General features: G+C 52.5%; 3 protein-coding genes across 5 annotated transcripts in view; all 3 read left to right on the plus strand.

The window, feature by feature from the left end:
- Positions 1-15931: 15931 nt before the first annotated feature.
- GRHL3 (grainyhead like transcription factor 3) lies at positions 15932-36771 on the plus strand. 2 transcript variants are annotated; one of them, XM_054517221.1, is made up of 16 exons: positions 15932-16055; positions 24552-24738; positions 25346-25407; positions 26443-26782; positions 27016-27095; positions 28604-28757; positions 29288-29399; positions 29554-29648; positions 31100-31258; positions 31704-31782; positions 32021-32154; positions 32693-32727; positions 33332-33420; positions 33504-33589; positions 34401-34465; positions 35963-36771. In XM_054517221.1, the coding sequence occupies exons 1-16, from the start codon at positions 16039-16041 to the stop codon at positions 36075-36077; spliced, it is 1809 nt and encodes a 602-aa protein (XP_054373196.1). In that variant the 5' UTR covers positions 15932-16038; the 3' UTR covers positions 36078-36771. The 2 variants fall into 2 exon arrangements, with proteins under 2 accessions (XP_054373196.1, XP_036252908.1); XM_036397015.1 differs by having other exon boundaries at positions 26446-26782.
- A 12969-nt stretch (positions 36772-49740) lies between these two features.
- Positions 49741-60467, plus strand: NIPAL3 (NIPA like domain containing 3). Of its 2 annotated transcripts, none has more exons than XM_036397027.2 (12): positions 49741-50017; positions 50753-51387; positions 52983-53051; positions 53139-53310; positions 53401-53460; positions 53978-54123; positions 54719-54815; positions 56214-56349; positions 57086-57174; positions 57865-57928; positions 58799-58893; positions 59318-60467. In XM_036397027.2, exons 2-12 carry the CDS (start codon positions 51292-51294, stop codon positions 59515-59517), a joined length of 1224 nt encoding a protein of 407 aa, XP_036252920.1. In that variant the 5' UTR covers positions 49741-50017; positions 50753-51291; the 3' UTR covers positions 59518-60467. The 2 variants fall into 2 exon arrangements, with proteins under 2 accessions (XP_036252920.1, XP_036252919.1); XM_036397026.2 differs by having other exon boundaries at positions 49741-49978.
- A 4888-nt stretch (positions 60468-65355) lies between these two features.
- The window catches only part of RCAN3 (RCAN family member 3), a 7041-nt gene continuing 4079 nt past the window's right edge, over positions 65356-68317 (plus strand). Inside the window, exon 1 of the mRNA XM_036397077.2 lies at positions 65356-65560. The gene's annotated coding sequence lies outside the window, so the exon portion shown is untranslated. The remainder of the gene's footprint in view (positions 65561-68317) is intronic.

Raw genomic sequence — 68317 nt, forward strand, 5'->3', positions numbered from 1 at the left:
CCCTGGAGGTGGCACTCAGAGCTCTGGGGTCTCACCTCACAAGGTGAGGATCAGTCACAGTTGGACTCCATGACCTTGGAGATATTTCTCCACCTTAATGGTTCCATGATTTTGGGATTCTGTGGTTCCATGATTTTGGGATTCTGTGGCTCTAACTTGGGTCTTTTTTTGAAGACATTTTCAGCAGGATTCCCCAGGACATTTCTTCTCAGCAGACAGCCCATGGTGGATCCTGGAAACCTTGGGATCCTCTTTGCTTCACATTTGAATCATCCCTGCATTCTGAACAAGCTGCCCTCCAAATAAACCAGCTGGGATGGAGGGAAAGAGACTTTTCCTCCAAGTCCTGTATGAAATCATCCTCAGAGACCCTGGAATTCCTGGGTTTCTCCCTGGCCATGAGAGCTTTGGGCTGGGATCTGGAGGGAGGAGCTGGAGGGACGGAGCCGCTGCTCAGGGCACCCTACAGTTACTTTAATTGGGACAGCTGTGCTCCAGCATCCCGTGTGTTCATTAGCAATTGATGCTTATTACAATTAACCATACACTGAAATTAATTACTAGGAAGAAAAACGATGGCTGTGTTGATGCATCCACGAGAGGGAGAGCAGAGATTCCCTCTGTGGCACTTTCCTCTCTTGCCATTTCGCTGATTCCAGGAGGTCCCAGTGAATGCTGGGCTGACAGCTGGATGTATTTACCTGCTGTAATCCATTCCCCTCTGCAGCCCCATCTCCAAACAACAAGGCAGGAGACAAGAACTGCTCAGGCAGCCCTTAATCCAGCCCATCAGGGCAGAGAGCTCTGAACTGGCCTGACAGGAATGATGAGCGACAGAGCTGGGGCCCTGCAGGGAAAGCTGGGCCCAAAAACCACCCAAGCCCTCTGGATGCCCGTGGCTTTGGGGCTGCTGGAAGTGTTCTGGGGCACAAGAGCTTGTGGGGTTCTCGAGTCCTCATGCCTGGGGTTTAATCTGTTTATTATGGGGGAGCCTGTGCCTGAGACCTCGTCAGAATGGGATTTGGTCTGGATGTGGGAATTCACTCAAAGCATTCAGGAAAACTGAGGCAAAGGGATTCATCCCACAGGTAAATGTGGAAAGCACTGAGCAGGAACAAGGCTACTTCCAGGATAATTTTTGGCCTCGATTTTATGCATTTTTTTAGTGTGGACTGATAAAATCTGATGACTCTTGTCCAGATTTTATCATCAAAAGCAGGGGAGAGTCAGAGCATTCTGTGAAAAGAGCAGAGTCACCCTCAGGACCAGAGCAGCAGAAGACACTTGGCATTCAAAGCACAAAAATGCAAATTCAGGTATTCAGGGATTAATAACTGATCAGCTACTCACAGGGAATGTTTAATTTGGAGACAACAAAAGCAGGGAAGGGCCTGGGAGTGCTTTGGGGATCTCTGAGCTCTGGCAGGGAGAAAAGACACTTTTCAGAGGAAGGACAATTGTGATGTGATGAATTTGAAGTGAATTTAGGATGACCCTGACTGATTTTTCTGCCCACCACAGATGAAACGTTCTGGAGACACCCAGCAAACCTCCTGCCCTCCCTGTGTCAGTCGATGGGGAGGGTTCAGGAGGAAGAGGAGCCCAGATCCAGCCACAGATCCAGTCTTCAAGCACCAAAGGTGGGAATTTAAAATCAGTCCCACAGCCAGGGGCTTGTCCAGTGCAGGACCTTTGTCTTTTACCTGGTATTTCCATGGATGGTGAAACTCTTGCAGAATGTACCCAGCCACTTGAGCAATGCTGTGAATGGGAGGAAAAATTCCTCCCTTGCCACCAGCTCGTGCCCTCAAGCAGGAGCTTTCATGACCCCCATTCTCCCCTTGGGTTACAGGACTGCCAGTGTTATTTGCAGCTGTAAAACTTTCCAGCTCCAGTTTGAAACCCAAACGTTGTTGTTTGTCTCAGTCTCCTTCCTGCAGCTGCAAATTCCTGTGCTCTGGACACAGCTCCCCATAGGAGCCCACCCTGTCAGGAAACACTGTGGAAACTGTGGGATCAATTTAGCCTTATTTGTTCTTTGGGTCTAGATTTTGTATTCCTTTCCAGTAAATAAGGCTGAGAACTCCCTTCCAGCTGAGGGCTTTGCAAGGGTCTGGAGAGAAGCACGTGGAATCTTTTCATTCCAAAGAAAAAATATTATGGAAAGCAAGAGCACCCAGGAGGATGCCCAGGAGTGGCTGCTGTGGTAGCAGAGGGAAGTACAAGCAGCTTGTGGAATGTCCTGTGAGCCAGGGTGGCAGCCAGTGAGGCAGGGAGGGTGTGAGTGACTCTGGAGCAGGTATTTCTGTGGGGCAATCCACCCAGAAGGGAAAGGAGCAGCATGGGAAAAGGAGGAGATCCAGGATTTGCTCCCCTGAGTTTCTGCATCCACAGGGACTGGAGCTGCTGCAGGCCCCGGCAGTTTCTGTGTGTGCTCTGCTGGGTGCTGGATTTGGGGAAGCACCAGGCTGGGAAGGGGCTCTACACTGAGTAAAGGAGGGTCCTCAGTGGCCTGGGATGGGGACAAAAGTTGGGAATTCCTGCTGGAGAGAGGCAGGGCCCTGCTGAGGCACTGCCATGCCTGCCAGCCCTGCTGGTACAGCTCCACAGGCTCTCAGGGGCTGCTTTAGTGGAGATTTTTCTGTTTTCCTGGTCCTGCTTTTGTCTTTTTTGTGCCCTGCTCCCGTCCTGGCAGTGAGGCACAGGGTGGGATTGAAGCTTTGCTGGCAGGGAAAGCCCTGCTGGGTTCATGGACTCTCCAAAAGCAAATCCTGGCAGGGCTGCAGGGGCAGAGGACACACAGTGGTGTGAGCAGTGATGGATGCAGCGGTGCTGGGCTGCCCTCACCCTGCAGCCAGGACAGGCAGGTGACTCCCAGAGCCCAGCTGGAGGCCGGGGATGTTTCTCCCTGCTTGGTTCTCCCACCTTTGCCATGGCAGGGGGGTCCCTGAAGCAAACCAGACCAAACCTGGCCCTGGTTGTCCCCTGAAAACTCAGGTTCAGTGTCAGGAGGTGCTCTGGGAGCAGAGGAACCAGAGCTGCTGCTGGGGGTGTGGAAGAGGCTCAGGCTCTGCCCTTCAGTGCCAGGAGCACAAACAGAAATCCCCAGTGTGATGTTTTTACTTTCATCAGGGCTCTCCAGATGTGGAGGGCCCCTCTCAGATGCTGGGCAGCGATAACTCGGGACATGTAAATAAACCCATCTCTGCAGAGATGCCGGCTCCCATTGGGGCTGGAAGCTGCAGCACTCGGAGCTCTCATTTCCACGATCAGATGGGGAAGGGAGGCAGGTCGGTAACAAAGGCTGCAGCTGCCTGCCCCACAGACTGACTCCGAGATCTACAGATTCCCTCTGCCCCGAGGTGCTGCGGGCTTTAATCTGCAGCTCCACGGAGATGCTCCACGCCATTAGCGCCTCTGCTCGTTACTCCCTCTCGCTCCATTCTTCCCCAAAGCCCTCCAGACAAAAGGGGAGACGTTTCAAGCTCCGTTTTCCGTGGCAGTTTTACCCCGCCTCTCCTTTCTCCCCGGCTCTGAGAATCTCCCAGATTTGTTTGTGGTTTTCATTTTTCACAGGAAGTTCAGACTTTCCTTTCCCATATTAGGAACGTCTGTAATTCCGTCTCCTACACATCCCTTTTTGCCATCCTTCAAAAACATTTCCTCCACACCTTTGTGCATCCCAGCCCCAGCTGGTTATGATCTTGTTCCCCCACTGGGTGGCTGCTCATGTGTTTATTTGCAAAACTGGATGGAGGTCTTTTAAGAGGAAGATATTTTCATTTAATTTCCAGCTGTCCTTGCTCCAAAGAGAGGCAGAAGCTTTGCAGAAGGAAGATCTGAGGATTTTTCCCCCCAGTCCCAGCCACAATCTGAAACCAGGAGTTGTTATCTTGGCTCTGCTGCTCTCTCAGCTGTGACTCTGTTTTCCCAGTTACCAATAGAATCAAGAATTGATAAATATCCCAGGGATGCTGCAATCTTTGATTAGGTAGAGCATTTCCAATCTGCAGCTCTCTGAGGCAGAGCTTTTATTGCCCAGAGAAAAATTATTCTGAAGGAAGGCCTGGCTCTTCCCAAGAGAGGAGGAATAGAGGGATGGGGATCAATTCCTTGAACCACAGACTCCCAGGGGGTTTGCCTGGCTTCTGCAGGGGGTAACTGGGAAAGGGAAGGTTCTTGTCAGTTGGCTTGAACTGGTTTTATAGAGAAGAATGGAAAATTTAGAGAGCTCTTCATCTAAGAGAGGTTGAGAACTCCTGATGGCTGGAAATGGGTCAACATTGGGGTGGAAGAAGTCAACAAAGACTTGCTGCAACTTTCATGTCAGTTCCTTTGTGACTGTACCCCTGTGGGGTGTTCAGGGATGGGTCAGCTCCCGAGAATAATCCTGGAACTGGTGAATTTTAAGGAGCCCTGATTTTAATTCATATAGTTTAGTTTCTGTGGTTTACATCAAAAGACACCAAAATGCTGGGAAAACCTCTGGAGCAGCCACACCTCAGTTTTGAGCAGGGCAGTTCATTCACACTCCTCCCGAGCTCTTCCTTTTAAGCTGTAGTAATTGTTTTAATAAACAAAACAGTTTTCTTTCCAGAGCATTCTGCCCTTCTAGCTGCCAATCCCTTGCTGTGTCTCCCTATGCTATGATTCCTTTTGTTTTTCCTTCCTCTGACTTAGTTTTTAGGTTTTTATTGAGTTTGAGATGGTTTTTTGGGAGTCCAGTCCTTCCTCAGAGACATTCACTGCTCTCAGCTCCCCAAATCCTTCACCTGGACATCAAACAGGGCAGGGAGCTCTAGAAATGGGGAATTGCTGCCTCCTTACCCACTCTGCATGCACAAATTGACATTTCTATCTGCAAGGGCAGCTTCTTGGATATGTAACTGCTTAGGTGTATATTTAATTTCTCTTTCAGACACTCCACCAGTTCTTTCTGCCACTCTCACTTGCTGCAAATTAGGGTCAGTGTAAATAAACTGCATCTTCAGTGAAAACTGCTGTGAACAGGGAGAGAATCGGGTTTATTGCCTGGCTGCTGCTCTGAGGTCGTTGACTTTGCTGCATATTTGGGATTTTTGCTGTTCCCAGTGTAGGAAATCCCTGCCCAAAGCCACCCCCAGTGGGGCAGCAGGAAGGTGCCACCAGCAGAGCCCCGCGTGGTGCTGACGAGTGAATTCCAGATGGAGCTTGGAGAAGTGATGATTAATTTCCAGCAGTCCCAGAGAGGAAATTATCCTCGTTAAATCAATCCGGGCGAATTTCAGCCCTTGCATAAAAGGCAGCCTAATTGCCGTGGTGAATGGAGGATGAAGTGCAGGACAGTGACAGGAAGTTCACACACGCCGGGCGCTGTCATTAGCGATTGCACAAGGGCTGAAATGTTTACTCACCGGCCAATAACATGTTTGTGCTCCCTCTTTATTTGGTTTTTTTGACCTTTAATTGCAGCGGGAAGGGGGAAACCTCCATCCTCGGAGCCGGCTCTGTCCCGGGTCCCTGCCAGGTGCTCAGCCCCGATTCCCTGGAGCAGAGCCCCGGCTCTGTCTCGGTGCTGGGAACACCGAGTGGGGTTTGTTGTTATTTCCATTGCGAGTGGCACCAATCCCGGCCGGGAGCTGGGATGGGGCTGGAGATGCTTCCTCCCAAGGTGCAGCTTTCCCTGAGCCTTTCCCAGTGAGACATTGAACCCTTTGGCTGTGCTGGTGATTTACCAACACCGCGCTCATCGGAGCTCAGCGAGAACAGCCCAGGAATGAGGCAGGGAGTGCTGGGATGCTCCGGGACCCAGCGGGCTGGGGCATGGAGGGGAGCAAAGCGGGGGCTGCTGGCCCTCCCTGCTGGGGACAGCGCCCTCGGGGTCTCTGCTGGGTGTTCATTCAGGGTGGATGAAGATTTTCCATCCCCTCTGTCCCAGCGGGGGTGGCCGCTGTCCCTTCTCACTGGGGACAGCAGCACAGCTCCCTCGGGGTCTCTGCTGGGTGTTCATTCAGCCTGGATGAAGCTTTTCCATCCCCCTCTGTCCCAGGGATTTGTCAGTGTCCAGGCTGAGTGCTGAGGGTTGTGTGTGGTCCCTGTCCCTTTATGGGACTTGGGTAAACACCCGTGGCTTTGTTAAGTTCTGAATAGGAAAGCTAGCCCCAAATTAGAGCTAATGTGAGGTCATTTAACCCTTATGGGAGGTCTTTTGAGAAATCATAATAGAGCCAGGCAGGAGTCACTCACAGAGCCCTGCAAGATTGACAGAGTGCACCATTATCGTGCTCAGACGAGGTCAAAAATGCAAATACTCGAGAAAAACTTTTCCTGGGCTGATTATTCCCAAAACAGGTGCTGCTCCCAGATCCCCGTGCAAAGGCCACAGGCTCCCTGTGTTATTCCTACAGGAGAATTAAAAGTGAATTGGAGTGGGCTGAGACCTGTCCAAGCAGAGATTTCCCTGGCACAATGAAGCCAGGGCAGCTCTTCCTCCTTTCCTTGTCCAGCCCTGGAAAGAAGAGCTGTAATTGCCATGGACAAGAACGGTGTGGGGCTGGGCTGGGAGCTCTGAGGGGCTGCAGACACTGCTGTGCTCCTTCCCTGGGCAGGGACATTCCCCAGCCTGCCTGGCTCCTGGGCAGGGGAGCAGAGCTGCTCCTCATTTGACTGGGGGGAATTTGATTATGAGCAGAATCCACCCTGGGTGAAAGCTGTGGTGATTTTTGGGATTAAGTCACCTTTAGGAAGGAATTGTGAGGGTGATAGGCCCTGGCACAGGGTGCCCAGAGAAGCTGTCCTGGGTCCCTGGCAGTGCCCAAGGCCAGGCTGGACACTGGGGCTGGAGCACCTGGGACAGTGGGAGGTGTCCCTGCCCTGAGAGTGCTGGGAACAGAAGCCTTGAGAGAATGGAGCACCCATGGGGTCAGAGGAGATGGAGATCAATCAACCCAGAGCCCTGGAGCCCTCACCTGTGCACCAGCAGGGGAACAACACAGCCTTACCCAGCTGCCTCCCTCCAATATTAAACCCATTTAACGCTTCTCTATCATTTCAATCCATGCTTTGAACCCAAAAGTCAGGAGGGAAACCTTGTCCCCTCTTTCCTGGTGAAAAACCCGGCTGTTCCTCCCTGAGTGCCGGGGAGCTCCCTCATTCCAGCCTTCCCAGGAGCATTCTCCAGGCTGCTGTTGAGAAATCCCTTCCTGCCAAGCAGGACCGGAAGCTCCGGATCCCTTCCCATCTGCAAAGGCAATCAGACAAAATGCCAAGCCCAGGGGGCAAAATTTCAGTCTTGGTGCCAGTCTTGCTTATTACATATCTGGGTTCTGCAGCCTGCTAGACTTTCATCATATAATTTATTTGCCTCTCAACATCCCTGCAGTTATTAAAAGCGCCGTGCTCGGAGCTGCCACCCAGGCTTTCTCTAATTGGTACATCTGCCTCTCGGGCCACTCTGGGGTTGTTTTACAGCCTCCCCTGGGGCCACAATCCCATCTGGGTTCCTGGTAGCCAGGGGGGCTGCCCGGGGTCGCTGGGGCTGGGAGATCACAGGGCCAAGGATCAGATAGTGCAGGGATGGGCTCTGGAGCAATGTCAGCCAAGTGTCACACTCGGGTCAAGGGGAGAGCCCTGGGACCCCCAGCTGCCACTGCCAGGGGCACTGTGTCCTTGTGTGGGAGGGAAGGACCATCCCCGCTCCAGAACCCCCTGCACTGCCCTGTCTGGCCTGGTCTCCACTGAAGGGTCAAGGCTGGGCTCCCCAAAGAGCCTCTCACGGGGTGGATTCAGCAGCTGGGAGCAAGGAAAGCTCCTCAGGTCGTGCTGTGTTCCCCTCCCTGCTCCTGGGCAAGGTTTGCCATCCATCCCATCCCTGGAATGCAAAGGCACTGCAGACCTAGGGCAGGGAATGTCCCATTCCTGAGCACCTTCAGGTGCAGGGACACCAGTGGAGACACAGGCAAGGCCAGGTGGGAGCCTCAGGTCTCATTTCCCTCACCTTTTATTCAAGAATGGATAAAATACATGGGAATTCTTACAGCAAGGCTTTCAGCAACCATCTGGCATCCTTTATCTGGGCCCAGTCTCCAACTTTGCCTCTCCACTGAGCTCTGAAGGGGGCTGTGCTGTCCTGGCTCGGACTCAGATTAGATTTTTCTAATTTATCCTAAAATGATTTCATTCTATGCTGAAAATCAGAGCAGCTTTCACTGGCAGTGATTAATCCTAAAGCTGCTGTAGGAGCTCACAGGAAAAGGTCTCACTGTCAAAGCCATAAATCCTCCAGGTTCAGGTGAAATCTGAGCTTCCTTTTGTGCCTTTTTAGGACTCAGCTGTGCTTGGGTTTTGGCCAGGAGCACCAGTTCCTGCTGCAGCAGAGACACAGTTTGTGCTGGTGCAGCCTCATTTGTTTGATCTAGCTTCAAACTGGGGTGGAAATGCATTGCTAAAAGTCACATCTCCCCCAGTGGTTTGCGTGGGTGAGGAGACACCCAGGGTAGGCAAATTCTCCTAAGACTCACATGAAATGACTCCCAGCAGGGTCAGGGCTGTGAATCCATGAGAGCCCCGGGGGTGGCTCCTGTCCTGGGGCTCCCTGTGGGACTGCCCAAACAGGCCTGGCACCAGAGCAGGCTCAGAGGGGCTGCAGGCAGAGCCCAGGCTCAGGGACACGGAGCGAGGGGAGTCTGGGGCTGCTGGTCCCACTGCAGGGCCTGGCACACAGCCCATGGCAGCAGATCCTCAAACTCCAAGGGACAGCACCTTGGGAAGGGCTGGAGCTGGGCCAGGAGAGCTTTAGGTTGGATTTTAGGGATTTTAGCACTGCCCAGGCTCCCAGGGAATGGGCACAGCCCCAGGAGTGTTTGGACAGCACTGCAGGGTGGGATTGCTGCAGGGCCAGGGGTTGGACTCTGATCCTTCATCCCTTCCAGCTTGGGATATTCCATCATTTTATCCTCCCTGAACATCACTGGTGCAGATAAATCAGGTTTTCCATTCCCAGTGGTCCCATTTGGCCATCAGTGGGATTGCTGCAGGGCCATAAAACTGTGGGGAAAACACAACAGTGTCAGCTCAGGAGGGGGCTGTTCTCAGATCACAGAGTAAAAGAGAGTTGATTGATTTATTTAACAAAGCCCAGGCAACAGTTGGTTTTGTAAGAGGCATGTGCTTCTTGCAGGAGACATTTTCTCAGAGGAAGGAAAATCCCCAGGCCCCGAGGCCAGCAGCTCCCATGTGCTCCCTGCCACCCAGGACATTCTTGGTGCATCTCTGGAAATGTTGCAAAATACCTGTTATTTTTCCACTCCATGGGATAACTGGTACCTTGCAGTGAACTTTCTCTTAATCCCACAACAACAGCCTGCCCCAAGAAGCAAATTCCAGCCCTGCAGAGGCCAAAAAACCTAAATTTACCTTCTGGATTTGCTGTGCAGGAAAGCTCCCGGCTTGTACATTTGACCTACATGCTGGGCAAGCCAAAAACAACCCAGTAAGTTCCTACAAGCTTGGGTTAGATTTGTTATCTGGGCAGGTGATGCACTGATAGGATTTGGGTTTGGGTTTCATCTCAAATGGGAAGATTTCTCCCTGTAGGTGTTGGGTGAAGCAGCAGGAGATGTGCAGTGAGGCAGGGTTGAGAGGGTCTTTATTTGGGATCAAATGTGACACACAGGTGCCAGTGGGGATGCTGAGCTTGCCCACCAGCACAGGGTGGAGCAGATTCCGGGGTATCTGGGGGTATCTGGGGGTGTCTGGGGCTCCTTCCCTCCTCCAGAGCCTGGGGAGGAGCTCTGGGAGGGAGGAGGTTTGGGGCACAGGTGCTGGGGCAGCTCCAGCTCTGGCAGGAGCCAGGAGGGCACAGCCTGGGTTCCCTGCAGCTTTTGGGGCACAGAGGGCACAGCCTGGGTTCCCTGCAGCTTTTGGGGCACAGAGGGCACAGCCCGGGTTCCCTGCAGCTTTTGGGGCACAGAGGGCACAGCCCAGGTTCCCTGCAGGTTTTGGGGCACAGAGGGCACAGCCCGGGTTCCCTGCAGGTTTTGGGGCACAGCCCGGGTTCCCTGCAGGTTTTGGGGCACAGAGGGCACAGCCCGGGTTCCCTGCAGGTTTTGGGGCACAGAGGGCACAGCCCGGGTTCCCTGCAGGTTTTGGGGCACAGAGGGCACAGCCCGGGTTCCCTGCAGGTTTTGGGGCACAGCCCGGGTTCCCTGCAGGTTTTGGGGCACAGCCCGGGTTCCCTGCAGGTTTTGGGGCACAGAGGGCACAGCCTGGGTTCCTGCAGGTTTTGGGGGCCAGGTGGCAGCAGAGATGGGCTCAGGGGTGGCATTGGGGGTCACAGCTCCTGCAGGGCTGCATGCAGCCCAGTGGGGATGGAGGGGGCTGCAGGGGCTCCAAAGTCACTCCCTGATCAATCTTTGCAGCCAGAGCCACTGGCTCCTGGTGCTGTCCCACAGGGGGGACACCCTGCAGCAGCTCCCTTGAACCAGGAGACAAAACCCAAAAGTTTCCCCATTCTCCAGCCCAGAACTGTTCATTTTAACTGTTGATTTTTACAGGAGGTTTCAGCCCTGCTGGCTCTGCTTGGGCCTTGCTGCATCACCCCCATTCTGTCCCTGCAGGATTCTGGGGGCTGTGGCTGCAGCTGGAGGACAAAGCTGGAGCCTCTGGGGGGGAAGGAGCAGCACCAGCACTGGGATGTTCCCAAGAGGGAAATCCAATCCCCCTGGGCCTGCAGAGAGCTGAGAGCTCCAAGGAGCTGGAGCTTGTCCCACGTGGTCCAGGGGCTGGGGCTGTGTTCCCTGGGGGTCCCAGCACAGCTGTGACTCAGCCAGGCCCTTCGGCCTTTCCAGGTTTCTCCCTGGGAAGGAGATTCAGTTCCCAGCCCCTGCCCAGCCTCTCTGCCTTTGCCTTCTCATCTGCATGCTTCAAGAGCAGGGGGTGGCTGCTCCAAACCAGGCCTGGCATCCAAGCATGGAATCCCAGTTCCAGGGACAATTTCAGAGTCAAATCAAGATTGTGGAGCCGACTCCTTCCTCTTCTCTGTAAGTAATCAGGTCCCACAGCTGTTTTCTCAAGCTGTTGTGGGAAAGTCAGCTCTGCAAAGTGCTGAGGCAGAGAAAAGCAGGGTGAGTGCTGCTGTGTGCCCATTCTGGCCACCCCAAAACATCCCCTGGTCCAGAATCCCATGAGTGATTCAGATGAGTAATGACAGGTGTAGAGCTGAAGTGAGAAATAATTAAAATTTGCAGTGCTTTGATGAGTCCAGTACTGACCAGCACAGCACTAATGTGTCCTGAGCCCTGGTTCTGCCTGGAAACCACAAGCCAGGTCCTTGCTAGGTGGAGGATTGGCTTGAAAATTGCTTCACTTTGTGGGGTGTGTGAGGGAGTTATTTTCCTTTCTGTCTCTTCATTCCTGAGCCTGTAGAAATTGGGGTTTGGAGTGTTTTGCAACGATCCTGAAGGAAGAGATTTTTGTGTAGAGAACACTTTCACATGATGGGATGATTACAGGAAGCCAGTTGCTTGAAGAGGCAACTAAATAAACTAATAACAGCAAGTATCAGCAGATTTGAGATGAAACCAGGGAGGCTGGCAGGGCTGAGATGTTATTAGTTCCAGATGTTGCTCACAGATAAATATCTCTGGCCTGAGCTTTTCTAATTACTGACAGAAACTGAGCTGTCACATAAAGATGCCTCTGAAGGCTCCCTGAGCACATCCATTACAGTCCAGGGAGGACTGATATCCATTCATATTTCCTTTTTTTTTTTTTCATTTCTTGCTCGGGAATTTGCTGAATGAAATTCCATTTCTGTGCTGTGCTCAGATTTTGGGTGAGAGGAGCAGACACAGGAGCCTGAACCCCAGCCCAGCTGTGCTGCTGGGATCTGCCACACTCCTGATAAGGGAAATTTATTCTGAGCAGCCCAGGACACCTCTGCCAGGGCCATTTCCATATCTCTGCTCAGCCAGGGCTGATTAAAGAGGAGTGGAGTCAACTGAGGTACCCGAGCCCAAGCTCATCTGTGCTGCAGAGTCACTGCCTGACATCAGATAATTCCTCAGGGGAGGCAGCTTTGATCAGGCTGCAGCACTGGGGGAAATGCTTGGGAGCAACCCCTGGTGTTTTGCATCTGGTCCATTTTCAAAACTGTTTTCATGCTGGGAAGTTTCTCTCGGGGAGGAATGGCAGCACTGAGGAAGTGTGGGCCCAGCCCTGGGCCCTTCCTGGTGCTGCTGGCACAGGGATCACTGGGGGGATCCAGCTCTGGGTTCCTTCCAGGAGGAAATGTGTGCTTGGAGTTGCAGGTGGGAGGGAAGCCCTGTGAGCTGGGCATGTGCTCCCTGCTGGGGGTAGAAAACAAAGTTTCCTTGGAGCCAGGCTGAAATTCCTGTTAAAAGGGACAGTTCTCTGTGAAACCCTCCCTGGCTCCTTCCTTCCTTCCTTCCCCGTGCATATTTGGAGCTGAACATCGCAGGAAGCCTGGCCTGGAATGGGGAACATCCTTGTGGCATCTCCAGGCAGTTCAGTTCCCTCCCCTGGCAGACTGAGCTGGGCTGGGCTCTCCCACCCTTTGGGCTGACAGCTCTCAGGTCAGCTCTGGGGAGCATGGACAGAAAAGTGAAGCTTCTTCCAGCAGGAGAAGGTGGCTGGGCTGGGGTCATGTTTGTTTGTTTAACTGGAGCTGCCTGCCCTGCAGCCCCTGAGCTGGGTCAGTTGTTTGCAACCCAAACTTGTTACTGAGTGAGAACTGGTAGAACTCGCTGAGGACAACAGGAATTTTCCTAAAGCCCCCTGGGCTACAACAGATAATAACAAACTGGCCTGACTCTATTAAAAAGACATTTAAGCATCAGGTCACATTGTTTAGTGGTACTGGGATGCAGCAGAGCCAGCTGGATTCCCAGGAATGCTGCAGACAGGGGCTGGAAAACTGGTGGGAAAGGGCCAGTGAGGGGTTCATCCCTCTTGATTTCTCCAGGAGGCCAAAACCTCCTTTCCTTTCCCTCTTTACTCCTTGTGGAGCTCTGCTGTGCCTGCCCTGTGCAAACAGAGGGGAGGACAGCATTGCCAGGCTGAGCCTTGCAGCCCAAGGAAGTTTCTGTTCCTCTTTTTGTTCTCCCTTCTCTGGGAAAAGGCTCTGGAAGACACAGGGAGAGATGATGTGGTTTGGATGTCGAAGGAGTGAATGGCACAAGGTGTGTTTTTTGCTGGAAAAGCATCTGAAGCAGCCCCATCTCACTTTAACCTGCTCCAGGCTGCTTCCTCTTGTTGTGTATTAATTGCTGAAGTGTTTTAATAACCCTTGGTCAAAGACAACTGCAATTCCTGGCACATCACAGGACAGCTGGGAAGGATGTTTGACAGCTGTCAGTGGGAAAAGCTGTGTATCCTAAAGGGATTAGAGTCCTTGCTTTGAAGTTCCTTACAAGTTACACAGCAGAGAAGCCAGACTGGGAGCAGGGAGTGTGGCACAGCTCAGGTGAGGTCACACCACAGATGGGAGGCAGAAACAGGAGCATTGGGGTGTCAGGGCCACAGGGCCACGCTCCCCTGGGTGAGTGAAACACCCAGGGCTGGCCCTGCAGGGCTGGGGACCCTCTGGTGATGCTGAACCCACCCTGGAGCTGCTGCTGTGTCCCTCACAAAACACAGCTCATCCCAGGCTGCCCTGGATGTTGAAAGAGGGTTTAACAAGCCAAACACAAGAGCAGCCCTGTTGCCTTAGAGAGGGTGTAGCTGTGAGCAAAATTTGGCCCTCTCTTTTAGACTTTGCAGTTTGTCTTGACTGCTGCATGCTTTATTTTTAGAGCATCATAAAAGGCTTTTGTTCCAGGGTATATTTAACAGGGGAGTGGAGGGGAAGTGGGAGGGTTTTGTTCACAGAGAATGTATCTCTTGGTCTCTTTCTTCTATCCCACCCCCTCACCAGATACTCTTGGAGGGTGGAGTATAAATGAAAAAAAAAAAAAAAGAAAAAGGAGAGAAAATAATAATTAGAAATCCCGAAATCATAGTCAAAGGGATTGTCTGGGCGTCCAGGCCTGGAGGCCTCCGAGGCGCCACCAAAGCCCCATTATCACAAAAAAGACACAAAAGGTGCCCAAAGGATGGAAGGGGCAGGACAGGGGTGGTCCCGTCTGGCAGGAGCAGTGCCCAGTGGCACATCCCAGCCTCCCTGCAGGCTGGCACTGGGCCTTTGCCAGCAGAGCAGCAGGGGCTGAAGGTTTGTTCTGCTCCTGTGCCCTGTCCTGGGGGAGCCACAGCACCATCCCTGCTGCCCTGCACGGGCTGGGCCTCCCAGGACACCTTCCACTGGGACAGAAGCTGGCCCTGCTCAGCTCTGCCAGACACATTTCTGTCTCCTTTTTCTTTGTCAGGGCTTTTCCCTGCAGAGGTCAGAGCCCTGTCCTTCCCCTGCCTGCTCTGGCTCTGGCAGCGTTTTCTCCTCCTTCACTTTTGTTGCTGGAGTCTGTAAAGGTTGGAAGAGACTCAGAAATCCCCCGAGGGGATGTTGCAGCTCTGCAATAACCAGAGCCAGTGAAATCCTCTCTGCCTGGATGGGGTAAAGGACAAGGACTCAGAGCTGCCACTGCGGGCACCATGAACTCGGCAGGGCTCCATTAATTGGAGATAAAATCAGAATATTGATCAACTGCTGCCACAACTGCACAGATTAGTGCTGTCCTTGGCCTGACAGGACACAGCCCTGCCCGTGGCAGGGGACTGGCACTGGATCATCTTTGAGGTCCTTTCAACCCAGCCACTCCAGGGTTCTCCACGGGTTCTCTCAGCTTTGGGCTGTTGCTGTCCCTGCTCCTGGTGCTCTCCAGCAATCCCCAGTGGAGCCTGCACTGCTCCAGCCCCTTGGTTTTCATTCCCAGAGCAGCCTTTGGATCCAGGCGGGCAGGAGCCCAGCACGGCCACTGCTCATCCTGAACCAGCAGCCAGGGAGGTGTTGGAGGCTGTTGTTCCCAAATTAAAGAGCTCTGTGCTCACAGAGCCTGTGTGGACACGACTCCTGCCTGCCCTGTGTCCCCAGGGAGAGCCACACTCAGAGCTGGGTGCCATCCCCAGCGCCGTGCAGGGCTGAGCTGAGCGGGGCAGGCAGGAGTGAGACACGGTGGATGGGGGGGTGAGAACGAGGGGTGGAAGCTTTTCTTTTTCCCTTTGTTTTAAGGCTTGTATCAACTTGCCTGGCAAAATCCTCTCCTGCCTTCCAAACCCAGTCACCGTGAGTCACGGCTGAGCCCATCCTCTGCTCCTCATTGCAACACGGATGACAGAAACCATCCAGCAAGAGGGCTTGAATCCCTGATGAGTTTTGTTCTATTGCACAAACCTTTTCCCCGGGTGCAGGGGAGTTGCTGCAGAGGTGTTGCCTGGGTGGGATTCCTGCAGCCCCTTCCCAAAGCCCCCGAACAGAGAAAGGTTATCCCACACAGGTTAGCCCTGCTCCTGCCAGACCCAGAGCACTGAGCCAGGATATTTAGGGAATGACCTGGTACCTAAAGTTAGGGGGGTTAAGGTTCATTTTTTAAGAGGGAGGAAAAAAAAAACTCCTTGTGGTTCTGGAGTGAGCGGCTGAGAGGAGGTGAGGAGAGGCAGGAAAGGGTTTTCCTGTCAGTACAACTACCACGGAGAAATGAGAGGAAAGTCTCTCCTTCCCTAACTCATTCCTTTATAAATTCATGTATTTTGAGTGTATTTATATATAAAGAAACAGCGAAGGACGAACCAGCCCCCAGCTCCATAGAAATGACAGCTCCTTGGCACGGCAGGCATGGAACCCATCCACAAACTGAAACTCATTATCCCCGAGATGAATCCCCGATCCCGCCCCTTTCTCCTCTCCCCGGGGGCTTTTCCCTGGCGGCCGGCAGGGACAGGGTTACACTGCACCTGTCTGGGTGTACCTGTCCCAGGGCACCTGTCCCGGCAGCCAATCCCGGCACGGCCGCCCCACCTGTGCGAGCGCTGCCATAAATCAAACACCTGGCAGGGAATGTCCGTGTGAGCAGCCGAGAGAGCCAGCGCTGCCGAGCACTCACCGCGGCGATGTCCAATGAGCTGGAGTAAGTGCGAGCCTTTATCCCTTCTCCTCTGCCTCGGTGCCCCGTGAGCTGGATAAGTGTGAGCCCTTTTCCCTTCTGTGCTTTGGGGAAATGCCCAATGAGCTGGATAAGTGTGAGCCCTTTTCCCTTCTCTGCTTTGGGGAAATGCCCAATGAGCTGCAGTAAGTGGAGCCTTTTTCCCTTCTCTGTTTTGGTGAAATTTCCCATGAGCTGCTGTAAACGGAGCTTCTTTCCCCTCTCCCCTTTTCTCGCTGCCGGGGCTGGAGGAGATTCCCGGCTGCTCCTCTGCCTGCCCAGCTGTTGGTAAAGCGGTACAGAACGGGATGGGAACATTTTCCTGATTTTCTGTCGCCGCCTGAGCTGGTGCTGTCCTGGGGAGGAATCGCTTCTCAGGAACCAATCACTTCTTTTCACCTGGGACTTGTTAAAAACCACGATCCTCGTTAGTTTTTTATCCGCAGCTAAAACTGACACACGGGGTTTCTGTCTAAAGAGAATCTGCTCTGCCTCTGTCCAACAAAACCTAACAGCAGCTACAGGAATCTGTTTCCATTTTATATCTATTTATTTGAGAAAATACCTCCCAAAGTATCTACCAGGCTCTAGTTTCTAGGATTGTTGTGTGTTGTTTTTGTTGAGGAGTTTATGATTTTTGTTTGTTTGTTTGTTTGGGTGCAGGTTTTTTTTTTTCTTTCTTTGGTTTTTTTGTTTGTTTTGGGGTTTGGTTTTTGGGTGTTTTTTGCTGTTTGTTTGGTTTTGTTTTTTTTTTTTTTTGTTAAGTAAATGGATTCACACTACGACCCTGTCAAAGAATTTAATCTTTTAAATAAGAAAAAGCTTTTAACACCCATCGATCCCGTATAACTCTCGTTTCTAATTTTGGCACCTCCGAAACATTTTGGAGTTTCGGCTGCCGATGGTACCAGCACAGCACCTCGTGCCTCGCACCTCTGAAATAAAGGCCAGCAAGTGTCGGGTTGGCTGCCAGGGTGCGGGGACGGCTGCAGAGCGGGGATTGAAGCTGCTGAACGCCGCTGGCAGGCAGGGCTAAACGCCAGCCCAGCCCTGAGCCCTGCGTGAAGGATCTGGGTGTAAAACATTCATCGAGAAAGAGAAATTACAAATATCTGTGTAGAGATCCGCTGCTTCCAAGGTGTTTTTTGGGAGAAACCCGTGTGTGTTTACGAGCCTGCCAGAGCTGCTGTGTCAGCCCATCTCCTCCTAATTAAGAACCCCGAAAAGGCACGGCAGTAATTATTATTTTATGTAAATCGCGGGATCAATCTGCTCGGATCCATTCAGAATCTGTCGCTGAAATTTCCGCTTTCGGAAGTGTTTGGGTCATTTAGAACCGGTGCTCTTTAGGTTTGAGAGCGAGGACGCGTTTGGCTCTGGGGAGTGCGATTGATGGATTTATCGCTAATTAGGGCCGGGAATTACACGGCTGCTGCCTCTGCCCTGCCAGGGCTGTTAACCCTGAGCCTGCGGGGCAGGGGAGAGCCCCGGGGCTCCGTGCGAGCCTTTCCCACAAATGATCCTTGGGGAGGATCTGAGATCTCGGGAAATTCCGCTTTATTTCAGGGCTGAATCCCTCGGGAGGAGCGGCAGCCCCGAGCCCAGCCCGGGCCCGAGCTGCTCGCCCAAAGCTCCGCAGGGAATTCCCTGGAATGGGAATTCCGCAGGACCAGAGGAGCAGGGAAGGGCTCAGCCCCGGTTTGCTCCGAGGGCAGGAGCTGAGAAGAGGCTGCTAAAGCCCCTCCGGGAGCTGAGGGGCTCCGAGGAGCTGCGAATTTGGGGATAATGGCCAGGGAGCGGTGGCCGTGCCCCGGGCACAGCTGCCCAGATGTGCAGGAGCTGTGATATCTCCATTTCCTCGCTCAAAATGCCATGGCCTGGATGGTCCCTTCCCACCTCTCCCTTTGGGACTTAAAATTCCCAGAGAGGGCTGGGAAGGGAGCAGCGGGGCATGGGAGGGGGAGATGTTTTGCCTATTATAAAATATTCTAACTGCTGATTTCCATAGTCCTCTAAACTGAACCTGTGTCTAACTCTGCCTGCGTGGGCTGGAAGGAGTTAACCAGGAGTTACTCCCAGTTGTGGTTTTGTGGTCGAAACCATGATCGCCAGAAGCAAATTTTTGTCATGCATAAGGTGTGTTATTAAAACTTGAGTTATGCTCCTGGTGAATGAAAAGTTAAAGCCCTTTTATAAAATCCTGGCAGCAAAGCACACAAGGGATAACCGTGCTGGAGCAAGGGAGGCTGGCTCAGATTCTTTTTTTTTTTTTTAAGTTATGTAAAGAGAAAAAGAGATTTGTAAATTAAAGAAACAACAATCAAATACCTGCTATGCAATTCCCAACAAAGGAGTAAAGCCCTCTGAATAAACTGCAGACTCAAAGCAGGAGTGAATCAACATTTGCACAGGATCTCTGCTTTGATGCTTTGGGTCACATTTGGGGCTGATTGGTCCATGGGAATGGTTCCAGGGAAATTTGCAGAATAAAGAGTTCCTGGAGGAGGATCTGCTCTGCCTTGGTTCTGGCTGGGGTTTGAATTGTTGATCAGTGTAACACATCCATCCAAAGATGCACTTGTACCTGGATTGCACCTGCCAGCCCTTGGGAGCAGCTGATTGGCAGGGACAGGGATCCTGGGCTTGTGTGAGGAGGAAAAAGGCAGCAGCTGAGGAATGGGAATCAGTTGGACTCATTATTGAACATGTGATTGGATGCCATTGCTCACAGCCAAGTTCCCAAGGCTTGGAGGGTCAGAAATATGGAAGAGATTGGGGTTAGATGGGATATGGGGAAGAAATTCCTCCCTGGCACAGGTGCCAGAGCAGCTGGGGCTGCCCCTGCATCCCTGGCAGTGCCCAAGGCCAGGCTGGACAGGGCTGGGAGTAACCTGGCACGGTGGGAAGTGTCCCTGCCATGGCCTGGATGGTCCCTTCCACCCCAAACCACTGCAGGCTCTGATGGTTCATTTCCTGTCCCTTTAGGTGTCAGGGCTGTTCTGGCTCTGGGTGTGGCTGATCCAGAGCCACCCCTGTCTCCAGCCTGCTCACACTGGAGTGCTGAGAGCCCCAGGGCAGCTGGCACTGCCCCCTGCCCCTGCTCTGCACCCCTCCTGTCCTGCCCTGCCCTGCCTGGGCACTCTGAGCTCTGCAGAAAGGTCTGGTGCCATGGGGTCAATCAGGTTTGTTTGGCAGAACCCTTGTCTGAAGCTCCCTGTGCTGGGGTTGGTTTTTGTGTGGAACAGCCAAGGAGCAGCTGCTGCTCCTGTGCTCCCAGGACCCTGCCCCAGAGCACAGGGACACCTGTGCTGCCCCTTGGAGCTGAGATTGCCCAGGTCCCTCCAGGGTGGGCACAGGGGGAGCCCACCCTGGCTGTGCCTCTGCAGGGCCCTGGAGCTGCTGGCAGAGCGTGGGGCAGGGCAGGGCAGGAGCAGCTGCTCCATGTGAGGCTCCTGTCAAGTGTCCTGCCCTGGCACAGCTTCCTGGAGCCTCTTGGGCAACAGGATCCACCTGTGGCACCCTGAGCAGGGCAGCAGCCCCGTGCCAGGCAGGGGGGGATCAGCACAGCCCTGGCTGGGGGGACCCCACTGTGCTGAGGCTGCACAGAGCTGTGAGGCTGAGATCCCCAATCTCTGCTCTCCCTGTCTCTCTGCTTCCTTGGAAACCTGGGACATCCCCAGGTGTCCCTGCAGCAGCCTCTGGCAGGATGAGCTGAGGGAAGCAGAGACCCCTGAGTAAAGCTGGGCTTTGTTCTCAGCACAGACAACCCATAATAGCTGATTACTGGCTTAAAAACCCACATTATGTGAAGAGCAGTAAAAAGGAAACAAATTTCATTGCAGAAGTTTGTGTATTATGGTTTCCATTGGTGGGTTTTAAATCCACATCTTGTAAAGTGGTGTTTTTTAAAATTTTATTTAAAAGTCATGGCTGTTGGACTTAGAGAAGATACAAAAATTACCTGTGAAATCTCCCTTTTGGTGGGTGAAGCACTGGGAGCCTCAGTGCAAAGTGTGGGGCTTGTGTCCAGGAATAGCTGTACATAAAGTGTCTGTGTCTGTCCACAGTGAAAACAGGAATGAGAGTGGAGTTTACAGCAATGTTTCAGAAGTGCTCAGGGCCTGCTTTTGTGTCTCCCTTTGAAGTCAGGACACCCCAAAACGGAGCCATCTGACATCAGAAATTGCTCTGGAAAAGCCAGCCCTAATGCCTGAGCTGCAGAGGGATTCTGTGCTGGGGTTTGCTCTGTGGGGCAGGGGAGGCACTAAAGCAGGGATGGGGTGGGTGGATCCCTCCAGGGTGATGTTCTGGGCTAAGGCACAACCCCAAATGTCACAGCCTGGATTGTCCCAGGCTGCAGAGGCAGAACAGCCCAGGGCTGCTGAGATTCTCAGCAGAGCTTCAGGGCTGGTTCTGCTCTCTCACCTTTGCTGAACAGCCCAGGATGGGGCATTTCAGAGCCAGTCCTGTCCCCAGGTCCTTCTGCTGAGCTGCAAAAGCAGGAGTTAGGCTGGGTGAGAAGGGACAAATGTGGAGCTGCTTTGAGGTTTCCTGGTGGGTGCCAGGAGGGCCAGGGGAGGGGATCCCAGGTTTGTCTGGCTCAGCCTGCAGAGCCCCCCTGGATCTGCTGGGGGGATCAGTGCCCACCCCACCCCACCAGGGACTCCCCACTGAGCATCCAGGGAGCCCTGTGGGGATCAGGAGCCATTTCCCAAAGCTGTTCCTGTGTTCCCTTTCCTTCCCCTGCCAGGCAGGCACATCCTGCAGGGTCCCCTGCGCTGGGCCAGGCTGGGGAGGGTCCTGGAGCCCCCTGTGCCCCTGGGTCCAGGGAAGGAGAAGCCCCTGCCCTGCTGGGCATCCTCAGCTGGCTGAGCTGAGCTAACCCTGGCCTGAGGTGCTGCTGAAAGGCCCCTGCACAAACCCAGGGACAGAGCCCACATTGTTCTCCAGCTGCCAGAGAAAATATCCCAGGAAATGTCCCGTGGGCAGTGCAGGTCAGGGGCCAGGGGACAGAGCCTGGGCTGTGGGGTGACACCGTGTTGTGCTTGGCACCCCAGCAGTGTTTTCCATCCTTGGGCTGTGTTTGTTGTGTTTCTTTCTGTGGTTTTTTTTCCTGGTTCTGTCTCTGTTTGGATTTTTGCTGGCTGTGTGAGTGGGCTGCTGACAATGCCCTCACTGCTGGCTGTGCTGTCACTTTGTCTTCAGGTGTGCTTGTTTATTAAACCTGCAAAGGAATTACAAAATCCCAGCTCAGCGGAGAGGTTTGGCTTCAGCCCTGAGGGCACGTGGTGGGATTCTGTCCTTCCTGGCAGGGGTTTGCAGGCCACAGTCCCTGCCAGGGCACTGCTGCTCCTGCCCTGAGCTCCTGACAAGGGCTTGGGCAGCACCAGGGCCATTTCAGGAGGGAGGAGAGGGCAGTGCCCAGGCCCAGAGCTGATGGAACCCCCACAGGAGCTGCCTGGGGCACCCCTGAGCTCCTCAGGGCTGGGGGCTCTGTCCTGTGCCTCCCCAGGGGCTCAGTGTGATCTGCTCTGCAGCCACCAGCATCTGGCAGGGCCAGGGCTTAGCCTGGGCTTAATCAGGGGCAGTGGAGAGAACAAAGGCAGCAGCACCAGCCTCCCACAGCCACAGGAGGAGTTCAAGGGCTCTTTCCTGCTTAGCTTCTGTCCCCAGCTGGACCCTTTGGGCATGTTCTCCTTTCCAGCACAGCCCTCAGTGTTTATCCATCACCAGGAGAAATTGGGGAAACAGAGGTGGGGTGGGCTGGAGCGGGAGAGGGGCCGGGATCACCTTGTGCCACACTCCCCAGTGTTTGGAAACAAACACTCTGCTCCCTGCCCCAAACCCTGCTCTGCACATGGCCCCAGGCTCCAGCGTGCACAGAGGGCAGGGAGGGAGGTGCTGCTCCCAGGTTTGTGTTTCCCTGGCCTGGAAAGGAGCTCTGGCCTTGCCAAACGCAGCAGGGAGCTTGGAATGGGCAAACAGGGCCTGGCCACGTGCAGGGGCATCGCAGGCAGGAGGAAAGTAAAGTTCAGCTGTGTTTGGATGTGGATTTGGGTGACTTTCCTGGCGTGTTTGGATCTGGATTTGGGTCTCTTCCCTGCAGCTGTGCCTCCCAGGGGTTGCTGATGGGATCTGTGTGTCCTGTAGGTCCTGGTGTCAGAAAGGTGCCTTGGACTTGTCACCACACCTGCTAATCTGCTCAGATCACCTCTGCTCAGACCCTGGGGAGCTGTGGTGACCTTTGGGAGCAGGCTCAGAGCAGGGCTGGTCTCAGGACCAGTGGATGGGGTGGGTGTTCCCTCAGTCCCTGCAGGGTGGGTTCTGAGGGGCTCCAGCCACACATCCCAGAGCCTGCCAGGGATCCCAGGGACTCTGGGACAGGAGCAAGGTGGGATCAAGGTGCAATTCCAGTCACCCAGGGCAGTTCCAGTGCATGGAGCAGCTGCTCTGCCTCCCCAGGCCCCTGTGTGTCCTGCTGTCCTGAGCTCTGCTGTCCTGCTGTCCCACTGCTGCCAGGAGCACCAGGGGCTCTGTGTGCCCACGCTGGGCTCTCCCCAGCTCAGGGCACTTTGCTCTCTCCAGGCTGGGGCAGGGCCGGTGTCCCCGGGTGCCTTTTCCAGGCTTCTCCCAGCAGAGCTGAGGGGCAGGAGGGAACAATCACACACGGAATGCTTTCGTTGGGGGAGGACAAATCTCCCAGGGAATCTGGGAGGTGTTTTGAAGCTCCCGGGTGCTTTGTTGCTCCATCCTGCCCCGTGTGTTTATCTGTGCCGGTTCCCAGGTCGGCCCCAGCTCTGCCGCTGTCCCTGGGGAGCTGCGGATCCTGCCCGGGCAGGGGAGCAGAGCCTGAGTCAGTGCCGGCACCGGAGCAGGAGCAGGCAGGAGGAGGAGGAGGGGGAGGAAGGCTGCGTGAGAAGCGCTGAAGACAACGAAAGTGCCCGGGCACTGCTGGGCCGGGAGCGGGGCCCGCTACGCCCGGGGGCGCTGCCAGCCCAGCCCTGCCCAGCACGGAGCCCGGGGGTGCAGGGAGAGCAGAGGATCCTGAAGGAAAAGGTGGCAGGGACAGCAGGAACAGCCCTCGGTGGCCTCATGGAAAAAATCAGCTGTAATTCCTGAACTGCAGAGTAATTCCGTGCTGTCATTTGTTTTGTTAGGCAGGGGAGGCACCAGAGCAGGACTCTGAGCCAGGGAGAGCTCGGGAGCCTGAGCCTGGAGCATCCTGAGCCGTCCCTGCAGGTTCAATGGGAATTTGTGCAGGTGGCAGAGCAACCATGGGGAGCTTCAGGGATGCCAGGTTCCTCCCAAGAGGAATTATTGTTCTCTGAATGATTCACTTAAAAATCTACACCAGAACTTATTTTAAACACACGGAGAGTGGCTTAATGAAAACAACATATTCCTTATAAAAATGCCATTCAACTGCAGCATTCATTGCTGTAACTCCTGAAGTTTCCTTTGCCTTTCCATGAACAAATATCAGGTGATGTCGTGGTTCAACTCCAGTCAGCTCTTGGCAACTTTGGAGATTTTTCAAACCTTTCTTCTGATAAAACCCAGTCTTGCCCTTCCTGGACTTTGAGGAAAGGGGAATTTTTGTCCCCAGAGATGTTTTATTGTGAATGGTGTGAGCTGTGGTGGTGGCAGCAGGTGCAGGTGACAGGAAGGTGTGACAGGAGCAGGGCCAGTGGCTCAGCCTCTGTGGATGTGCTGGGATTCCCTCAAAGGTTGGACTCAGAGATCTCTGGGGTCTTTTCCAACCTAAACAGTTCCAGGATTCCATGGTTCCAACCTCCCAGGGAATGCACAGAGGCACTGCTGGCAGGGCTTGCTGCAGGAAAAGGAAAGATGACCAATGTTTGGGCAATTAAGTGTCTGACAGTTTATTAACATAAGATGGAGAGGCCTGGAGAAAGTGCCAGAAGTGAGGACAGGCAGGGCATTATTTTGGTGTGTTGCTTCTCACGTAGTCCCATGAGCCTCACCTCAGTCAGGAATTTTTTAGTGGAAGGGAGGGGGTTGTGATCTGCCTGTCTGCTTCCCTCTGAGTAAAATCAGCTACAAATGATTGGGAAAAAATAATTTAAAACCGTGGATTACAGCAAAGGAAAACAATGAGGTTTGGTTGCATCTGGGCACTGACTGTGGGCTGTGCTGGCCTGGAGCTCCACATCCAAGGGAAAATTGTTCCCTGCTCCCTGTTCAGTGTGCAGCACCTGGGGCAGGGCAGGATGGGGCTGCAGGAAGGAGCAGCTGAGGGGCTTTGCCTCCCTGGGCAGGACAGGGAGCAGCTGCCCCTGGGGAGGCCCTGGCCTGGTTTTGTGCCCAGCTACAGCAGCAGAGGGGGTGATCCCAAAGGCTCTGGGAGCTCAGGACCAGGAGAGGATCCCTCCCCCATGCCACAGAGCCCTCGGGAAGCCCCTCCTGTGCTCATGGAAAGCTCTGGGGGAAAAGCTCCTCGCTCATTCCTGATGCCCCCAGTTTCAGATCCGTGCGCCTGATGAAGAATGACACCATGAACTTCCAGAAATTCCCCTACACCAGCGAGGATGAGGCCTGGAAAACCTACCTGGAGAACCCCCTGACTGCAGCCACCAAGGCCATGATGAGGGTGAACGGGGACGACGACAGCGTGGCCGCCCTCAGCCTCCTCTACGACTACTACATGGTGGGTGCCCTGGGCTGGGTAAAACTGGGTAAAACTGGGTAAAACTGGGGCAAAACTGGGCAAAAGAGGTGTAGAATGTGTGTCAAACATGTACCACCTTAGCAGGGGACCCCTCTACTGAGCTCCCCCATCTCCTGAGCCTTCCAATTGTTTCTCCAACACCACACAGTGCCAGCAGTGTCCCCAGAGGTAAACTGAGGCACAAACCAGCACTTGGAGGGAATCCAGAACATGTGGAAAAGCTGAAGCCAGGGCCTTGAGTCTGGATTTGTACCCATGAGGGCTTTGAGAGCTGTTGAGCTGGAGCAGCCTTGCAGAGCCCACCAGTTTTATTCTCCCAGTGCTGCTGGAGGATGGAGCTTTGGGAAACGTGGCTCTGATTGGAGGCAATACCAGTGATGTCCCCACTCACCTGGGGGCCTTTACAGTCCTGCCCAGAGGAAGCTGCTGTGCTTGTCCAGGGTTATTTGGGAGCCCAGGGCAGAGCCCAGCTCTGCTGTTTGTTCTTCTCGTGGGGTTTTATCTGGTTTTATTAGACAGGGCCAATTCTGCTGCTTCCCTTTAACAAAATCCTCCCCTAACCAACCTCTGCTGTGCCCTGTCCCAGGTGCCCAAGGAGAAGAGGATTCTGCCAGCTGGGATGATGGCACGCAATGACCTGGCAAAGAGGTTGGCTTCAGTTCCTGCTCTCTGGGGCTGCCTCACTCTCTTGCAGCTGCTGAAATGCAGGATGGGGCTCTGAGCTTGCAGAAAATAGACATCAAAGCACGGTGTTATTACCAGCAACAGTGCAGCTCATTAACCCTGAGACACACATTAAAATTCTTTAGGCCAGGTCCCAAGCAGGAATAAATGGAGCTACACCCATTGACACAGCTGAGCATCTGTCTGGCTGTGTTCACAGGGGTTCTGCAGATTTGCAGCAGCTGAAGAAGTTGCCTTTAGTTCCTATTTTGTGGCAACTGCAAAGGGCAGAAGGATTGAGCACTGAATGGCCAAATCCTCCTTCATTCCCTGGGCTGATGAGAGTTTCTGTTCCACTCTCCCAGGGTTCTCTTCCAGTGACTCCCATTTGTCCTTTGAGGTTTTCAGATAATTGACTATTAAATTAATGGCCTCATTTGCCACTGTGAGTTCAGTTCCCCTTCCTGGATGCTGTGTACTTTGGCATTGTCAGTTTTGAACCACTGGACAGAAGAAACCTCCAGTGATACTTCAGAAGTAAACTGAGTTAAGCTGGTTTTGCTTTTTGCTTCCTAAGTTGCTGGAGTTTGTGAATTTGTACAATAATTAGTTTTCCTTAAAAAAGGGTATAAAAAAAATCAACTTTCAGCATGGATGAGCCATAAAAAGTCTTATGATGGACAGCCCCCACAGCATCACCTTTGTTATCACCCCTGCTGCTCTGAGTGCGTGGTGGCCTCAGTGAAGGAGCAGTGGATGTGCAGCCCCAAACCACATCCAGACCCAATTCCCTGGCTCCCTGTGGTCACCCCTTATCTGCTGAGCACCTCTGGCCCTTGCTGCCTGCCCTGAGAGCTGTGGGTGGAGGTCCCCAGTGGCTGCCACTGCTCCCAGGCCCAGCAGGAGCTGCTGGGCTGACTGGGGGTCACCTGGCAGCCAGGCCAGCAGCACATGCAGGCCCTGCTGGCAGTGCCACCGAGCTGGGGGCTCTGCCCTGCCCTGAGCCAGGACTCTCTCCAGCAGGCACTGCCACGGCATGGATTATGAGCCTGAGCTGCCCTCCTTCGATGGCTCTGCCCATCTCATGAAGCTGCTGTCAGAAAACGTCTCCATGAGCCAGGAGTTCTGCGAGCCCCCCAAGAAGAATGGCCTGAGTCTCGAGGGTGTCCCTGCTCCTCACAAGGCAGCCCTGCTCCCCCCAGGCACCAGCAAGCTGGAAGCCCCCCCAGACAACTTCCTGGTGGCCCCTGGGGACGTGTATGACAGCAGCTCCCTGAACTCCCTGTTTGAGAGCCTGCCCATGGCCCCGGCCCAGCAGCGCTGGCAGCCCGACAGCACCTTCAAGGAGGACCCCCAGGAGGTCAGGCCGGGCTCTGGGGACACTGGGCTGTTCCTGTGGGGTTTCTGGGGGGTTATGTTGATTTTGGGGGTCAGGCTGGGCTCTGGGGACACTGAGCTGTTCCTGTGCTGTTCCTGTTGGATTTCTGGGTTTTTTGTTGCTTTTGGAGGTCATGTGCTGTGGTGTCTGGGAGAGCTGAATGCCCAAAGCCACGAGAGGTTTGACTCTTGGGTTGTGTTTGCTCTCGTCTGCAGACGCTGCTCTTCAGTGACATCCTCAAACCCCAGCCAGAGCCACCCTGCCCCGAGAGTTACCCCACAGATGGAGTGAAGAGGTAACAGCAATCCAGGGCTTTGGGCTTCCAGGGAACTCTTGGCTCTTTCCTGGGGAAGGACTGCATCCCTTTCCTGTCCCCAGTCCAGCCTTGGCAGTGACCAGTGCAATTTCAGATCCCGTGCTTGTGCAGACACCAGTTGTGTCTCCCTGGTGTTTTTGGAGCAAGGGGCTGCCCCGTGAGCTTTTGGACCAAAGCTGGGATTGCTCAGCCCCCAGACTGGGGCCAGTCCAGGGCCAGCTGCTGTCCCCTCTCGGGGTGACAGCCCCTTCCTGCTCAGCTGGGTGACACAGAGGGACCCAGGTGGCTGCACCATCTCCCCACAGGCCACTTGGGATGGGGTAAATGACAGGGAAAAGGAGGCTGGCAGGGCATGAGGGTGATCATCAGCCTCCCCTAATCTAAGGTTTAGGTTCTCACTTAGCACTGTTAGTCAGCCTTGATTTTAGAGGGTGCCACTGCCTCTCATTCCTAAAACATGAGAGGGATTTCTTCCTCCTTTCCACCCCTCTGCCAGGCAGAGCTTTGCTGCTCCAGATACCAAATCAAACCTCCCAGCAGGTAACATTATTTCACCTCCCACTTTTTATTTGCTCCTGAGTCAGCTGACTGGGTGAGTCAGCTGTCAGACGTGGGGATGTTCACACAGACAGCAGAGGCTCCCTGCTCACTGTTTATTTGTGCACTGAAGTTCTCTGGCTCTCCTGGCTGCAGATAAGAGGAGCTGCCAAGCCCATCTTCAGAGATGGCATCACAGGAGGTGGAGCAGGAAGAAGATGGGTTGGTGACTAAACAGGGCACTTGAAGGGTCTGAGTGAAGGCTCCTGTACAGGTGGTGGCTTGCACGGATTCCTCCCAGCAGAAACCAGCTGTGGCCTCATGGTTTCAGTGCTCAGCTGCTGCTGAAGGCCTGAGAGCTGCTGAATTCAGGCTCTTCTTTCAAATTTCCAGTGCCAGCAGTGACACCCTCTCTGTGTGCCACCACAAGGCTTTTCTTAGAGATTAAAGTTGGTGCCCACCATGAGCTGGGATTCTGAGCCCAGCTCTGCATAACCAAGCAGGTGTTGGTGTCCTGCAGGTCCTTCTACAGGACCATTAAGGGAGAGTCTTCCTGGCTCAGCCAGTTTGGGTATGGATTTGGAGACAGGAAGCTGAGTTTAGGATGTTGTAAAGGTCCCTTCACAGGTTCCCATTTTTGTGTGTTTTGCTGCAGGCTGCTGGTTGAGCAATGGTTCTGCTGCCATCCACACAAAAGCGCTGGCTGCAGTCACATCCAGGCGTTTTTAAGCCAAAGCTGAGGGGTAAAATGAGGCTGTTGGAGCAGTGCTGGTCCCCAGGGTGCTGGGGAGGATCAGAATGTGCTGTGCTGTGTCAGGGTGTGTGAGGTGGGGAATGGAGCAGAAACTGGAGCCTGTAACCCATGGGGTGGAGGCTCCTGGGGCTCTGTTTTGCTTTTGCAGTGAAACAGCAGCGTGTGCTTATTCATCCTTCTCTTTGTTCCATCCAAGTGACTTTGAATACACGCTGGGGTCACCCAAAGCCATTCACATCAAATCTGGGGACTCTCCCATGGCCTACCTCAACAAAGGACAGTTCTACCCCATCACACTGCGGACAGCTGGAGACAGCAAATGTTTGCACTTGTCCTCAAATAAAGTGAAGGTAAGAGACACAGACAGGCTGACAGCTCTGCTGACAGCTCTGGCCTGGGACATCCAGCAGCTCCTCTGGCCTGGGAACGGAGCTGAACGTGAGCAGGAATGGCTTTGTGGCTCATGTTAGCTTAAAGGGGTGAATGGGGTGGATTCAGTCCCACAGGATAATCCTCTGCTGCCCTGCAGAGCCTCCCTGGCAGCTGGAACCTGTCACAGGAGCTCAGGGATGCACAAAGGGGCAGTGGGGGCCCTGCTGGGAGGAGCTCTGAGCCAGGGACAGGGTCCCCATCCTGCTCCTGGGACGTGTGGCCAGGCCTTGGAGCAGCCCCTGAGATCAATGTGCTGAGCCCAAATCCCTTCCCTTGCCCTCCTCAGCTTCCTCAGCATAAAATTTCCAGTTTCACATGGCCCCGAGGGCAGTGCAGGATGGAAGGGTCAGGGGGGCACTGATCACTGCTCTGTGCTGAGCTGGCTGTGCTGGGTAGGAGGACACTGATCACTGCTCTGTGCTGAGCTGGCTGTGCTGCTGTGTTGCAGAGCGTGGTGATGATTGTGTTTGACAATGAGAAGATCCCCACGGAGCAGCTGAAGTTCTGGAAGCACTGGCACTCGCGGCAGCCCACGGCCAAGCAGAGAGTCATCGACGTGGGTACGAGGGGCTGCCACACCTGGGCTGGGCAGCTTCTGCCTCCACTGCAGGGCCTCCCTGGCTCTGGAGTCAGCCGGGGCAGGATTTGGGGGTGGGAGCCTCGGGGATGTCGCCAGTTTCTGCCCCGGTGCTGACTGCTCCTCCCCTCTCACAGCTGACTGCAAGGAGAACTTCAACACGGTGCAGAACATCGAGGAGCTGGCCTACAACGCCCTGTCCTTCGTGTGGAACATCCACGAGGAAGCCAAGGTACAAAGTGCCCGTGGAGGGAGCTGGGAATGGTGCTCAGCAAAGCTGCAGCTCCCTCCTGAGAGCCCAGCCCAGTGTCAGAGAGGGGCAGAGCCACTGCAGTGTCTGCCTGGCAGGACAGCAGGACACCGTGCCTCAGATGTGCTCAGGCACTGCCATGAGCTAACAAACACTCTGGGTACACCCAGACTGGCTCAGGGATGTTTTCTTAGTGCTGATGGATAACTCTGAAGAAAGGGTTTTGCAGCACTTCAGGGCTCTGCTCACATGTACCTGCAGCCTGTTTAAATAAGCCCCAGCTCAGGGAACAAAGAGCCCCCTCTGCAGCAGGGGGATGCAGACAGACTGACCACCCTTCTGTGGGATGTGGGATGGGGAAGGGAGCCAGGCAGGTCACAAGATCCCTTTTCACCTTAAAACCAGCAAAGTTCATTACAGCAAAGCCTTTGCAGCTCTGCTGTCTCTTCTGCATCTCAGACTCTCTCATTAACACTTTGTATCTGTGGGGATTGAAAAACAGATGAAGTAACTAAGAAAAAAAAAGAAAAGCATAAATACCCCAGGTCTCTGAAGCTTGGGAAAACCCTGCCTGGCTTTGGGATCTCAATAAGCCCAAAGGCAACCTGGGTCTTTTACAACCCAAGAGGTTAACAAATGTCTTCAAGGCAGAGCTGTCAGAAATGGAAATATGTCAGGTATGTGGCAAGCCCTGGGGGCATATCAGCAAACCTGGATTTAACTCTTAGCAGAAACTCTGCTCACTCACTGGCCTGGGGCAGGGAGAGGTGAGACTTCAGAGAGCTGGGAGTGAGGCAGGAGGGGTCAGGGGCTGGGAGCAGGAGGGGTCAGGTATTTGGGTGTTTGGCTGTTTGGGTTGGCCATGGCACCTGTTACTGCTCCCTCTCCAATTAAACTTTACCCCCCAGTGAAGAGGTTTTCTTTCCTAAGAACTGACTGGAGTTGACATCGGGTTTCAGGGCTGAAATCCTCAGCTGAGGGAGCTCTTGGAGCTTCTCCACCTGCAAATCTGTCCCCAGGGTCCAGGGGAATTCCAAGGTCACAGCAGTGAATTGGCAGTTTGGAGATAGAATTTGGATTCGAGCTGTGCTCAGCTTTCCTTCCAGAGTTCCCCCTGGAGTTAACTCCCTCCTGGTGATAAAAGAGCCCAGAGTGGGATGAATATTTATTTAAGCAGCACTGCTGGGCAATTCCTGAGGCTGCAGCCTTGCCCTCCTCCCTTCCTGCAGGGCTTTGCTGTCTGAGGGTCCCTTTCAAATGAAAGATCAGAAATATCAGCAAGAACATCCCCAGGCAGGATTTTGGGGGTGGAGAGGCCGGGTTAAAGAGCTGGAATAGGTGTGGGGGGAGAGGCTCAGGTGGAATCCAACTGCTGCCCTGCCAGGCTGGCCCTGGGAGGTTTCCAGCAGCACCAACGCTGTCCCTGTTTGCAGGTGTTCATTGGGGTGAACTGCCTGAGCACAGACTTCTCCTCGCAGAAGGGGGTGAAGGGGGTGCCCCTGAACCTGCAGATCGACACCTACGACTGTGGCAGTGGCAGCAGCCAGCTGGTGCACAGGGCTGTGTGCCAGATCAAGATCTTCTGTGACAAGGTACAGCTCTCCCTCCACCATTCCAAAACACAGCTGGCCTGAGGCCCCAGAGTAAAACCAGAAAGGCTGAGAGAGCCTGGAACAGCCCAGCCCTCTGACTGTGCCTCACAGTAAACTCTATTTCTGACTCTGGTTTTGACCAGTTGTTAAATATCAAAAGAGATGAGAATTTCCTTGGAGGTTCTTCCCCAATCTCAGATATCTTCCCATAGAAAAATTTCTCACAGCTATTCTTGCCTGTGTGTTTTGTTTTTAGAAGCAAATTTTATTTTTATTTTTCTAATTTATGAGTGTCAGAGAGTCTTGGCTTGGGCTGGGGAAGGCCCCTGAGGTGGCCATTTCTGAGTCAAGGCTGCCTTCACCTCGATGTGTCACACACCACAGGTGGCCATGGAACCAATGTTGGAAATGTCAGTGTCCTAAATTTCACTGGATCTTCCCACAGGGAGCAGAGAGGAAAATGAGGGATGATGAAAGGAAACAGTTCAGAAGGAAAGGAAAGTGCCTGGACTCCAACAACAATGGTGAGCTCCTGCGTGTGCTCCGTGCTGAAATCCCCGCCGGTTCCCTCCCATGGATCTTGGCTGCCCTCAGCCCCCTGGCAGCCAGGCCCCTGCTGGGCTCCTTCCAGCCCCAGCGTCCTCAGGAGCTCCCCCAGCCCCTGCCACGGCTCTGGGCTGCCCTGGAGGTGCTGCCGTCCTTGGGAAGGAGCTGCCCTGTCCCAGCGCGAGGGCTGAGATGAACTGGACTCTCCGTCTGTAGGTCTGAAAGGCTGTTTGCTCTCTGGCTTCAGAGGGAACGAGATCACCTTCCTGCGGCCCGAGAGCGACCTGGAGACGCAGCCCGTGCTCTTCATCCCCAACGTGCATTTCTCCGCCCCCCAGAGGTGTGGCTCGGTGAGTGCCCCGGCCTGGCTGCCCCTCCCGGCCTGAGCCGAGCCCCCAGAGCCCCCGGAATGCGGGGACAGCCCCAAGCTCAGCCCAGCTTTGTGGGATTGAGGTGAACTCCGTGTCCTGAGGGCCCGGCCATGCAGCAGTGCAGGGTGAGAGAACCTCTGCAGGTATCCCCGTGCTTTACACACCTGCAGAGCACTGCAGGGGGAGCAAAAATAGCAGTAGAAAATAAATGATAGCAAAATGTGACCATCTCAGTCCCTGTGTGGGTGGGACATCCCCCCACTGTCCTCATCCAGTGTCCTTCAGAGCTGCTCAGCATCCCCTGCCTCAGTTTGTCAAAACCAGGGAATCTGGGGAAGTTCTTTATATCAAATTTCATTTAATCTAAGAAACAGATGTTTGGGTTTAATTGTGTGGGAAAACCGATGGGTCAGGAGGAGGGAAATCGTGTTTAAAGTGTGCCCAAGATGCCTCCCCAGCCTGTCCAGCACACAGTGATGCTGTGCAAACTCACAGATCCATTTCCTTTGCATTCCAGGTGCTCCCTCCTGCTGTTCCCAACTCTGCAAACAGGTGAGGATGCACAGTGTGCATTTCCCATCCATCAGCTGCTCAGTTCCTTTGGGAATGCCAGGGCTGTGGGGTACCCCAGGGCAGGATAACACAGCTCAGAGTCTCCCTGATGCCCTGAGAGTCAGAACATGAGTTAAGCCTTGTCCTGGCAGGGACTCAGGCCTGCAGAAACACGGACACATTTCTGTCCCTGTCAGAGTCACTCCAACACGAGCTGCTCCCTGATTGTCCTGCTGTTCTCATGGGGACAATGTCTGAAAGGGAGAATAAAAGATCATAACTGTCCCTGAGGGCTCAAATACCCAGAGGCTGGAAAATAATCTGGAATTAAGTGAAATCACACTTGAAAAGCAGAATCTCCCCTAGCCTGGGCCCTCTGTGTGGGGATTCCAGTGCCCCACAGGAGGTGCAGAAGCTTTTGGGTTTTTGGTGACCCCAAACCCTCTGCAGGCCCTCCCTGAGCTGTCCGTGTGCTGCTGTAATTACAAACCATCTAATTGCTGGCTGGCTGTTGGAGTGAGTGGCTGCTCAGGCAGAGGCTGAGCAGCTGCAGGGGTTTGTGCTCCTGCTCTGTGCCCTCCTGAGTGTGTTTGTCCCTGCCCAGGCTGCCCCTCAAGCGGAGCGGGGCCTCCTTCGCCGACGACTTCGAGCCGGTGCCCCCAAAGCACAGCAAGGACGAAGATCCCCAGAGAGGTAACCCTGGGATCCCCAACTCCCTGAGCCACAGGGCTTTGGGAGCGTGGCAAAGCCCCTGACCAGGCCCTGTCCTCCTGCAGTGCTGCTCTACGTGCGCAGGGAGTCCGAGGAGGTGTTTGATGCTCTCATGTTGAAGACCCCGGATCTGCAGGGCCTCAGGACAGCTGTGAGTGTCCCCAGACCCCCTGGGAATGGACAAACTGCAGAAAAAAGGGAATGGGATTGGTGAACAGGGAGCTGGACACGGGCTGCTCATCTCTCCTGCCTGCTCTCCCTTGGCAATGGGAATGGGAATGGAGCGGGAGCTGAGCTGTCCCAAGAGCTCCTGGCGTGGCTGTGTTGAGCTGCGGAGGGAGGATCACACCTCCTGCCCCATCCAGATCCTCAGGGAAGTCTCCTCTTGTGACAGCACATTCATATTTTCCACTGTCAAACACCTTTTCCATTCTCCAGGCTGGGATGTGTGATCTGAAACTCTCCCTGGCCTCGTGCTGGAATTCCCTGGCCGTGTTTGAGGAGCACAAGGACATATTTCTGTCATGGTTATCAGCAGCATCTCTGATAACCCAGCCCTCTCTGGAGACTGCTGGGAAGGAAACAAACAATAAACCTCCCAGATTTGGGATGGCTTTATGGCTGCACTTTAAGCTCTGTTGGTTTTACAAACTTTTAAAAATAGGGCGTTTTAAAAATGTCAGCACGGCGGATTCTTTGCCATCTTCTCCTTCCCCCATCCCTCACCACAGAGAGTCAAAAACCTCATGGAAAATGCTTGGCAAAAACGTAGAAAACTCCTGCCACCCCAAGACCAAAACTGAGCTTGCCCAGGGGAATGTTCAGGTCATGGTTTTGTTCTCTGCAGTAAAACTGAGGGGGAATCCTTTGCTGCTGAACTCTCTGGCTTGCTGTTATCTTTGATTTTTATCATGGGAATTTCACTTTACAAGTATGAGGAATTGCCATGTTTTCTCTCACAGATTTCAGAAAAATATGGGCTTCCTGAAGAAAGCATTTATAAAGTCTACAAAAAGTGCAAAAGAGGGTAAGCTAATCTCTCATCTGCTTTTCTGCTGTGCCTCCAGAGCTGCTCTCTCCAGGCCCTGCCATTGGCTCCAGAGCATTTTAACAAGATAATAAAAGGTAGAGCCATGGCAGGCTCTGCTATTTGGAGCATATAAAACTCAGATCTTTCTGGGCTTTAAAGATTTGGGATAATGCTTGTTTGTATTATATTTGTTTGGAGGGTAAAGTCTCCCAAGGAAAGGAAGTTGGGTGAAGGTGGAACTGTTTGGGGAGTCTGGTGGTGATCCTTGGTCTCAGTCTGAGAGCCTGAGGTTATGGAGAACTTATCAGAGAGGGATCAGTGTTTGCTGCTCCAAAAAATGCTGGAATGTCCCTGGCTCAGCAAGAGGGGTGGGCCATAGTGAGCCTCTGAATTCAGCAGGAGTTCTTCCACCTGCTGCTCATCCCTTAGCCCCAGAAATGGGAATTTTCTGCCCAAAGGAAAAGACCAGCACTGGTGGCTTCAGGGGAGAGGCCACCTCACTCAGTTCGGCTTTGGTTTTGTTCATGCCTTGATCTGATAAGCAGAGAGTGTTTGGTGATGACTGAGAGGGAAACCAGGCAGGAGGAGCAAAGAGGTATCTCGTGAAAAGGAAAGGCCACACCTGGAAATTAGATTAAATAAATAATTTTGACACCTGGTTTAATGAAGGCTGATGTGACCCATGCCAACAGCTACTCCTGAGGTGTGGGGAGATTGGAGATTGCTCCTCTCAGGCTGGTGGCAGGGTCAGGCCCAGCTTCCTGCTCCCCCAGATTTAATTTTCAATAATTTTGTCCTATTGCTCCACCCTAAACAATCTTCTGCTGGTAATTACAGCTTGAGGGGCAGATCTTCATCAGGTGAGAGCCAGTGCAGCTCAGTGGGACTGCCTGGCCTGGCAGCAGGGCAGGACCTGCCCCAGCCATGGCCCTTCCACAGGGGTGAGCTCAGCACATGGACTCGGTCCCAGGGTGACTCAGGAGCAATAATGAGCAATTTTGGATCTTGGTGAGGTTTGGTCTGGAGGAACAATCCAGGGCTGATTCCTGATCAGCACCCCTGGGATCGTTTGTGGTTAGCAATCAGATGGGAGCACAGCACAAGAGGCACAGGTGACTTCTCTGGCTCCTGCTCTGGGGCACGCAGAGATGAAGGGATCAGCTCTGCTGGGGAAGCTCCTGGGTACCCACAGAGTCTGTGGGGCACCTGCTGGAGGCCAGAGCTGGAGCCAGGGCTCGGGGTGCTGCTGGGGCTGGTGCAGCCAGGAGGATTCTGATGTACCAGGCAGGGCCAGAGCCCCAGTCCCAGCAGCCCCTGGAATTCCTGCCTGTGCCATGACAGAGCTCCCAGGCTTGGTGAATGTTCTGTGCTGGGTCTTCCCTTGTCTTGTGCCGTGGCTTTAATTAATTAATTAGCAGTGGTTGAGCCCCTCACACTGGGGAAGGTGAACTGCTTTCAATGTGCTGCATCTGACCCAGCCATTCTTCTCTGCAGGATCCTGGTGAACATGGACAACAACATCATCCAGCACTACAGCAACCACATGGCCTTTCTGCTGGACATGGTAGAGGCAGAGAACAAGTTCCAGATCATCCTCAAAGAGCTCTAAAGAGCTGCAGGCAGCACTTCCTGGCACTTCTCTCCGAGCTGGCACGTGTGACCCCGCAGAACTCAGCCCTGTGCCCGTTCTTGTTGCCTTGACTTGAACCCCCATGGCCCCGGGGCTGGGCCACAGACTGCTGTGACATCATCCTGTGAACGTGGAACTTGGCTCTGTTGACTTTATTATTATTATTATTATTATTATTATTTTTTATTATATTTTATTCCCTTCTGGCAGCGGGCCTGAGCTGCCATTTCAGAGCTGGGCACACGAAGTGACACTGCCAGGCCTGGGCACAGAGCAGAGCTGGTGGCCCTGGCAGGGAGCGATGCCAGCCAGGCCTTGGCCTCTGCACAGCCCCTGCAGAGCTTTCCCAGCAGGGCTGAGCCTGGCTCTGAGCTCCCCTCTGGCACAGAGACTCTGCCAGCTGCAGCCACAGCTCTGCTGAATGGACACCGCCTGCTCAACACCCTCCCTGCACATCTCTGACTGTAAATACCACGGAGGCCTCCACAACCCCTGTTTATACATTTCTGTGTTGTTCCTTTTGTATTTTATATGTGTATAAATATGCATTGTTTTATACTGGACTCAGTATGGTGACACAGAGCATTTCAAACACAGGCTGCTTCACATTTCTCCGTGAACTCCTTTTGTAACTGTGTTTTTGGTTGTGTTGTTTTGGATATTCTGTAGTAATAAAGGCTCAAGGACTGAAAATGAACCATTTCCCCCAGCTCTGGAGTTGGAATGGGCTGGCCAGGAGCCAGGGCAGTGAGGTGACCCCAGAGGCACCAAAAGGGCTCCAGGATGGTTTTGGCCAAGGTCTGTCCCCTCTGCAGCCACCATGTCCAGCTGTGTCACCAGGTGGGACTGGGTCCCTGAACTCCTGTGCTCAAACTGCCTCAAGCTGCTTCCCATTTAGGTCATCAGATGCCAAGGGGAGCCCTGTATTTTCTAATTAATCCTCTGACCAATGAAAACCAGGGCCTTTCCTCCTCCCTCTTCTTCATCCTCTGCTTTTCCTGGCCACGTTAAAGATGAACCTGAGGCCTGTGAGTGGGGAGGAAAGAAAGAGCCCTGGGAAGAGGATTTGGAAATGCTGGACTGTGTCAGCTTGGTGAGTTTTGGATTACTTCAGTCCTGTTTGAGGATGGCCTCTCAGATGAAACACAGATAAGCAGAAGGTTTTATCAGCCTTTGGGATCTCTCCAGCACTCCTTCCCCTCAGATCACAAACTCCTTCTTCAGCAGGATGGCTCTGATTCAGTGTTGATTCTGGGAGTCCTCCTACAGCAGAATTTCAGCTCCAGTTCAAACCAGTCCAATCCCCCAGTGCTCAGTGTCACCAGCTGAAAGCTGCAGGTCCCCTGTGCCCTGCTGTGTCAGGGGAGTGTGGGGACAGATGGGGAGGGCTGCAGGCAGCCCTGGGCTGTTGTGTGCACGCAGAGCTGGGGGGTCTGGGGACCCCTCACCCCTCAGTGAGTTGCTCTCAAAGTCTGATTTTCCTGCCAGACAAACATTTACCCATGTGAGCCTCAGTTCCTGCAGCAGCACCACTCCTGAGTTACAGCAGCAAAAGCCATCTCAGGGGTAACTTTATGTTCCCAGCAGAGCAAGGATGAACTTTGGTGGACGTTATGGGGCTCTCGTTCCCACAAACCCATCCTGGCTTTCGCAGAGGCTGCAGCTCCCCGGGTGTGCTCTGGGGAGGGATGGAGGCAGAGACCCGGGCGGTTTTCCCTGCGCGGGTCGGGGCAGTCCCGGCTGTGCCGGGCTGAGTCCCGGTGCCGGCTGCGTGCAGGGAAACGCTGCCGGGGCAGTCCCCAGCCCTGCCCGCCGAGGTGGGTGTTTTGCTGACTGGCTCAGTATCGCTCATCCCTTCCAGCCAAGGCGAGTTGCTGGGAGGTTGCGTAAAGCAGAGCTCCCAAATATGTGCGAGCATTCCTGACTCCTCGCCCGGAGCCCACCAGTTCCTTTTGAAGATTGAGATAGGAGCGATGAGGGCGATTTTCACCCCGAGCACCGAAGGTCGTGTGAAAGCAGCGAGGGATTGCACAGGGCTCCCTCGGGAGCTGCTCGGGGGTGGCAGAGGGGGTGTCTGGACTCGTGCTGAGCACAGGGTGTGACAGACCCCAGTGCCCGTCCCTGGGCCAGCAGCATCTGCCCCCTGCCCTTCTCCCTGACTCCCACCCCCCTCCAGGGTGGCTCCCCAGCCTCCAGCACTGCGAGTTCTCAGGAAAACACAGAGGAGCCCATTGCTTGTTTTAATTACTCAATATCCACAAACTGGAAGCTTTCAAACCGATTTTAGTTAATGATCATCTCCCAGTTCTTAGGACTGAGCACCACTAATTAGCTGCCCGTGAGCCAGGCCTGGCAGGCCAGCACAGGCCTGCTGATGTGAGCAGAGTCTGAGGGAAATCCTGACACAGGAATCCCACTCTGGCATCCCAGCTGGGCAGGAAGGAAAACTTCCCCAGTGCTCCTGGTGAAAAAGTGCCCACAGAGACAGAGATGCATAAAAAGGAGCAGCAGTGAGAGCTGAGTTGTGCAAGAGCTCTGGTATCCCCAGCGCTGGGTGGAGGGCTCTGCTCCTCACTTCTACAAACAACACCCAGTTTCTGTGTCTTTATTCGTGCTTATTCACTGCTTGCATCATCAGGCAGGCAGCTGAGGAGCTCGGTGTGTGGTGTGGCTCTGCAGGGCTGTGAAGGAAAAACAGCATCCTGTGTTTTGTTAGGACACCCACACACGTGTCCGGAGGTGCCCTGGTGCTGTGCTGGGCAAGGCAGGAGAGGATTAAAGTCAGGGAAGTCAAACCCTGCCTGCATCTGTTTGTGAGTGTGCAGAGCTTTAATGAATCTGCTGAGGGCTCCCCCAGCTCTCATTTATTTCCCCAGGTAGTGCCTTGGATTTGTAGAATGAAATTTTGGGTGAGGTGGGCACTAGAACCCCCAGAGCTGTGGGACTGTCCTGGAATCATCAGCTGGAAAGTGGCCACAGAATGAGAGCTCAGTGCTCACAGTCAGGGAGGACATTACCTGGGATTTACCTCAGTGAGCTGCGGGTTGGTTTGGCTGGGAGTGCTGAGCCCTGGCTGTGAGACAGCCCAGGCATGGACTGCTGGATAAGCAGCGTTTGGTGAAGCTGCTGTGTGTCAGCCCCTGACTGACTGAACTGTGATTGTGCCTCTGCTCTTTGGGGCAGCTCCGGGCAGCTCTGTGTGCTCGTGCACTGGTGTGGCATTGCTGGGTTTCTCATCCATAAAAGACTGATGAAAAGCAGACTCTGTCTGCTCTCCCAGCAATTCATCACCTCCCAGAAGGACCTGGGGATCTTAGAAGGGATAAACAGGGCAAGAAATGAGTGTGAATAACTGAAAAATAATGTCAGCTGAGCCTGCCTGGCGACAACGAGCCAACGGGCACGGAGGGACCGCGCGCGGCCCCGCAGCTCCGCCCCGGGGGAGCCGGGCTCTGCCTCCAGCCCGGGGCGCGCTCGGCAGGATCCGGGCAGGAAGAAGGGACGGAGATGGGTCTGTGGCTGTGCCGCCTCACCGGTGCTGCTGTCAGGGTGGGCACCCAGCTCTGCCGCTGCCCCTGCTCTGCCTGGGCGCTGTGTTTAACCCGTTCCTCTCCGAGGTGGGTCCCTCCTCCTGCTTCCCCAGGTACTTTCTGATTCCAAGCTGCAGGATGTGTTTCTTCTCCCATTTCACTCAGTTCTGGGGGAGGAAGGCTCTGGTGAAGCCAGAGCAAAGAGGTGCTGGGGTTTCTGATGCTGCTCTGTGCCCCCACCCTGTCCCCTGCAAGTGCTCCCCTCTTCCCATCAAAGAGAGGAATTGTGCAGCTGGAATGTGTTGTACCAACAGTCAGTGATGTGAGTTTTACACACACAGAACTCACAGAACCTGTTTGTCCAAAGCCCTGACAGTCAGTGATGCTTTAATGGCCTTTACACTGCAAACAATCTTTTATTTTTTCAACCTTACCTTTAAAAATAATACTGTAAAATATGAACCAGCCAAGCTGGACAAGGAGCTGGTGGTGAGGACTCCCGAGCTGCTGTGTGGCCCTCAGGGTGATGCTTAATCCTTCTAAGCCAAAATCAGTGGGAGATGAAGAGCTCTGGGAAGTGGAAGCGCTATGGACAGCCTGTGGTGTTTATTGTAAAATCCATGGACGTGCCATGGTCCAGCCCTGCAGAGACCTGGCTGCTCCCCTGTGCAGGCAGTGCTGGAACAGGACAGGGATGCCAAAGGGCCCCAGCTGGAGCCCCTGCTGCCCTCCCACAGCACAGGGAGCAGGCTCTAAGGCTGCAGCTGGGTGTGGAGTGTTTGTGTGTTTTCTGATAACAGGCTGTGGATCTTCCCTCCTCATATTTAATTTGCCCTTTCCTCCAGCCCTCTGTCCTTATCAAATCCCTCCTGGCATTGCTTCCCTCCCAGCTTCCTATTCCCCAAACCCCTGATAGAAGATCCAGCTGCTGAGAGATGTAGTAAAGATTTCCCTGTTGGGTAAGGAGAGCCCTGGGCTTTCTCATGGGCTCATTCTTTTCCACGGTCAGGAATTTATTGATGATCTTAATCTCAGGCCTGCAACGTCACTGTGTGGTGACAATAAATGTTTTTGAACGATCTGCTGATGGATTTATTTGTCTTCCCATGAGGATCCCGAGGGGTGGGAGGCTTGGGAGAGTTTCTGTCGTGTCTTTTCATCCCTCTGAAGAGATGGCAGGATGGAATAGCTGGGAATGGCAGTTCTGGCTCCCAGGAAGCACCGTTACAGGGAGCCTCTCTCCAGCTCCCATTGCCAGCCCGGCAGGGGAAATGGCCAGGGGAAATGGCCAGGGGAAATGGCCAGGTTTATCCAGCAGCTGCCCTGGCTGCTGTGCAGACAGGAGTGTCCCTCCCCATTCCTGCCCCAGAGTCCCCACATCCTCAGAGCTCCTCTGGGGAGAGTTCAGGCACAAAACCAGCCCAAAGCCTCTGCTTGGGATGTGAGGAATCTTCTTCCAGGTGAGGTGTGCTCTGGCTTCTTGCTCCATGCCATGGGGATAAGAAGTGGCCCCCACATCCCAGGGTGGTGCAGGTTTAATTACTGTTTGTAAATGTCGGGGAGATCAGCTGATAAAGGGCCCCTGATCCACTGCTCCAGGCTGTTCCCAGCCCACACTGCCCTTCCAGGCACTGCCACCTCCCAGCCACTTCCTGGGGACAACAGCCACCCCCTTGGCACCAGGACACTCTGGGATCACCCTCCTGGGATGGATTTTCATGTATCCCATGGCAGTGGGGTGTCTTCCAGGCTGCACTCACCTGGAAGGAGTCTTTGCCTCCCTGCTGGGTTTGTGTGGCTGAGGCTGCAGGCTCTAGAATAAATCTGGAGTTCATTCCTTGTTCCTTGTTAGGTGGGAAGTCTTTGACTGGAAGATGTTATTCCCTGGTGAGGGAATCCATGTTGGGATGACCTACAAGACAAACAGGAAAGGGATGTAAATACCAGGCACTGAGGAAGGAGAGTGCATCCAGCAGGGAATGTGAGAAAGGGAAAGAACCAGTGTGACAGGAGCGTGTGGGGGAGCTGCTGCTGGACTGGGAAGGTGCTGGGCAGAGCTGATTTCCAGGGACACTGATAAGGCAACACTGAAGTCAGTCCTGAGCCCAGGAACAAAAGCACCATTAGCAATTTCAGGGAATCAAACAGGAGAGCTCCCAGCTGCTGTCAGCTCCCAGATAAACTCTGTGCCCTCACCCCAGGTCTCACCCTCAGGGGCAAAGGGCCAGGAGATCTTTTGAAGCTTGGTGCATTATGCACCAGTGTGGCTTCTCCTGAAGTCTGTGGCATTTCCAGTGTTGTGCGGTGTTCTGGTGATCCCTTGCAGCTACTCCAAAGTCCCAGGGTGGTTTCTGGATGGTTCTCCCAGCAGAGGTTCAAAGGTACCTTCCCAGTCAGCCCAACATGCCCTAAGAAGGTCTGGCTGTGTGTGAAGGAGCTCCATGGGGAGCAGAGCCAAGGTCAGCAGCACCATCCTCCCTCCCTCCCAGCTCCAGGATCACAGACATGGAGAAAGCCATTCCCCAAATTTTTCCAAATTAACTCCTCTTGTGGTTTGGGCTACAAACACTGCCAGGGCAAAGTGGTACTGCTTTGCTTGCAGAAATGGTGAGTTTCAGAAGGAAAAAGGGCTTGGGGATGCCTTTGAATTGCCTTTACCTGTGGGTGATGACCAACAAAGGCAAAGCCACGTTTCAAAGCCAGATGTCTCCCTGTGAGTGGCTACAGCTGCCAGCAGCACTCACCAAAATCTGGGAGAGCTTCCCAGGGGTAGGAAGAGCTCTCTGGGACTGCCCAGGACCTGACACTGGCAGGAAATGTCTCTGTGTGGCTGCTGTGTCCACAATCCTCCTTCACCTCTATGTGTCAGATTTTGTTCAGGGCCCCAGAATTCCAGGAGAGGGAATTTTGGGACTCTGTGGTGCCAAGAGTTGTGTGAGTTACCTTAAATCATAGCATAGATCACAGTGACATGGGACAAAATCCTTTGGATTGCCAGGATGCAGCTTTACCTGCTGCAACCTCCTCTGGGATTTCAAGCCTTTATTGCTGACTCTTAGATTGACTTTGCTAATGGACTGTAATGAGAGGAAGCACCTGATGGCCAGGCCTCATCAGTGATGGGGAGTGTCCAGCTCAAGCTGGAGAGGAGAGGGGTGAGAAAGCTCCTGGATTACAGATTCAGACACAAAAAGATGATGCTTTTCCCTTTTTTCTCCTTGTTTCCTGTGGCAAGCTGGTGACGTGCTGAGATGTTGAACTGCCTGTGTAGTGATACAGGGTTTGGTCCCAGAGCTGAGGATGGCTTTGGGGTCTGCTTGGACACTTTCCTTGTTTCTCACTCCTTTTCTTCCCCCTCAGTTTTAACCTGTCACTCAAAAGCAGATCCTAGATCCTCCAGTGACTACACAAAAGCTCCTTTTTGCTGAGGGAGAGCAGTGACCACGAAACTGCAGGATCTGTCCACCTTCTTCTTCTGAGATATCTCTTTGTCTATAGCCATCAATTATCAGCCACTGCCATCTTTTAAATAGATAGTTTCCTGTTCTGCCTCTTGTAGGTTAGATATTATCTCCCCCAGTAAATCATGAGTCAGTGATTAATTCAAGAAGGCCGTTCCCAGAAGCAAATTCTTACAATGTTAAAATTAATACGATGCAGAGCCATTATACCATGATAGAGAAAATAATTATGGCCTGCAAAGCAGTTTAATCAACAGAGAACATGCTGGGGCAGGTGCTCAGCCTGAGTCACTGCAGCAGAGCTCAGAGTCCCGCAGCAGGGGCTGGGAGTGAGCAGGACTGAGGCCCAGCACTGCTCCCTGTGCTCTCTGCACACCCAGACTGGGAGGGAAAGCACCTCTGCTGATGTATCAACACCATCAAGTGACTGGAAGAGCATGAGTTGCTTCAGGAGCGTGCTTGCAGGCAGTTAAGGTGTCTCAGCTGATGAGTGGCAGCTTATTAAGCTGATTAAGCTGTGTGTTCACTCGGTGTTAAGCAGCTCTGCAAAGTCATCAGATATTGTGGAGTCTGCCTCAGCACAGGGGATGGGGCTGCTCCAGGAGCACTCTCAGAGGGCACAGCTCACTGGGGAATGGCTCAAAACCGGGGAAAAACACAAAAACTCCCTCTAGAAAGAACAAAACCCCAAAGCAATCTGAGCTACAGCAAGCCACCGCGACAGGGACAGAGCAGGCCAGGAGGTGTGTGTATGTTATTATAACCCATCTGATAACGGCTGATGACACTCTCTTAACAGCTCCCACATCTCCAACAGCCTGAGAATTCCTGTGGATGAGGGCTTACAACACCCTGTGCAGCCTGGGCACCTGCAGGGCTGGGCAGCAGGCACAGAACAGTTAAGTGACTTGCACAAGGGTGAATCAGCAGGACTTGAGGAACTCAACCTGAAGGCAGGTGCTGAGCTGCAGGAACTGATACAGCTCCACAGCAATGCCACCAGGAGTGACCCTGGTACAGCTCCCAGCAGTGCCACCAGGAGTGACCCTGGTACAGCTCCCAGCAGTGCCTCCAGGTGAGACCCTGGCACAGCTCCCAGCAGTGCCACCAGGAGTGACCCTGGCACAGCTCCCAGCAGTGCCACCAGGTGAGACCCTGCAGCCCCTGAGCCCAGCAGTGCCACCAGGTGAGACCCTGGTACAGCTCCCAGCAGTGCCACCAGGAGTGACCCTGGTACAGCTCCCAGCAGTGCCACCAGGTGAGACCCTGGCACAGCTCCCAGCAGTGCCTCCAGGTGAGACCCTGCACCTCCTGAGCCCAGCAGTGCCACCAGGTGAGACCCTGGTACAGCTCCACGGCAGTGCCACCAGGTGAGACCCTGCTCCCCCTGAGCCCAGCAGTGCCACCAGGTGTCACCTGCCCGTGTCTTTTTTAGAGTTAGGGTGGCCAGAACCAAACCCACCACCCCAGCTGCTATTATTGTAGTTCCTGTTTTGCTTTCCAAGTCACACAAATTTCATGCTTTAATTTTAACTGTGCATCGAGGTAGGTGCCTTCAGAGTTTCAAAATTGTAATCCTTTAATGCAAGCCTCCTGTTGCATGGAAAGCTGAGTGATTCTGGGGATGGGGAAGATCAAATTTCTCTGCTGTCTACAGAGCAATTTGTATGGACTGGGAGCCACAGCACATCTAAAATCCCACCTGTAACTTCTGAGCTGGGCCTAATTAATGCAGCATGTGGGCAGAATGCTTTATTTGCAGTACCACACCTTTCCTGCCTCCCTTCTTTTCCTGGGCTTTTCAAAAAGAGGACTGGGCAGGATTCTATTTATAGAGCCAAATAAATCCAGCCCTGCCTGTGTTGTACGTGATCCCTCCAGCTTTTCAGATGTGGTCCCAAGAAGGGCTGAATGCCCTTCATGTCCTACTTCTGCCAATCCCAGTGGGAACTGGAAGGTCTGGGACCATGAAGATAAAAGAACAGCTTTATACTAACACAAATGTGAAATTATTCCAGTGTGTAGGATGGGAAGAACTGAAGTTCCTGGTCTTTAGGAACATTGTGTGAACTTCATTAATTGTCTTGTCTGCCAGTTACCAATGGAAAACACTCTGGAGGTGCCTTGGTTCCTCTTCTGGTGACTTGAGAGTTGGATTCTGGCAGTGATCCCATGTCCCCTCCCCAAATGGCACAGAAGGCAGAGAACAGGGAAGGCCTGGGATTGAAGAACAAGGCAATGGCAGCTGAGGAGCAAATGAAGCAGCTGGGGCATGACTGCACTCATAGAGACACGAGGATGAAGGGGTTTGACTGTGTTTGGCAGGAGCAAGAAGGAGCAGGGAAGAAGGCAGGCTCAAAGGAGGGGAATGGATGAGCCAAGGGCAGATTAAAAACCCCATCCAGATGGAAGCTGTGCTTGGCCACAGCAGCAGCAACCCCGGAATGACTCAAACCCCTCCAGGAACCACCAGGAATGGCTGGGAGGGGAATGGAGGCTCCTGCTCTGCTTGGCCTTACCAAAGGCTGAGGGGAAGAGTGGCAGGGAGTGGGCAGGCAGTGCTGGCTGCTGCAGAAGCTGCTGATTTACAGTGAGATCACAGGGAACTCCTCCTGCTCCCTTTTCCTCCCTCAGCTGAGCTGTTCCTGGCTGCGTGCACGGACAAGTGGAACGGTGCTACTATGGTGCTAAAAATAACAAACCCCAAATATGGGCCACTCCATGAAAATGGGAGAGCTCTGCAAGGAATGAGAGGCCAAGGAATCAGTCTTCTGCTGGATTCAGCCTTTCCTGTAAAAATACCCCTTGAGTTATCAAGCAGCTCAGCACAAAATCATCTTTTCCACTCATTTTTCTTTGTACGAAAATGTTTCAGGACAGCTCAAAATTTGAGGTGTGTGCTGCAACTCCACGAACTTGAGCAGAGCTGCTCTGACTTGGGCTGCTCCAAAATTACAGGGATTTCTGAAGATGTGGTCTGAGGGTTCACCTGCAGGGAGCAGGATCCTGAGGCAGCTGTTCCTTATCAACAACCAGAACCAGAACCAGAAGAGAGCCTGCACTGCCCTGGCCACAGGGTCCCTCTCCACGTGGCCCTGCCATGTGCTCGAGGTTGTCCAGCCCGTGCCCCGTGGCCAGCGGGGTTGTGCTGAGGGAAGCAGGACCTGCCCAATTCTGCTGGAGCTGATTATTAAAATTGCAGCAGGTTTCCAGAGCAGCTGATAAAAAACTGCATCTGCAAGCTCCTTCTGCCCTGCTGCTGCCAGGCTTGGCTGCTGCTGCCCAGCCTGGAGGGCTGGATGCAATCCCTGGCCAGCCAGGGCAGCTCCTGTGGGCAGCACGTTCTGATTCCTTCCAGGACAGCATGTGCTGGGAAAGGCTCTGAAGCCCTTCTCCCCTCCTGAGCATGCAGCCCTGGGTTTGGCACATCCATCATCACCCAGTGCTGCTGAGGGTAACTGGAGATCAGGCACCTCCACGCCCTTGGAGATTCAGCTCCTGCACGCCTCAGAGTGCCAGGAATTGTGTTTGGGTGATGCAAGGGAAACCCAGCAGCAGCTCCCAGCCCCAGTGGCTGGGTCCTGCAGGGGTGAACTGGCAGAGTGACACAAGTGGGTCAAGTCACCTCTTGGGTGTTCCAGGTCAGGCACTGAGAGACAAATAAGCTCCTTCCACTGCCTAAATTGCAAGTGGGTAACTTCCTGTGCTGGCATTTATCCCTGACTCAAGGAATGTGCTCCAGAATGGCTGAGGGGGACACGGCCAAGTCCTTCAGCTGGGGGAAACCAAGGCAGCAGCCCCCAAAAGGCCTGGTGTTGATGTCTCAGTGCCTCCCCTTGTGACCTGCTGCAGGAACTCTTCTCCAGGGATAAAGCCTCGGAGAGCAGGAGCCAAGCCCTTGTGTAGTTTGTGGTTTGGCCTGCTGCCCACTCTGCCCTTCGAGCAGGAAATTCTCAAAGGGAAGGGAGTGCTTTGAGGAGCTCCCTGCAGACTCTGCCTGCTCTGCTTCAGTCACAGCTCAGCATCAGGTCAGCTGGCTCTGCTGGAAGCTGACCAGGCAGACTGATGGCGCCTACACAAAGTCTTTAAGCAACTTCTCCACCTTGATCATTTTCCCCTCATCTTTTTTTGTCTTTTACGTCCTTGATTGCTGTTATTCAACCCTAAGATAATGCGCTCCTGATATCACTGAGATGGGAGAGACAAGCAAGGAGCAAGAGATCAAAGCAAGGAGAAGAAAGAGAAGATGCTAAAGGCAGGAGAAGAAAGAGGGGAAGATGCCAAACACCTCCTTGATGTACCTACTTTACATACCCGGTACCGAGTTTCAGAAATCCTTCCTGCACGTAATTTTGGGAGTTCTGGGGTTACCACGTAGTCCCCAGACAGCGGGAGGCTGTGGAAGGGCATCCTCCTTCCCCCAGCTGAGGAAGCAGCTGGGAAGGTGCATCCAGGAAGCCCAGGAGGCCCTTGGCACCTGCGAGTGCTGGCTGGGAAAGCGCCGCGGGTTTAACGCATCCTTCTGCTTCCCTCTGCTGGTGGGAGGAGGGCGGATGGAATTCCCGACACCTGGGAGCCGCGGGAAGGGCAGCACGGGCAGGGAGAGGGGCCGGAACCCAGGGAACTCCTCTGGCTGCCCTGGAGGGCTCGAGCCCCTGCCCGGGGGGCTCAGAGACCCTGGCACAGAGCCCAGGACCCCTGTGCCTTTGATCTTGACCCATGGAAAAAATTGCCAACCTTATATGAAGATTTACAAGCCATGAAAGTTTAAGTAGAATGACAGTGAATTTATCACAGGGTGAAAAATAGATTTTTGAGGTTTTTAGACAGGAGAAAGACTTTTATAGATAAGAAACGATAAACAGCCTTGAGAAGGAGAACTGAAGAGCTCTGACTCCTTCTTTGAGCACTGGGCTGGGAAAATAAATTTTCTAACACACCTTGGGGTGACTGGGAGCAGCAGAGATCCCAAGAGAGAGGGGACACCCCTGGTGGTGTCCCTGCACAAGGATGAGCTGCAGCAGTGCTGAAGAAATGCCAGGTGTGCGTCTGGGGGGCTCAAACACCCGGGACAAACAGGGCCAGGGCTGCTGGGTGGGACACAGGGAGGTGGCACAAGTGAGAGCATCCACCAGGCTTAAACCACTCATATTGCATTGCCATTTCTCCTGCTATTATCAGTTGAGATTATAAAGTTAATGTAATGACTTTGATCTAAATTTGTTGCTATTTTTGTTGCAGAACAGGATCATTACCAGTGTCAAAAAACCCTCATAAACTTCAAACATTTTTGGTTATACTGAAATTCCTTTGACTGAGACGTAAATCTCTTTCTTTTTCCCTCAGTTTGAGTTTCCTTTCCTGTGGTGTTTATAAGGAAATCTTGAAACCTAAGAAGAGCAGCCAAGGATAACAACACTGAATATGGAGATGGAGGAAACATGTGAATGCAACAGCAGCTGTCCTTTGAAATGGGATGTGTAAGATAAAGGCAAATCAAACATTAATGCAGCATTCCTGCCAGAAAACCAGCAGTCACTCCTGCATTTTATTTCCCTGGTTTATTTAAAAATACCTTTGGAAACACTGCTGCTGCTGAATGTTTTGTTTGATTGCATTTCTTATTCCCTTGTGCTGGTTTATCCCCAAGAGGAGGAACTGTGGATCTGGAACTCCTCTAACCCACTGTAGCTATAAATAATTCCAGATACCCCTTGATTTGCTCCAGTAACGAACCCTGGTTGTGCTTTGAGCGAAAAACCTTAGCGTGGTTGATGTTTTCACCCTTCACTGTGGTGAGTGCTGTTTATTTTCGGGACATGGCACCGAGCGGTGCTGTTGTGCCAGAGGTACCCCGTGCTCCGCAGCATCCCTGAGCTGGAAGGGCGGGGATCTGGTCACAGCCCACGCGTCCAGTGTCACGACTCAGGGCAGAGCCGGGATTTTATTTCTAAGCTCAGTCCCGGCTCTCAACGTGCAGCTGGGCCGAGGCTGCAGAGCTGGCCCAGGGCAGCAATGGCCTTTGCTGTCTGCATTGAGAGAACCGGCGCTCGGGGCGATGGCTCGGGGGCGAGGGGAGCCCGGGTGAGGGATGAGGTGGAGCCCTCTAGGGCCTCGCCTGAGGTGCCACCGGAAGTCGCCTCACGGCCCAGCCTCGCCCAGGTGAGGCGGCGCGGGGCGCGCTGGGAACGGCGGGTACCTGAGCGGCTGAGGCGGCGCGGGGGGCACCGGGGAGATCCCCGACCCTGCTCAGGGGGGGTGTGCTGTCTGTATCCGCCCGTTCCTGCCGGTTCCTGCCCGTTCATCCCCGGCCCTCAGCGGCCCCGGGAATGCGGACACCCGGTTACCGAGACAACAGCCGCCTCAGCGCTCATCCAATCACCGTGCTTGTTACTGTGAGCAGGCACCCAATCACAGGCGAGCTCTCAGCGCGACCGCGGCTGGTTTAAGATGGCTCGGCGGAGGAGCTTTGCGCATAAGCTTTAAGGCGGCTCTGGCTGCTGTTCGCGCCACCGGGAGCCGCGCACACGGGGAGGGCGGGAGGAACGGGTCCCACCGGGGCAAAGCGGGGGAAGGCGCGGGGCCGCGGCTGTCCCTGCAGCTCTGGGCCGGGGAGCGCTCCGGGCGGGGCTCGCGGGACCGCCTCGTCCCGCCCCAACCGAGCGGCGGAACGCGGCTTCTTCCGCCCGGCCCCTCAGAGCCCTGCGCCCATAGGCTGGGCCAGATCCCTTCTCCGCGCAGCAGCCAATCCTCGCCCGCATCTTGGGGACGGTCCTTTGATTGACAGCGCTGGAGACCAACCGGATGCGCCGAGGAGGAAGTGGCTGCGGCGCTGGACCGGGAGCCGGAGTTGGAGGCCGGGGCCGGGCCGGGGTCAGCGGCGGGGCCGGTGAGTGCCGGGGTCGGGCCGGGATCAGCGGCGGGGCCGGTGAGTGCCGGGGCCGGGCCGGGGTCAGCGGCGGGGCAGGGCAGGGACAGCGGCGGGGCCGCGCACCGGAGGGTTCGGTGGCACACCCCGTGTCCCGGCCCGGAGCTGTCCCGCGCTCTGCGCTGCCTGGGCAGGGTCGCTGGCGGTGGGAGCGGGATTTGCTGCCCCATCCCCTCACAGTGGGCGGCTTTGCCCTTCCGTGGCTGCTCTGCCCCACGCTGGGGCTGCCCGGGGCCGCTGCCACGGGACGGGACACGGGCGGTGTCCGGGCTCGGGCCGGGGATGCTCCCGGCGAATCCCGGCCGGGCTGAGCGAGCCCGGGACGGTCGCACCCCGCGGGATCCGCTCTGACCGGGCGAGGGCGGTGCTGCTGCTCCCCAGACAGCTGCAGCGAGCTCGGCCCCGGGAAACCGGGGCTCGGAGGAAGGAGCTTCAGGGAGGAGGGACATGAAAAGCAGAGCTTGGAGGACTTGAGAGCCTTTGTGATGCTGCTAAATGCCAGCTGAGTGTGTCACCCCTGGGGGCCAGCCAGGTCACAAGAGCTTGAAAAGCAGAGTCTGTGAGTTTCTGTCCGAGGCTTTCTAAGAAGACATTTACAATCTGCTTTTCTTTTTTATGTGCAGCTGTGAGTTTGATTCCAGGGGCGTTTCTGTGGCCTATCCTTTATTGCAGGTTTTGGACCACTGATTTATTTCATCTAATTCCTTGGGGCTTCTTTCTTTTTTTTCCCCTTAGATTCATCTGGAAGGAACATAACCCTGTTGCTTCACCGACTGGCTGGAAGCAGTGGCTCATCTTCCCCTCTCTGAGCCTGTGTGGCCACCCTGAGCCAGGGCAGGGGAAGGGAAGCAGCAGGACCCCTTTGGAAGGGAAGCAGCAGGACCCCTTTGGAAGGGAAGCAGCAGGACTCCTTGGGAAGGGAAGCACAGGACTCCTTGGGAAGGGAGCAGCAGGACCCCTTTGGAAGGGAAGCACAGGACTCCTTTGGAAGGGAAGCAGCAGGACCCCTTTGGAAGGGAAGCAGCAGGACTCCTTGGGAAGGGAAGCACAGGACTCCTTTGGAAGGGAAGCACAGGACTCCTTGGGAAGGGAAGCACAGGACTCCTTTGGAAGGGAAGCAGCAGGACTCCTCTGTGCTTCCCTGACCTTGTCCAGGGGAACAGGATGGATGGCAGGGAGCGGTACCAAACGTTGGTTCCAGCAGAGTCCAAGTCTCTTCTTTAAAGAGAACTTCCAGCATCAAGAAAGCTGAAAAGCAAAGAAAAAACCCCAGAATGGAAGGAAACAGCCCCAGTCTGCAGCTCCAGCAGCTCCCGTTGGCCACAGCAGCAGTTTCTGTGCAGCCACACACAGACTCCTTCTCCTACAAGGTCAGCTTCCCACCCCAACGGGGAGGTTTCCATCCCTGAGGCTCTGATTCCTGGAATGAGCTGATAACGATGCTGCTTTGGGGTTATTTTCTGCAGAAAGGGCTCTGTCTTTGAATTCAGCCATTCCTGGGGTGTCATATCTGGGTGACAGAGAAATTCTGTGTGTGCAGAGCAGAGGAGCTGCAGGAAGGCGTGGCAGGGGAGGGTGTGGAGGTGTTTGGGTGCAGTGATTCTCACAGCTGCCCTTTCAGCCGTGCAGCAGGAACAGAGCAGAGGTTCTGCTCTGCTCTCTGTGTTCAGGTGTTTGAATTTCAGGGTTGAGCCCACAGCAGAGGCTGCAGCTGGCTGGGACATGGGGCTGTAATTCCTCCTTGTGCTCCAGCTGGGAGCAGATAAATTCCCTCTGAATCCTGATTCTGAAGGTATCAGAGGATCTCAGCAAAAAGGGGGTTTATCTTCCTTTGAGACCACAGTCCTGGGCCCTTGTGGGAGTTGACCCAAGTGCTGTTGCCTGAGGCTGTCACAGCACAGAGACCTCTGCACTGTGTCACACAGTGACATCCTCCTGCCACCTTCTCTCTCTGTCCTGGGAACCTCTCAGGTGCTTTTGAGTGAAGCTCTTTGGGTGAATCTTCTTTCTGTGCATTCTGACAAAGAGGTTTTTGTTCTGCTGCTACGAATTTGAAATCTGGAAGTTCTTCTGTGTATGAGAAAATCAAGATTAATCCAATTATTCTTATTGACATCTGAATGTGAGCTGGGTTATCCCAAATCAATGCAAGTAAGGACTGGGCTGAAGGAACACTGCTAATGACATTTAATGAGGTTTAGGCAGTTTTGGGAGCACACAAATGTTTGGTGGCCTCAGGCTCTTCTCTTCAGTCCTCCTCTGCATCTCCTTTGTGACTCAGCCTGCTTTACATCCTCTCTTCATTTCAAATTCCATCTCCAGAGTGTGAGAATTGTTGCTGAGCTTTGAATGCCAGTGCAGAAGAGGTTGGGAGCTGTCAGCAGTCTCCTGTGACTTTGAGAATAACTGGTTTATACAAAAAGCAGATTAAAATCTGTGATAATTGGGCTTCCTGATCACATGGGCTGAATCAGTGACTGAACCAGCAGCTGTCACAAGTGGAGAAGAGCAAAACAGTTGGGAAGCAGAGGTTCCTGATCCATTCTCTGGATTCCAGGGCAATAAAATCCTCATAATGAGTTTTTCAGAGGCAAGAATGAGTGATGGTGTGGGGTTTTTTTAGCCTTATCTTCCTCCTCTCTGAGAAACTGCAAATGAATTGAAGTCTCTTGGAGAAAGTGGCTGTTGGGTCTTATCTTCCACCTGAGTTCACAGGTCTGGAGCACAGGCACAGCTCTAATCTGAGCTGCCCCAGAGCAGCAGGAAGGGAGGAAGACAAACAGGTTTCACTGACAGCTGGGGGTTGGACCAGATGACCTTTGAAGGTCCCTTCCATGCCAGGCTGTTCCATGATTCAGGAATGGCTTCAAAGTCTGCTCTCTCTCCTCCAGAGTGTGCGAAGCCCTCTGGGCTCTTGGCTGAAGTCAGTCATTGTCAGTCATTGTGTGTTCCTTTGGCTTTGCAGGAGAACCTGATTGGGGCACTTCTGGCTATTTTTGGGCACCTTGTCAGCAGCATTGCCCTCAACCTGCAGGTGAGTGCCCTGAGGCAGATCCTCATCCTGCACTGAAATCAGCAATCAAACATGACAAGGCTGCTTTATTTCCGTGTTCTTTTCTAGAAATACAGCCACATCAGGCTGGCAGGCTCCAAGGACCCCCGGGCCTACTTCAGAACCAAGACCTGGTGGAGTGGGTTCCTGCTGCTGCTGCTGGGGGAGCTGGGAGTGTTCTCCTCCTATGCCTTTGCTCCTCTCTCACTGATTGTGCCCCTCAGTGCAGTGTCTGTTGTGGGTAAGGAGGAAGGAGCCTGAGTGTGTTCCTGTGGGAGATTCCTGGCTCCAGAATTCACTGCTTTTCTCTCTCCTTTTCTTTCTTTCACAGCCAGTGCAATCATAGGAATTATATTTATTAAAGAAAAATGGAAGCCCAAGGAATTTTTGAGTAAGTTCCACAGTTCCTTTTCATTTTTCCTCTGTGTTTACAGTTCATCACACAGCATGGGCCCTCAGGAATTATAATTACAGGGCTGGCAAGGTGTCATGAGCACCTCTTGGATGAAATGTGTCATCTCCTCCACTGTTCATTACAAATGGATATATTTTCCCTGGCTTGTGCCAAATCCCCTGAGCCTCACAGCATTTAGAAACAGGCTGAAGCTGCAGCACAGGCACGAGGGAATGAATTCCATGGACATGGAGGCGTTTGCAGAAGTGGGAAAGGGGCTGTGGGCAGGGCCAGGCAGGGTCACAGATCTTGCAGCTTGATTTATTTACCAGAGGCCACCTGGTACCAACTTTGTCTCAGTTCCCACTGCCCCTGGTGGCTGCAAGATTTTGGAGGTGGGGCAGGAAGGGCACCCTGAGGAACATCCAGTGATGGTGCTGTGGGATGAATTCATTAATTGCAGGCATCCCACCCCCTCATTAACCCTGTGCTCTCCTGTCCTGTGCTGCCCAAGGGCGTTACGTGCTGTCCTTCGTGGGCTGTGGCCTGGCAGTTGTTGGCACTTACCTGCTGGTGACATTTGGACCCAACAGCCACGAGAAGATGACAGCAGAAAACATCACCAGGCATTTAGTGAGCTGGCCATTCCTGCTCTACATGGTGAGGGGCCATGGAGGGTGGGGGTTTTCTCCTGGGCCAGTTTTGTTGCCAGCATTATTTTTCCTCTGGTTGCTGCCAGTGTTCCCTGTGTTCACTCATGAACCTGGGCCAGCTTTTCCAGGTGTCAGACACATGCACAGCTCCTTTTGTTTCTCTGAATTCTGTAGGATTAAATGTCTTTGACTGAAAATTTACTGGTGCCTGAGTCTGGGCTTTTTCCACACTGACTTTCTCTGGGCCCTCCAATCTCTTACTGAAAATCCCATGGAATTTGTGTTTTAAGGAAGATAACCCTGGCATTGGCCCAGGAAGCTCAGTGCAGAAAGCAGACTGAGATCTCTCCTGTGGATATTCAGTCAGGACTATTTGATCAGCTGCTTTACCATAAATCCCACAGCAGAAGTGTTTCCTGTTCTGCCAGCAGCTGCTGAATATCTCCTCTCACTGGAATCTGAGATGATGCTGAATTTGGTCTAGAATTGTGTGGGATCCCCATTTCCCTTTGATTTGCCCTATTTAATGTTTGATTGGCTCACATTTACTGCCAACCCCATGTGCTCTGCATCTCTGATATTCTCATTTCTCTCTTTTGTAGCTTGTGGAGATCATTGTGTTCTGTCTGCTCCTGTACTTTTACAAGGAGAGAAATGCAAACTACATTGTCATTATTCTCCTGCTGGTGGCTTTGCTGGGTAAGTTGATATGGACTTGTAAGATCTTTAAACAGTAAACTGAGGCATGCAGGGGATTATATTGATTTAATTAAGGCCGTGAAATGCAATAATTTTCTCCAGAAATGTTCCTGAAGCTGACATTTAGAATCTTTGCAAAGAACCTTTGAACGATTAAGGCTTCCCCATCAGGCAAATAATCTGCCAAGCACAGAAAGTGCAGGTTATTAATTAATGTTCTTAATTTTAATCTGGGCACACAAAGGGTGGCATTCAGTGTGTGAGGAGGGCTGAGCCAGTGGGTGGAAGAGAGAATTTGACCTACAAGGATTGTCTCAGCTCTGTTAAGATTTGCTGTGTGGTTCAAGAAATGAGGAATCCTCTGCCACCCCAGCTTGTCCCTGTGAAACAGTCCCTGGTGATTCTGATATCCCACAGGCCTGCAGTGATTCTGGATTTGCACATTTAATATTTTTTTAATGGAAACTGTAATCAATTAAACTTTAAAAAGGATGAGTAATGGCAAGTCTGCCATGCTGAACTCTGTGTCACAGTCCTCAATTTTTGTTTATGCACCTTCAGTTCCTGCAGTGTCATTTCTTTTACTCTTTTTTTTGGTTTTTTGAGCTGTTTGGGGCTGGATTTCAGTGGTGCCTCAGAGGCTCCATGAATTACAAAGCAACTGCCCTAATTCTGAAAGGCCCAACTTTCAAGAAAGGAAAGTTCTTCCTGATTCTTGTTTTGGACACTTCTTTGGCTTTATGAACCAAACCAAATGGAAAATTTGTATCCTCCCATCCCATAACTGCAGAACACTCTTTAAACACTGACAGCACCAGTAAATGTGGAGCCATGATCATTTCTGAAAAATCCCTTCCTGTGGATTGTTCCTCCTGAGAAGCTGAGAGGCCTCAGGAACAAAATGTAACCAATGGTTATCTGCTGCTGTGGATGCAACAGGTGCATCTGGGATTGGGCTCATGTGGTTGTTTCTAATTAATGGCCAATCACAGCCCAGCTGGCTCAGACTCTGTCTGAGACAGAAGCTTTTGTGTCATTCCATTCTTTTTCTATCCTTAGCCAGCCTTCTGATGAAATCCTTTCTTCTATTCTTTTAGTACAGTTTTAATATAATATATATCATAAAATAATAAATCAAGCCTTGTGAAACATGGAGTCAGATCCTCCTCTCTTCCCTCATGCCGGGACCCCTGTGAACAGGTCCCAGTGAATGCTCCCAGTTCTGTAGCTGGAGAAGGTTCAGTGATTCACTGCAGGTTGCTGTGCTGGGTTTGTGGGGGACAGAACAGGCACTCTGCATGCCCTGTGTGCCGGGCAGGACGAGGGGCAGGGTTTGGGGGATGCTGGGGTGGTTTGCAGGCTCCTGCAGCTGCCCCAGCTGAGTGTGGTGCCCCCCAGGTTCCATGACGGTGGTGACAGTGAAGGCTGTGGCAGGGATGATCCTGGTGTCCATCCAGGGCACCCTGCAGCTGGACTCCCCCATCTTCTACATCATGTTGGTGTGCATGGCTGCCACAGCCGTCTACCAGGCCACGTAAGGACTCCTCTCTTTATCTGCAGTCTGTGGGCAGGGGCTCTTTGGTACCATGGCAAAAATACCCCTGAAATGTAGAGAATTACCCATTCTTTCCTGTCATCTGTCCCAGGGGCCGGGGGGGGTCTGTGCTTTTCCACTGCCAGGTGGTTTTAATGCCACCGTTCAAGTGGTTGCCAAACAATTTCAGGACTGGAATGGTGGCCAATCAAATGCAGTATCTGCACTGGCTAAAATCAAAGTGCAGGATCAGTGTTGTTGAAAATGTGTCTATTTTTAGGGGTTTTTTCCCCCTTTGTACTTGCAAGAACATAAAAATGTTTTAATGCCACCATTCAAGTATTTTCCAAACAATTTTAGGACTGAAATGGTGGCCAATCAAATGCAGTATCTGCACTGGCTAAAATCAAAGTGCAGGATCAGTGTTGTTGAAAATGTGTCTATTTTTAGGGGTTTTTTTCCCCTTTGTACTTGCAATCACATAAAAAGCTGGTAGCAGCAGGGATAAAAGGATTCTCAAAATATGAGGGACACTCTGGCCCTGAGGTTGGGGCAGTAATTTCAGTGCAGCCACAAACCTCCCTCTTCTGTCCTTTTTATTCTTTCCAAGGCTTTCTGCTGCTGCCATTCACTGAGCAAAGAATGAATTTCCTGAAATTTATGCATCACTTTTGAAAGGTGTTTCCAAAAAAGGATCCTTCCCAATCAGCCCCTGTTGCCTGTGATTGTGTTGCAGGTTTTTAGCTCAAGCCTCCCAGCTCTATGACTCAGCTCAGATCTCCAGCATTGGCTACATCCTATCCACCACAGCAGCAATCTCAGCAGGTAACTGCACAAACCTTTCTGAAAAAAGGGCAAAAGATTTTGGGAAATAATCCTCCTGAAGGTGAATACTCAGCAATATGATGACTCTTATTTTTTTGTCATCTCTCATCTGCAGTGGCTTTGTTTGGGTTTTTTTTTCCTTTTTAAAAATGTGAATTATCCCATAGACTGTTAAAATTTTCTGTTCAGCGCTGTCATTTTGTGCAGGGGAATTTGTTTGAGACTGTTCTCATTCAATATGTTCTTATATGTGCAGGTAAAATCTTTCCTTGTTATTTATTTTTGACTTTATTTTCTTTACTTTAAATATGTAAAGAGCAGGAGGCAGAACGTGTGTCCTGCTGCCACCCAGGACACTTGCAGAATTTGGAGCTGTTTGTTGTTGTTTGGTGTCAAGAGTTTGTGTATTTTTATAGTTAAATCCAATTTTTCTCATCATTCCAAAATAGTCCCTCTTGTTTTTGCTGCACAGGTTCATTTATATCTCTGTTAGTGACACCAGCAGAACTATTTTGGTAGTGAAACTCGAAAAGATTTGTCAATAATTTGTGTTAAAATAGAAATCAGGACACCTATTTTCAGATCATTAAACAAACAAAGGTGCTGGCTATAAAAATAGGAATCCTGGCTGATGTGGGTTCTGGCTGAAGGTGGAATTGGGAAGATGTAATGAATGATTTCCTTTTCAAGGAGCAACTTTTTACCTGGACTTCATGGGTGAAGATGTTCTCCACATCTGTATGTTTGCACTGGGGTAAGTGCTCCACGTTTCCTTGACAGAAAACTGTTGCTTTATGTGGCTCAAATTGTAAAAATACAAATCTGTTTTAAAAATGCCTCTCTGTCAGAGCAGAGAGTGGCTCTTAGAGCTCTGTGTTGTGTTTGGAAAAAATTGTGTAACCCTTGGTAATGCACAATTACACAACAATTAATCACTAAATCCTGGGGATCAGCTGGGGTGCTCAGCAGATGGCTTGGTTTTCAAGCTGCCTGCTCATGAATTGTAAAATAACCCAAAGACTCTCTCTGGGAACCTTATTTCAGATTTTGCACCTTCCCTGAGCTGTGCCTGACTTGTGGAGTTTTTAGAGCATGGAGAAGGCACAATGCTGATGGGATCAGTAAAACATTTCCTGTGTAACTCAGTGTTTTGGTGTAATTAGCTCTCCATAATCAGGGGACATTCTCAAATATCTTTTAGATAAGTACAGGAAAAAATCCCCAAACGATTGGGAGATCATTGTTCTGAGCTGCACCTTGCTCTGTGACAATGCAGATCTGTGGCTGGTGGTGTGTTTACAGGGAGCCTTGGAAAGGTCAGGCTGCTAAATCCTGGAATCCCATCAAAGCAAAGCCAAACGTTGCTGTGTTTCCTTTCCCCTGCAGTTAGCCAAGGCTGATTAATTAATTAACATGAAAACTTTTCCCTGTGTTTGATAAAGGTGAAGCTGTGCTGGTTGCTGGGGGTGTTCCAGGGCTGTGTTCAGGGGGCTCAGCTGGGACAGAGCCCTGGAATTCTGCCTTGGCAGGGCCTGGTCTGCAGCTCTGATTCTGTAGGGAGCAACAGGGACTATTCTGTGCTCTGCCTTGCCAGGCATCTCAGTGATCCCTTCTCCTCCCTCAGGTGCCTCATAGCATTCCTGGGAGTCTTCCTGATCACCAGGAACAGGAAGAAGCCCGTCCCCTTCGAGCCCTACATCTCCATGGATGCCATGCCAGGTGACCAAAGCCCAGGGTTCCATCACCCTGTTCAAGAGCTGGGCTGCCCAGGGAGGGCTCAGGCTGTGCCTCTGCTCAGGGCTGGGTGATCAGGCAGTTGTTATCTGAATTGGAACTGGGGATGGGGCTGGGTCTAGCAGGAGAACTGATTTTTGGGGCTGGCTCAGCAGTGAGGTAGAGGAGCAGAAATCTCCTTTGGGAAGCACAGCTAAGCTCTCTGGTGAGCTGTAAGAAAGCTCTGCAGCACTTGGTGGATAACTGAGAGCCATCCCTCATGCACTGGGAGCTTATTTCTCCATCAGCTGAGCACAAACCCTGCCTTTGATTCAGCAGCTGACGAGCCTCAGGGAGTGCTCATTTCCTGGCTGAACAGAGAGCAGCAAAAATGCACTTTTGTCCCTAATGTGTGCCTCTGCTCCTGCAGGCATGCAGAACATGCACGACAAAGGGATTGCAGTGCAGCCTGACCTCAAAGCCTCCTTCTCCTACGGCGCCCTGGAGAACAACGACAGCATGCCAGAAATCTACAGCCCAGCCACGCTGCCCATCGTGCAGGAGCAGCACGGGCCCAGGGGGGTCCCTGTCCCTCCCTACAGGGTGCTGGAGCACAGCAAGAAGGAGTGAGTGACCTTCAGGGACTCAGCAGTCTGACCTTTATTTATTTACCTGTCAAATAGAAGCGAGCGTAAAGCCGACCTTGAGAAGAGTTTTAAGCTCGTCTCGAGCTGAACTTTCCAGGCTGGTTATTAAAATAAACAACTTTTTCTAGTTGGGAACTTGAAAGCACTTGGCAGGGAGCAGATCCCAGTTCTGCATGGACTGCTGCTGGCTGGGAGTGTGGACTGATGGACTGGGGAGTGCAGCCCTGTGGAGCTGATGGGAGAGGAGATGCTGTGCAAGTGACTGTGCAGTTTTCAGCCCTGCTGGGAGTGGTTTTATCTCCAGACAAGTTCTCAGGAGCTGCTCACAGAGAGAGGAGGACAGGATTTAATCTTTCATTTACAGGGACTGTGACAGATTTCCAGGAAGGCTCTAAATCCTGGTGTGGCCATGGAGCTCCCCTGACACAGCAATAAATGGAATTGTTTTGAAGCACCAACACTGGAACTCACTGTGTCTTTAGAGCAGCAGAACTGGTGAGAGTGAACACTTATCCCTTCAAATCACCAATTTTGGGCACTTCTGTTCTGGTGCTGAGCACAAGCACTGAGGATGGGGGTTGTTTTTAGAGCACCACTGGATTATATGGCTTAGAACAAAGATTATTTGCCAGTTTTCTGATTTCATAGCAGGAGCTTCAAGTTGGATTAAATGGTGCAGAGGGAGCACTATAAAGGATGAGGACAAGGAGAAATGAGAATGATGTGACTGTATCTGTTGGGAATTGATGTAATTTTGGACAAAATCTGAATCTTTATCATATTTATTTATTTTCTTTCTGATTGAGGCAGGATTTCCAACTTTAGTGGTCCCAGCTTTTAACGGTGTTGAAGTTCCTTAGTTCAAAAGCTCAGTTTGGGTGATGTAACTGGGGTCCTCCCCCTTTTTCTTTATTTTTGAAAAAGGAAAACCAACACTTGTCTACTATTGTGGATGACCTAAGGAGAGAAGTTGCCCAGCACTCACTGAGGCCTGTGAGGATAATGGAGCTTTGTGTACTTTGATATTTATCTTTCCAGCTTCCAGGAGATGGCCAGGAGCTGATACTGAGGGAGAATGGGCACAGAGGGGGGGACAATGGGGACCTGTCAGTTGAGGAGAAAGTGCAACACTCACTGCTTATCCTGGCACTTTGATAGCACTGGGGGGTTCTCTAAAACTGGTTTGTTTGTTTTTTTTTTCTGGGAAAGTGCATTTTAAGTCCACTCAGTGTGGTTTGGGCTGTCTGCACAGTGGAGTCTCCAGGACCATGGAACTTTATTTGAAAGAATAGTGCTCATGTTCTGTGTATTTTTAAGTGATTCCCCCAATACCAGGGAGTTTGGGATTATCTTAGATTTGGAATAGTGTCTTTCTGCATTTATTTATTTTTATTTTTATTTGTTAAATTGACTCATGGCCAGTTTCTGTTCCCACTGCCAGAAACTCCCAACAACTCCCCTGACCTGCACATGATTATTCTAGGTTCTTGTTGTTGTAAATGACAACAGAACTGTTCCTTTGCACTTGTTTGCTTTGCCAGACTGATTCCATCTGGGCATGCTTTGGATTGCTTTGGCATTTTTGTGCAGCTTAGAAAAATAACCTTCCCCTGGCCAGGGGAGGTGCCCTGGGGCCTGTACCCAGCTTTCTTCACCAGCTGGGCACAATTCAGATCTTATCAGTGGCATCCCCTGCACTGGAGCTTAGGAAACCTCAAGAAATAACAGCTTTCCTTGCACCCTCAATACTTGATTTGTGATTAAGCAAGAAAGGATCTTAATGGGCTCCTGCTGCCAGAGCATTCATTTGCTGGGGTGCAGTGACTCTGATTTAGTGCCTTTGGATGTGGCCATCGATTGCTGGTGAATTTATGGGCAGCTTTTGTTCATTAACAATGCAGAAGGAAGCACTGCAGGGAGGCTGGATGGGAATGCTGCCTTTCCTTATCTCTTCCCATTTCATCAACCTGTTCTGACCCATGGGTTCTGCAGCCACAGAACACAGAGTCTGAATACAAGCTGTGGCACCACACACTTGTTCCATGGCAATGCTCTCTGTTAACTGCTTAATAAAACAGTTCAGGAGGGCCTAAATGGTTGCTGATGTAGAGATCAGGATGGTCCTGTGTGTGCCAGTGCACTGGTCCCAGTTCTCAGCAGGGATTAAACCCAGCTCAGACTGGAGCACAGACTTGGCAGCCATGGATTTGGGTCTGGGATTTCCTCCTCAGCACAGCCCTGAGAGATGGACACAGAGCCAGGGGACAGAGCTGCTCTGAGGTGGCTCTGCCTCCCTGGCAGGCTGCTCTGGCCTGCTCAGGGCTGCTTTTGCTGTGAACTCCCCGTTCTCCTGAGCCCTCGCTCCCTGCACAGAGCCCTCACGTGTCAGCCCTTCTGTGAGTGAAACTGCCCCGAGCCACAGCTCAGCTTTTGTGCTATTGTGTGGCTTTGGCCCTTTCTCTGCAAAGATTCTAAAGGCAAGCCTTGCTCCAAAGCTTTACATAACCATGTTTTATTTACACAGTCTCTGTGTGCTCAAATAATTCTACTTAATACTGACAGTTCCCTTTACCTGCAGCCACAGGGAAATCTTCCTTTGTTTGCTTCTGGAAGCTTCTCTGCCAAAGGCCTCCACTGGAGGTGGTGTCTGTTTCTCCAGCACATAAATCACAATATTTTTGATGATTGTGCCACAGCAGTGGAGCCTGGGCTGTTCCTTGGCCATGGGCCTCAGCTCCATGAGTGATGTATGGGTAGGACTGAGGGACTGCACCTCAGTCCTCTTTGTTGCTGTGTTCAACACTGGAATCTTATCATGGGCTTGGTTTGTTGTTTTGTGTTTTTGTTTTTTTTTTATTTTATGCACGTTCCTCTTTCTTGCTTTTTCTCCCAGTCTTCCAAAAAATGTTATTTTCTGCTCTTCAGCCTAAGAAAAGGCATGAGCAGGGCCCAGAGAAAGCAAGTGTCTTGTTCAAACTTGACTGAAGGACTTCTGTGCTCTTTCTGGTTTTTTCAGGAGTGAATTAAACTCCTCACCTCCCTTCTAATCCAGGGAAGCTGGAACAGGAAGGGTTTTGCACCCTCACACTGAGCTTTTCACAGAATACTTGTTAGTCTGAGGTGACAGTGGCCATGCCTGGGACTGCAGCAAATATTTACAGCAGAGCAGCACAGCAAGGTCTAAAGGAGAGGAGCCCTGTGCCACATTCCAGGGTGAAAAATTATTTAATAAGTGTTGTCCAGCACGCTCTGATGTGTGAATGTCAGCACTGCAGGGTTCAGGCAGGACCCTGCAGCTGGCACAGCACCCCCAGACTCCAAAGGGAAGGGATTTCTCAGCACCAGGAGCTGCTCCAGCACTCTGGTGAAGGTGCAGCTCCTTGGGTTCATCCCTGCCTTCCTTGCCCAGTGTGAGCTGACATCTCTGGCCTCCTCCCCGTGTGGCTTCTTGAGGCCCCAGAGCACTTCAAGCATCCTCAGTGTGTATTTCATGTGTAACTGCACTCTGTGGAGCACAGCTGAATGTGTAAAATGATCTGCCTACAACATTCTCCTGTTCACCTTAAAATGTGTAAATAAATCAAGCTTTACACTCTTGCACTATAAAGGATAACTGCTTCATTTTTCACAGGCAATGTTGCATGTCTGTTTAATTCTATTTGTCTTTCAGGTGAGACAAATGAAACCAAACTTTGAATAAAAGATTGTGGTAAAACCTATGGAATTCTGGCTTGCTCCATGCTCCTGGTAGAGCTTTCATTGACCAGAAATGTCTTGGGAGAAGCTGACAGGATTTAGGTGACTAAAGTGAATATTGAAAGCGCTCTCTTGTCTGCTTTTTAACAGGACACTTGTAAATGAAATGCAGATTGTTACAGCATTACTAATGCTCCCACTTTCACAGGAGTCTCCACATAGCCGGGGTCAGCTGTAGGAATTGTGCAATTTACCTTTAAAACTTCCTTTTACTGGGCTTTGAAAAAAATATTTTGCATTTAATATTTTGAAGAGCTTGAAATTGTGATCCAAAGAAAGGGCTGGGGACACAACCCCAACTCACTGTATTTCTGGTGGCCTAAATAGTGACCTTTTTTACTGAAATTGAGCTTCTCTGACACATCTGAGCCCCCTGAGAACAGCTGGAATGCAGCTGTGGCAGGTGGCATCCCTCAGGCACAGGGCACCGTGTCTGGGGTACAGAAAAGTGGCAATTTGGCTTAATCGACTGCTTGCCAACCTAATTAACACTCAACAGATGGGTTTGCAGTCCATGGGGAGAAGCAGAGGATAACCCTCAGGATACTTTTAATTAAATGCATCTCTTGGGGTCCCAAAGCCACAAAGGGAGAAAAGACAACACCCAAGGGCAGCCTCGGTGTTAGAGTTGCACTTCACTGAAGCCCTGGATTCCCTAATCCCCAGAATTTCTGATAAAAGTACTTTGTTAACGTCCACCATTCGAGGATTAGAGGGTTATATTACAAGTGCTCTAAGTGCTGATATAAAGATGTGCCATTGATGTCAGGAGTGTTACAGGAGTGCTACAAACGAGGTGTTATTGCAAGAGACAAAGTACTTTAAATGCCACTGAAGTGGACACAAATGTTGCAGTTAGTGGTATTAAAGCAGAATCTATTGTTGCCCAGGGAGGAAAATGTGGTATTAAATCGATAAAGCAGGAGATTGCAGCAAGGGAGGGCTGAGGATGGAGGGTAACCTGTTACACCTGAATTTGCACTGCATCTGAATTGCAGAATGCCTTTACCTGGACAGGGGAGACTGATCCTACCTTCCTAAAGTGACATCTGCTGGGCTGTTTTCTTACAGGGGAAAGGTGGACAAATCCTGGCAGAGAAGCCGAGCTCAGCATCTCTCTCTGTGTTTCTGAAATTTAAAGAAAATATTTCAGCCACAGAAATTTCACTACTTGTATCACCAACCCACGCTGTCTTCTGTCTTTCCAAGTGAGGACGAAGCTGTTGAACTCAATATTAGTGTCAGTGAAACTCTAGTTTTGCGTGGTTTTTTTGTGAAAAACCAAAGAAAGGATGTTGGTTTGTGCTTTTTTTCTAGAGGTAGATGTGCACAGGCACTGATGTATCACCCAGCTCAGATGATGGCTGTCTGAACCATCTCATGGCCGGATTAAGCTGTGATTTACTCCGAGGAGGACACAAACTGTCACTGTTCCCAGCTGGCAGCTGGCCGAGGCTGATGGCAGAGCCATCCCGATTAATGCCAGGCGAAGAATCGAAGAATCCCAGAATGGTTTGAGTTAAGAGACCTTAAATCTCATCCCACCCCTGCCGTGGCAGGGACGCTCTGTGCCAGGCTGCTCCAAGCCCCAGTGTCCAACCTGGCCTGGGGCACTCCAGGGATCCAGGGGCAGCCCCAGCTGCTCTGGGCAGCTCCTTCCTCCACAGCAGCCGCCGATCCCTCGTCCGGAAGCTGCTCCGAGGGCGATTTGCACCATTTTAAAATAAATTCTCATCGCTCTGAGCTCAGCCATTCCCACAGGGACCCTGGAGGGCCGCTCCTCGGGGCCTCTCCAGGGCTGGCCCAGAGCCGTACAAACACCGCCCGAAGTGTCCCCGGAGCGCTTTTGGGGCTCCCCCTGAAACCTCCCGGGGGAGGCAGCGGCGGCGGCGGCGAGGCCGGGACCACGGGGCCCCTCAGGGGAGCGGACCCGCCGCGCCCCCTCAGCGGGGCGGGCATGCGCAGAGCCCCGGCTCCCTCCCGCCGCTCTCCCTTTCCCTCACCGCTCCCTCCCTCTCTCCTCCCCTCCTCTCCCTCTCTCCATCCGGGTCACCGACCCCCCTCACACTCCCCTCAGCTCCCGGTGGACGGCGGGGGGGGGGGGGGGGGGACGCGCGCGCAGGCGCGTTCCCGCCGCCGCCCCGCCCCGGCACCCGCGGGGGCCGCGCGCTCCCGGTGCCGCTCACGGACGCCCGCGGGACCCGCGCGCTCCCGGCGCCCCGCACGGACCCTGCGCGCTCCCGGCGCCCCTCAGGCAGAGCCGTCCGCAGGTGAGCTGAGCCGCGGCCCCGCCGGAGCCGCCCCCGGGCCGGGCTGTGCCGTGCCGGGCCGTGCCGCGGCTGCGGGCGGGGAAGTTGTTTTCATCCTCTCTCAGGGCGGAGACGGAGCGTTTGGGGGGGTTGAATTAAAGAACATTCGCAGCCGAGGCTCCGGCCCCGGGCCGGTTTTGTCCCGGCGCGCTGAGCCAGGGCAGCTCCGTGGGGTTTGGAATCGTGGCATGGTTCGGGTGGGAAGGGTTAAATGCCAGCCGGTGCCACCCCTGCCATGGCACGGACACCTTCCACTGTCCCAGGCTGCTCCAGCCCCATGCCCAGCCTGGCCTGGGGCACTGCCGGGGATCCAGGTGCAGCCACAGCTGCTCTGGGCATCCCCGCCCTCCCACGGAAGGATTTTCTCCCTGTCAGAGCAGATTTAACTGCTCCTGTGGAAATCGCCACCGTTCCCAGCCCTTACATTCCTGGAGCGGTGGGATGTGACCGTGAATGAGCCGCGGCTCCAGAGGATGCCAAGGAAAACTCCCCGGTGCTGCCTGAGCCCGTGAAGAGCCACAGCTCCCCATGGCAGGAGCTGCTTTGCTTTCATTTCAGATGATTTTTAGCCTTCTATGAAGTTGGGGAGTTCGCTTATAAGCATTGTTTGTTTATAAGCATTTCCCCGTCATATTTAAATGATAAGCAGGTGTTAATGCTCAGAGAAAGGACTTGGTGAAAGCTCTGATCCCAGTGGCTTTAGTTCTTGGAATCCTTTAAATTGTGCTGTTTAATCTGAAATCTATGAGGGGGTGAGTGATCCAATAGTTTGCTAATGAGTATTGCAATGAAATTGTTTATAATTCTATTGCTGTTAATACTTTGATAAGAATAAGCTGATTGTGATAAATAACTTGGATTTGCATATCTCCATTCACATCAAACAATTTATAAATAGGAATCTCTCACCTTTCCAAGGAGGTAAGTGAAGAAATTCCCTTTTCCTGAAGCAGAGCACTGGCTGTTGCACTGATAATCACATTCCTGTACCTGTCAAGTTTGGAGTGTCCTTCTTCTGATTTGGATGCTTTCTAATAATTGCACAGTGAATAGTTCTACCCAGTCTGTTCAAATATCACTTCTCACAGGGCTGTTACTCCCGTACTTCTTAATTAATATTCATACCTGAGTCTCACCTGTGTCATCCTGATGTTGGAGATTTTTGCCTTGCTCAGTCATCAGGTGTTTTGAATTGATTTGGGTGAAGTAATGAAAAATCAGTTTTCTGAGAAAAGAAGTAGAATTAACCATGAGGTTTATGATTAAAAGCAACACCGCTATGATGAAATCTTAATTAAAAAAGAAAGAAATACAAAATAATTGCAGTAACTTCTATAGCCCAGTGTTGTCTGCAGAAGCACTCTGTGCTGAGCTGGGTTTGGTTTAATGTCACTGCTGCCCTGACTTTGTTCTGCACTGAGGCTCAGACCTGACCAAATCTTGAGTTGCTCTGTGTGTTCCTCACTCCATGTTTCATTCACCATTCATCCAAGTACTGAGTTTACTTTCCAAACTCTCCCTTTTCCCTGCCAGTGTTGCTCTCTCCTTGCTGGAGGCCTCCCCATCCTTTGGGCTGTCAGGAAAGCAGGTGCTGGGGGCAGTTTGTGGGTTGGGTGCTTTGATCCCTCAGCAATGTGGGATCAAAAGCAGGCCAAGGCTGGAATGTTGCTCCCAGTCCAGCAGAGCTTGGCTGGATATGGGTGTCTGTCCTGGTGCTGTTTGGGTGAGCCCAGATCTCCTCAGAGCCAGATGGTGCCTTTTGTTTTCACCATGTTCCTCTTCCCTCCTTGCATGAATCAGCAAGCACAAGAACTGAGGTTTCCACCAGCTGCCTGTTCTCCCAAATTTCCATCCTTCCTGCCATGCTGGGCAGCAGAACTGGGATCCCCAGGTGTGACTGGGGCAGTCACTGTCATTAACCCAGTTAATCCCCCCTCATTAGGCAAATATTCAAATGAGATCATTGCCAATGAAACATCACATATTTACTGCCTTCTTTCAGTGTTGTGTCACAGATGATCACTCTTTCCAAACCCAGATCTGGTGCAATTAACCTGGTTTTCTCTCAGCTAAGAGCAGTGTGATAACCTCAGGAGTTTTGCAGGGATGGGTTGGCAGAAGGTCCACTCCAGTAAAATCTTTTCTATTTCTATAAAAAATACTCTCCCTGATGTTTTTTATTTAGTCTCTTGCTTATTTGCATTTTTTTGTCTTCCTTGATGTGTCTACTCCTGTAAGTACTCCTGCCTATGGGAAAGGTGCAGGAAAAGGACATTTCCTTCCATCAGGAGATTTCAGATTTTTGAGAGGCTTTGGACAGATGATTTAACTTTGTCCACGTGCTCTCATTGATGAAATAAAGTTGTTATTTTTTCAGATACCAGAGGACTGCTCTGATTACCCAGGAAATGGTTTTAATTATTAAACAAGAAATTGTTGCTCACTGTAAAGTGTGTCATGGAGAAAAGCTTCTAGAACAGCGCTGTCATTTTGGATTCCTGTCAGAGTAAAGGGAGGAGGAATTGCAGTTTCCTGATGGGGTGACTTTATCTTCCCTTGGATGGAGCAGCAGAGTCCTCCCTCCACCCTCAGCAGGGGAATGTGACGCTGCTGAGTCGTGGGGACAGAACAAGTTCCCCGTTGATTCCTGCTCCTTGTGAAATGATTTGCCCTTAGCAGTGGGGCAGGAAGCTGTGCTACCCTCACGTTTGGTTTGGG

The sequence above is a fragment of the Molothrus ater genome, chromosome 24, assembly GCF_012460135.2.
Source record: "Molothrus ater isolate BHLD 08-10-18 breed brown headed cowbird chromosome 24, BPBGC_Mater_1.1, whole genome shotgun sequence".
Lineage (NCBI taxonomy): Eukaryota > Metazoa > Chordata > Aves > Passeriformes > Icteridae > Molothrus > Molothrus ater.

Coding starts and splice junctions, on each gene's coding strand:
- GRHL3 (XM_054517221.1), top strand. Junction 26,783..27,015: donor TCAAGGAGGACCCCCAGGAG/GTCAGGCCGGGC, acceptor TCTCGTCTGCAG/ACGCTGCTCTTCAGTGACAT. Junction 28,758..29,287: donor TGTCCTCAAATAAAGTGAAG/GTAAGAGACACA, acceptor GCTGTGTTGCAG/AGCGTGGTGATGATTGTGTT.
- NIPAL3 (XM_036397027.2), top strand. CDS start 51,292: ATGGAAGGAAACAGCCCCAGTCTGCAGCTCCAGCAGCTCCCGTTGGCC. Junction 53,052..53,138: donor GCATTGCCCTCAACCTGCAG/GTGAGTGCCCTG, acceptor GTTCTTTTCTAG/AAATACAGCCACATCAGGCT. Junction 54,124..54,718: donor GGCCATTCCTGCTCTACATG/GTGAGGGGCCAT, acceptor TCTCTTTTGTAG/CTTGTGGAGATCATTGTGTT.